The 72,089-nt window shown below is 40.6% G+C and overlaps 1 protein-coding gene across 1 annotated transcript; it reads left to right on the forward strand.

The window, feature by feature from the left end:
* Positions 1-909: 909 nt before the first annotated feature.
* cbln4 (cerebellin 4 precursor) lies at positions 910-12,343 on the forward strand. The gene is given in 3 exon segments (NM_001114238.1): positions 910-1,412; positions 3,353-3,469; positions 11,080-12,343. Coding segments are annotated over 3 exon segments (603 nt in total). The 5' UTR covers positions 910-1,124; the 3' UTR covers positions 11,278-12,343.
* The last annotated feature ends 59,746 nt before the right edge of the window (positions 12,344-72,089 follow it).

Here is a 72,089-nt window from a genome sequence, read left to right on the forward strand (position 1 = left end):
TATCTATTACAAGACAGTCTGATGGACACTGAGGCAGGTACTTAGATATAGATAGGCAGATGATACAAACAAAAAAAGACAGAGTCAGAGAGAGAGAGAGGCAGACAGAAACTGAGAATATAAGAATATAAGAATATAAGAGCAGACAAAATGAGAGACATGTAGCAGTATATAATAGATAGAAGATAAATAGTTAGATGTAAGGCAGATTAGACATAGATGATAGATAGATAGATAGATAATAGATAGATAGATAGATAGATAGATAGATAGATATAGATAGATAGATAGATAGATAGATAATAGATAGATGATAGAACAATCAAATGGATTAGAGAGATATAGATATCTATATCCAGAGTATAGACAGACTGCAGGCAGACTGATAGTTGACAAACTGACCCTTTTCTTGAGGGGGGGGGGTATAAACCCCTGTAACCTTTAAGTCCAATGTATATAAATAATATGGGTGGGCTATAGAAATTGCCCTTTACTGGCAATAAAAGGCATGAGCAAAAACAGCAAAACAGAGATAATGGTATGATAATAGCATCTTTGTACCTGAGTGAGATTTCTGTATAACATTCCCCGTATCCTACTGCCCCCCCCCCCCCCCCCAAGCCCTGAGTAAAGAAGCGCTGCAATACCCAGTGTGGGACAGCGGGGCAGGCTGAGGGCAGAACCACCTTCCCTATGACATAACGCTTTGGGGAGCTGAGGGACAGCCTTGGATTCGCAGACACCCTGACAATGAAATCAGTCAGAAGGAATCTGGGTTCATGGAAGCAGCGAGTCGCACTCTGCCTCTGACATAGGATAATCTGACGCAGGAGAATCATGGCAACGCCAGGGCTGGGGCTTATTCCCTGATTTCTCTCCTCAACTATTCACTTTTTTTTTTTAGGTCGTGTTTTGCGGTCGAAGAGTTAGTGTGGTTGAACTACAAGAAGTCTTGACTATTTTGGAAGTGAACAAAAGAAAAAGATTTTTTTCCTTCCTGCTTGGAGAGAGGGGGGACATTTTGGGAAGGGTGTGCGATTTTTTTTTTTTTTCCCACTGAAGCCGCCGCAGCAGCAGATCTCGCTGTAGACAGAGTCGCAGAGGGCAGGATTGTGCCGAACACAATGCGTCTCTATACGGAGCTGTCCGTGGTGCTGAAGCTGCTTTACCCTCTCCTGCTCTGCCTGCTGCCTGTGCGGGGACAGAATGACACGGAGCCTATAGTGCTGGAAGGCAAGTGCTTAGTCGTGTGCGACTCCAACCCAACCAGTGAATCCAAAGGATCTTCATCGTCTCCTCTTGGGATCTCTGTGAGAGCTGCTAACTCCAAGGTTGCCTTTTCAGCTGTCCGGAGCACCAATCATGAACCTTCTGAAATGAGTAACAAAACTAGGATTATCTATTTTGACCAGGTAATAACTTCTGAGTTATTTGTTTGGGGGGGGGGGGGTTAAACAAAAAGCATAAGGTTCCCATTCTATACATTATATACTCCTTTGGGATTCTCAAAACTCCCCTGTAAAGGTTTCAACAGGTGTCAGCCTTGTAAAATAAGTGTCTATAGCTACTTACCCTTTACTCTGCTGTAATAGAAACCTTCACAAAACCACAAGTCCCCCCCAAACCACTAGGCATCACACTTAATGCAACGGCGGATAAATATTTAATAAGTTATATTTTAGTCTGCTGTAATTAAGTGTGTGTAAACATGTCAATAGATTACTGCAGCAGAGCCTTAATTGAGTTTTATGGCATCATTATATCCAGCAGAGCTATGAAAGCAGCTTTACTTTCCCCACCATCGGAGAGCGAGATATAAATAAATATACCTGGGGGCTCTCAGATCTTCTCAGAAAGTTGTACAAATGATTTTGTAACATATGTAAAGACAATCAAATAAATTTGATATTTGTGAACGGTATAAAGAAGATGGAATTAATTAGCCGAATCAGTCTGTTTTATTGGTCTTTATATATGTTGTATTTATGAGCAGTGTAATATTCAGTAGTTGGTTAGTTGGGTAACTGACAGATAAACTGCTAAATGTCAGCATAACCAATAGGTTTGCCCACAGTTTTGCATTTGTTTGTGTATATATGTTTGTGTAGGTTTGTAGCTGTGTAAGGATTATTATTCTAGTTTTAGTTGTGACGTGACCCAACCCAGATGCACTAGCTCCCACATTTAATTGAGATCTCCCGATTCTCTATCTGCCTTATAAGAATGAATCAAAACAAATGACAGTAGCCTTGGACTGGAATAAAAGACAGGAACCTGAAGCACGAAGAGAAGTTCATTAAAAGATAAAGCTAAAGACATTAATGAACTCATTTATTTCCCACCGTCAGTGTTATTTACTTTCAAGAGGGTGGAAATGAGCTTGTGAGAGTGTGTTGGTAGGGAGGCAACAGGGTGAATGCTTTCTGTGACCTGTTCATCACACACCAAAGGGCATAGGGAGGCACAGGCATTTATAGTAGGAGTACGAGACCCCAAACTAACGTGCAGCTCTCTCTGCCTTCTACTCTCCCCTTCTCTCCCTCCCTGCTCCTCTCCGTGCTGCTCTCTTTCCCTGCTTCTTGCTTATCTTTCTGCTCCCCCTTCTTCTATCTCCCCATCTTTCTACCCTCCCTGTTGTTACTCTTCCTTCTGAGTTACTCTTTACCCACATCTGAAAGATCAGAAACTGCAGAGGAATCCAAGAGAGGTTCATACAGTGAGTTTAAATTAGATATACGGCACTCTCTTTTCTTCTATTAATTGAGGTTCTGGATTCTCACTCCAGATGTGAAATCATTAATACTCATAAAGGTACTTGTAATAGCTACACATTAAAGCAAAAATAGTTATGCTGTCAACATCTAAGGGTATCTAGCTAAAATATCTGCTCCAAGATACATTTTTTTCATTGGACCACCAGGCTAGGCAGCAATGAAGATTTAAAAAAAAAAATAAAAAAATATGTATTAGAGTAAATGGAATAGGTTCTGTTTGCAAGTGTGAATGCCTGAATCCATCGAGACAAGAGACAATGGAAAGATGGGCTAAAGAGCTTACACCCTAAGCAATTACTGAGATCCTTAACAGAGGGGTTCAGTTAAAATAAAACACAGTTTTTCCTATATACATTCCAGCTTATTGACTCATTGTTGCATAGGAATAGACATTTCAGTGGGATAATAGAACATATATAATAATAATTTACACATAATATCTAAGACCAATAAGCAGATGCTCCATTATGTATTAACACTGTCACTGCCAGGGCAAGTAGTACTAATCTGTAGAGTAATACTCTGTAGGACCATTATTAATTATAATGATAATATTTATCTCTTTCCTTTTTATTTAGATCTTAGTAAACGTTGGGAACTTTTTCACTCTGGAATCAGTGTTTGTTGCCCCAAGGAAAGGCATCTACAGCTTCAGCTTTCATGTCATAAAAGTTTATCAGAGTCAGACTATACAGGTATGTAATGGACCATACAGTGTCTTCTTTGTCCTCTATTGAAATAACGAGCATTGCTTCATAGAAATGTGATGAGAATCTAGATAACACAGTAGTACAATGACGGCAGAGGATTCAACAGAGATGTTTAGATTAGAAGAGGTACATGTGGTACAGGCTATATAGTGGCCCTTAATACCGATATACTGTATGAGAATGGACAAACTCTGTTGCATAGAAATATGCTGAGTATCTGATTGGTATATAATGGTTTAACTGTAGGGGCAGATTAATCAAAGTGTGAGATTAGAGCTCCCCACAGAAAAACTCACCCACTTTCTATTTATTCCTATGGGATTTTCAGAAGCGTATTTATAAATAGGTGAAAGTTAGAGTTCACCATTTAATAAATTCGACTCTAACATCAAGAATAAATATGAAGGGTGTGAGTTTTTCTGTGGTGAGCTCTAATTGCACATTTTGATAAATCTGCCCCTACATGTAGTTTCCGTACAGCTCAGCTCCGGAGACATCTGTCTATAACAGAGTAGAACAATGACATGCCAAGCTCCTGGTTTAATATTCCTTTACTGGAACAGGTTCAACCCAAGTTCTGGATTCTACATATAAACATGCACCCTCCTACACTGATATCCCCCAGAGCAAAGCCATGATATTTTTTTTTTTTGTTTTGATCCCTAGAATTTACTAAACTGAGATAAATCATTTATTCTGTCTCAAATGTTATTGTACTACAGGTTCAAGCTTAATAACATATTATCAGGGGTTAAAGGGTTAAATTAAAACCCTACAAGGAATACAGCTAGAAATGTTGTATTTATATACCTTATACTGAGCTTACTGCACCAGCCTAAAGGTTTATCAGCTCTATAACAGAGTTGTCCCCAGCAGCTCCCCCTATTGGATCTTGTTAGGAGTGTCAGTGACATTGCACATGCTCAGTGTACGCTGGGCAGCTAAGCTTAGGTGAATCAGCTTTGTATTGTAACTTTTTAAAGGGATACTGTCATGATTTTTATGGGGTACTTTTTGTTTCTAAATTACACTGTTTACATAGCAAATAATTCACTCTGCCATTTAAAATTATATTCTTCAACCAACAAATTTAATTTTTTTTAGCTGTAATATTGGTGTGTATACGCCATCTCAGTGCATTGTGCCTGAGTCTGAGCTTTCAGAAGGAGCCAGCACTACACATTAGAACTGCTTTCAGGTAACCTATTGTTTCTCCTACTCCCATGTAAGTGGAGGAGTCCCAAGCGGGACTTGGATTTCTTACTACTGAGTGCTATTCTGATACCTACTGGGAGCTGCTATCTTGCTCCCTTCCCATTGTTCTGCTGATCGGCTGCTGGGAGGGGGGGGATATCACTCCAACTTGCAGTGCAGCAGTAAAGTGTGACTGATGTTTTTCAGACCACAGATCACATGGCTGTGGCACCCTGGGAAATGAAGAATATGGCTAGCCCCATGTGAAATTTCAAAATTAAATATTAAAAAAATCTGTTTGTGTTTTTGAAAAATGGATTACAATGCAAGGTTCTGCTGGAGAAACTCTATTAACTGATGTTTTCCCATGACAGTATCCCTTTAATTCTCTCTGTATATAGAGTACATTGTAAGTTTGTCCCTAACCAGGAAGATATGCTGGGGATTTACAAAAAAAAAAAAAAGAATAGGGGGGCTATTGGGGGCAACTTCAGAAGCACAGATTTTCACTGCGTTAGTGGTGTTGCTGCCCTAGACTGGTACAGAATCCAATAATATATTGTGCAGCTTTTTTCCCCTACTTCTTTGTTAATCTTTAGTTGACCATTAAAGCATGCTGGTGGCTGTAGGCTCGCAACATCACCGTTTGTATTCCCCTAACATCACTCTGCAGCTCTCCGGGGTATGTGACCCAATGAATCCTCCAATGAGAAATGCATTGATCTCTGTAAATCTCTCTCCCGATCTTTGTTCCTGATTTGAAGCTGGAAGTATTAACTCAGCTTTAATACCATCAAATGACTAAACAGTAGTAGCTTGTCCTTACTCTGGAAATTTCCAGCCCTATCTCTGTATATTGGGTAACAGTACAGTGACTGATAGCCCCCTGTTAGGGAGGATTTCCATTGGTGAATATTTTTGGGCCATCTACTTTAGAGAGCTAGGGGGCGCAGTGGGATGGTTTAGATCTCCTATAACAGGGACTTGTACATTCCATAGCATAATTATACCCCCTATAGCTCCCATCATTCTCTAGAATATTACCAAGGATTGATGCTGCAAGAAGGTATTTCCCTGCACAATAAAATTCTCCTCTGAGTCCTCCAGGACCAGCAGCTCGACTGATGGAAAAGTGTCTTCTAATGAGAATCTTGCCTGCTCCCTTACACTTTACTGGTTAAATACCATTGTGGTCTAAACATCTAAGCAGCACTACATTTACCCCTCTAATGGGGAATGAATCCAGAATGAAACTTGGGGTGCTTATTTTTAGTGAAGGTTAACATCTCCTTTAAATTTGTGCTGCCTACTTTGGAGATCTGGGAGTTTTAGTAGGTGACTAGATCCATTGTCAGATTGGGAGAGGCAGGGCCCATTAGAAAACTTGAGCAAAGGGCCCACCTCTCTAGCTACACTGTCCCCCCCCCCCCCCCACAGCTAAGGGCCCACCACTCCCAGCACATTGCACCACTCCTGATGATTACAGGGCCAACACAGGTAATTATCACAGAAGACTATTTCACAATGCATTCCAGCCCCCTAGTGTTCCACCACTGCACCACACAGCCTGCCTAGGAGCTCGGGGCAGTGGGGCCCAACAGGACCAGGGCCCCCCAGTTTTTCTTCCAATTCCCCCAGTGGACCAGTTTGACCCTGACTAGATCTATATCCTGTTTAGAAAGGTATTTATAGAGAGAAAACACAGTTTTTTCCCTGTTCTCTGATGAGTACTCTGATTCCTTGATTTTTTCTGTTTTTCGTTTTTTTTTGAGACTTGGAAATTGAACAGTTGAATAAACCAGATACAGTGGTTTAAGCCCTAGGACAGTAATGGCTCAGTCGTTCAGTGTTATTGCACAGGATAACAGTGAAATATTATGTTACCCCTCTCCTTCTGGTTGCACTTTATTTGGTTTCCATCTATACATAGCGCCATGCATAACACTAGGTGCAGGAAGACAGATGGACACAGATCAGGTGGGATTCTCATTGGGGGATTCTTTAGCGTTCATTAGGCCACTGACCCTATAGAGCTGAGAAAAAGTTTTGTTGAGCAAAGTCTGTCCCATTGTTGCTGGACTATAGCTCCCAGCATGTTTAACCCTTGATAAGATGTTGGCGTAGGCTGGAACTTGTAGTCCAACATAACAGTGTCTTTAATATTTAGGACTACTTCACTTGGGAATTGCAATGGAAGCATCATAAGCCAAGGTTATTCAAAGACCATGGAGGCTGTTTCAAGCTGTAAATTTCTACAGAGAACATTGTTGGATCATTGGATCGAATCAGAACCAGCCATGCTTATTACAATGTAGCACTGCTGACATTAGAGAGTGCCTCTATAGCAGGCCTGATAGTACTGTATGCTTGGTGCTTCTGATCATTTCAATTCTGCAGTCAGATCCTTCTCTGTTTGTGTTGGGGGGGGGGGTTGTTTGATTTCTTAATCAAAAAGATGGTATATTAACCTACGGTAACTCGAATAAAGTATACAACAGGAGTGTGGCAATTTCAGAGCATGGTGGAATAGTAAGAGTAAGCAGTTTTACAATAGATGATGCACCATTACCTGTAGTTGATGTGAAAGAATAGTCTCAGCAATAAATGGAACAAGTGAAATGGATCTTCTCCAGTGGAAGAACATAGCCCAAGTCTCTTCTTATGTGGTTCCTACACTTAAGGACAAATTTACCAAAATTTGAGATCACCATAGAAAATGTCACTGACTTTCTATTCATTCCTATTGGATATTTAGAAGCATATTTAGGTGGGTGTTTCTAAGGGGCTTTACTCAATGGAGAGGAATACTTCTCTACTAAGCTGGCCTAGCTATCGCACAATCCACTATAAAAGAGCTGAATACCACAGCCTTTACCTTTTTTTACAGGGTCCTACACCCACAACTTCTTTAGCCACCTTAGGACTCAAAACTTGATACATGGGACTTGTGCTCCAGGCTCCCAGCATATCCACCCCTGGTACTAGATGGAGACCAAAGAGGATGAACCATGTGCTCCTCCATACTGTATATAAACTATGGACAGGAACAATACATAATACTCTGGAAAAACTCCCTCCCACAGGCCATAGGCTACAGATACTGTATGAGCAGTAGGTCAGATTTACCCTTTGGTTAAAGATGACAGGATGAATTACAGATGCAAGAGATCCTCCATATTCTTTAAACCTTGATAATGTTCTCTTCCCCTTGAATACTGCTATCCCTCACTTGTGTGGATGGAAGATCATTTTCTGTCTTTCTGATTTTTGGGGCAAAATGAGGGCTCATTTGCTAATAGACAGGTGCAAGTCCAGGCGAACCCTTTATGGTATCATAGGATTAAATACAATTAGCACTTCTGGATGGTAATTTCTAGGGTTGCCACCTTTCTGTATTAAACATTTTGGCCATACTAAGAGGGGTGAAGGCAGGACTGTGAGGGGCAGAACAATGACATAAAGGGGAGGAATAGTGACGCAAAAGGGGCTGAGCAGTGATGTAAATGGGAGGAGTGGGGGCTGATGGGCAGAAATCATCAGTAGAATATGAAAATATGAAATATCAGCCCTGACGTGGCTCATATTTTACCAACATCTGACTAGTGCAATGGGGACAAAAACATGGTATATTCCACATATGGGGCCTGATTCACTAAAGGGCGATAAAACGTGCGCTATTCTTATTGTGCGCTAAAATTTTTACCGCCGCTTAATTTTGGCGATTTTTCGTACGATTCACTATATGCATACTCGCGCTTTTTTACGCGCGATATTGCAATTGTTATTTAACTCGCGAAAGACTATTTCAATGCGGTATTTGCCGGTACATGCGCTAAATTACGCGAATAATCACCGCATATGAATGGTAGCATAGAAATAGTGTATAAAAATTGTCGCCGCATATCAATGGTGTATATAAATATTAGCCGCATATAAATGGTATCATATAAATAGTAGATGCTTATAAATAGTAACCACTAGTGATGAGCAAATGTGTTCTGGTTTCTTTAGTGAAAAATTAGCAAATCTTTCGAAAGATCCACGAAACGGCAAAAATGTTGTGCGGGCAAAAAAATTGTTGCTGTGACTATTATTTTTTGACGCTTGTATCAATTTTTGGATGTGCGGTGAATTTTTGCGTGGCAAATTTTTTCATGCGTTTTGCCATTGGCGGATTGTTTTGAGAAACGCATGAAAAAATCCGCCGCGAAAAAAATTCAACGCACGTCCAAAAATTCGCTGCGAATCCATGCCTGGCAAAACATTTCATCACTTGTAGCCAAATAGAAATAGTCGCGCAAATGAACGCACGCCATGTTAGCCATACACGCCAATACTTGCAGAAAATTACTGTATTAAAAATGAACATTTCGCTGCAAACTGGCGGCTGCGTCACTCCAGGGGAAACACATACTTGAATAAATAACACTGTAAGTCCATATTTTATTGCAAAAAATCATTTACTGTACTTTTGTATAATTTTTCGCCTGCCTGTAGTAGGTGTTAATTTTCGTATAGCCGAATGCGATATTTAGCGCGCAAAAGTTATAGTGAATCATGCGATCGTATTCTTTTCAGCGCGGAAATTAACGCAAAACGGTAAAACTAGTGCGAGAAATACCCCATGCGAAAATGGCGATTTTTCGCACGCAATAATACTATGGTGAATCGCGCTCAAGTTATTTTGCGTTTTTTAACGCGAAAAAGCGTGCGATAATTTTTATCGCCCTTTAGTGAATCAGGCCCCTTATGTCTACGTTGCACCTTCTCTCAGCCCCCCTTCCGTACTGGTAAATGAGCTGTATGATCCCTCAGCATTACAGCTGATTAAAACTCATATCCGTTTCCATAATTAAAGCTCTGTACAGATGGAGCATATTCTATTTAGACTCAGAGCAGACACTGCCTATTGAAATAAATGGTCTGTCAAGTTCTCCGTCTGTCATCTACAGAACTCATATTCTCAAGGAATGAACCCTGAGCAATTAGCTTTCCCCTGCACCCAAACCAACAGACAACGGTATTTATATTAATGGCAACATAAACCACGAAAAAGATGTTCCACTATGTTACTGGACTACAACTCTTAACATGTTCCTGCATATTATCAGGGCCTAAAGCATCATGGGAGATATAGTTCAGCAACCACTGAGATGGATTCTTAAAGTAACACTGCATGATACTGCTATTAGGTAGCATAATATTATCTTGTCAGTTATAAATGTACTTGTGCTTTGTTTTGTTGGTTAATAAATATATCATGTTTAGCTATTGAAGCAGTTTATGGCAGTTATACATTATTATTATGGTTTTGTGATTAGTTCTATATAATCCATACACCATACAGTATATTTTATGCATGTATTCAGACTCGTAACTTCTAATTCATTGGGCCTCAGCATTCAGTGGTCAGCAACTTGTTTGCTAACAATTCTAACTTGTGGGTTCTGGTGGGAATGGGCTCAATGCAGTGAAATATGATGTAATGAGTTTGAGATTTTGGGTGATGTTACCCCCAATGTTTCTATATATCTGTAACCTTGTTATGAGCTAAGGGGGCCCAGCCTGAAGGCCAGTTAGGGTGAGATATGGGGTGAGTGCTTATTTGTGCCCTGGGTACCCCTGGAACTATAGCAGGGTGACTGTTACCCCAATGTTTCTATATATCTGTAACCTTGTTATGAGCTAAGGGAGCCCGGCCTGAAGGCCAGTTAGGGGGAGATTTGGGGTGAGTGCTTATTTGTGCCCTGGGTACCCCTGGAGCTATAGCAGGGTGACTGTTACCCCAATGTTTCTATATATCTGTAACCTTGTTATGAGCTAAGGGGGCCCAGCCTGAAGGCCAGTTAGGGGGAGATTTGGGGTGAGTGCTTATTTGTGCCCTGGGTACCCCTGGAACTATAGCAGGTTGACTGTTACCCCAATGTTTCTATGTATCTGTAACCTTGTTGTGAGCTAAGGGGGCCCAGCCTGAAGGCCAGTTAGGGGGGGATTTGGGGTGAGTTCTTATTTGTGCCCTGGGTACCCCTGGAACTATAGCAGGGTGACTGTTACCCCAATGTTTCTATATATCTGTAACCTTGTTATGAGCTAAGGGGGCCCAGCCTGAAGGCCAGTTAGGGGGGGATTTGGGGTGAGTGCTTATTTGTGCCCTGGGTACCCCTGGAACTATAGCAGGGTGACTGTTACCCCAATATTTCTATATATCTGTAACCTTGTTATGAGCTAAGGGGGCCCAGCCTGAAGGCCAGTTAGGGGGAGATTTGGGGTGAGTGTTACCCGGAGTACCCCCTGGACTGTTACCCCAAAGTTTCTATATGAAATACTTTTCTAGTTTGATGAACCATAGTCTTTGTACAATGTATCTGTTTCATAACTCTCCAGTGATCTTTACCCTTCAGGTAAACCTGATGCTTAATGGAAAACCAGTCATTTCAGCATTTGCTGGGGACAAAGATGTCACTCGTGAAGCTGCCACAAACGGCGTCCTTCTATATTTGGATAAGGAAGACAAGGTTTATCTGAAACTGGAGAAAGGTAATTTAGTCGGTGGCTGGCAATACTCAACATTCTCTGGCTTTTTGGTGTTTCCCCTGTGAAGTCTCCCAGAATGGCGCAAGTTAAGGACACTGGACACAACTTAGACTCTGTTCTCTGGAGATCATATATGTCATCGATGGATCGTCGTTTATTGGTTTCTCATAGGTGATTATGGATAATACTTTACGGCTTTCAGTCCTCTCACTGAAGCGCAATGACATTTCCACAGAAAATATTTTGTGTGTTTAAAAGTATATTTGGATTAAACCTGACAAAAAATTGTATCTATATCTATATGCCAATGTTACATTTTAAAGATGCCTGCAAGATTTATTCAGATTTCATTTATGGGAGATGCTGTTGACCATGAGGGGAGACTATGGATTCCTGTCATTCGGGGGGGGGAAAAAAGCGACACAGATACCTTAGCCATGTCCCCCCTTTTTTTTGTTGCAGTCTACAACCAACTGCTTTGCTGCTATACAATCTGTAGCTGTTTTTAGTCTTTCGTAGTCTGGTATCGTTCTGTTTGGCGATCATTATTGTATCCCATGGGGAGGCATTACTAAACAAACGACTGGATAGACATTTTCGGTCTCATTTACTGGATGCATTATGTCTAAGTCCGAAGTCAGTTTCCCGGCAGTGGTGCATTCCAGTTTGGGAAAATATCTGAAGAGTTTGTAACAACTATTTTACAGATAGATCATAATACTGAAGGAAAAGGGGGAAGAAAAAAATGCTTAGTAGGCTTAAAGCGATCTATCTTGCAAAGCTCTGCACAATAGCAAAGCCCTGCAGGATGGCGCACTCCTAATCCTCCACCTTAATTAGCATGATTGATATTACACATTTCATTTGATACCTGGGGATGTTTTCTAAAGGCAGAAACACTTCATTAGCTCCAGTCCCGAAGTTGAGAATTTAACTATTGCACATACACGATCAGTCTGATGCCTTAAAATTCTGAACTGTATAATGTGGATCTGTTTTAAATGGAACTGTTCTATCCACGGAGATATTATTCCACCGGGGGGGGGGGGGGGGTGGTTTGGGGAAATTCATGGAACAGCATTCTAACGATACCTGTCGGTGTCAGTGTAACATAATAAAGGTTGAAATGTCTTTGATGCATTGACCTTTTGGTGTTTGAAATATACACAACACGGTCTGCTGCTTCATTTGATGTACTTGTGTTTCCCAGAGCTCATCACGTCAGCCATACAGAGATCTGTATTCATGGGAGGCAAGTTTAACACTACAGTAACAGGACTAGGGTTTGTGCTGCTCAATTCTATTCCATTAGGTCAGTAAAGCTGGCAGATAAGCACTAGAGGTGTCACTTTGGAGGATCTTGGAAGGCTCCAGTGTAATAGGCTTAGTCCGGACACCCTCGCTTGCAACCTGTCACTATCTGTAGTGCCGGCCTATGGTCACCCATACAGATTAGGGCTTTGCTTTCCCTACTGACAAGCAACCAACAGCTTTCATGAGTGTGTAACTCATTTTATACTTAAGTGACTTCCTTATTAGCCGGTCATTGATCTCATTATTGGTTTCTTTTCATGATGGATAAGCGCAGAGGGAAAATAATCACTTTGGCATAGTCCCTAAGGTCTGTCCATGTTCCAGTGATGTAAACAATGGAGACACCCGTCTTGCACAGAGAGACAGAGGCCAATGCAAAGGTCGTACCAAAATGTCTATGAAGATTTTCATTCATCCAGGTCATGGTATATCTAGTATAAATAAATCTAAAGCAACTGGACTTGTTAGGTAATCGTCATAACAAAAGGACTGTTTTTATTTAGGCAATGTCAATATTAAGAAGGTTTATGATATGTTTTCACTTGCTTTGTTCTAGAGTCTTCTTGAAGGTTTTACTGACTTAGAGAGACAGCACTGCAATGACCATAAACTATTACAAGTTTCCCATATGACTATAATCTCATTGAAAAATGGCTTAGCAGCTTAAATGCTTGTAGATAATGAGGTCAGATCAGTTGCACTTCCATTGTACTTTAATCTTTTACTTAGCCTTGGAGTGCTCCCCCCAATTGTCTGTTTCTGTAGTCTAGTACCAAGAGTCAAGAGGCATCATTCACACAGACCCTGGCCATAAGTGCATGAACGCTAAGGGGTGCAAAAAAGCACTTCTATACAAGGCCTAGCTTTATTCTACAGATAAAAAAATCTGCCTTTAGGTCCAAAGTACATGGTCAATGGATGCAAGGCAGCCCTTTCCTTACATGTGCCACAGGGCAAATGGTCAGCCAGAGCCCCCTAGCAGCCTGCACCCAGCGTTGTTCCCTGACTTGCATGTCTGAATGATGCCCCAACCAACCCTCATGAATACATGGCTGGGAAACAGAGACAGCACTGTATTCATTGTTGACATCTAGGTCGCTAACTTGGAGCACAGAGATCTGCAAAAAAAGGCGATTGATGCCATTTTTTTGCACTGTTTACCTTTGCCCTGAGCATAATAAATGAGCCCTGAAACCTAATGTGATTGGCCATGGCTAGTCAAAACTGCCCAAGAGTTAAACTTTCAGCTATAGAAGAACACAAATCAATATATACTGAACAGAATGGGCCAAATACTGATTTCACCCTTGTTGGAGCTCGGTTCCCTTCACTGCACATTGGCTGCTGCCGCTAAGATGGAGATCCGCTCCACTGAAATATTAGGATTTCCATTTTACTTAATTTTCTTTTGTTTTATGAGGTTGTTACTGATTCTGATGGCTCTTTTACCCTGCACTTAAAGAATTGTGCATTTGCTTTAGAAGCTCTGATGGAGTAGATATGAGCAAGTCCCAGTTGTAGCTATGCAAGCAGCCATGCAGTGTCCCGTGGGTCCAAAGGTTCTTAGCAGATAATGGATTCTCTTTTGAGAATATGATGGTTTTTAAGTACTAAAGATAAGCAAATGTTAAATGACATTCAGGACTCAAAAAAGTCTCTCCTTTATAAAATAAAACTGTTGCAAATGGTAAGTAATTAATATTAGTAGCTGGAGAGACAGATATGATCTATAAATGTACATAGTTTTTTTGTGTTTCTGGCTATTTAATTAGATCTCAATTTTTCATGGGCATAGCCTTCTATATGATATCCCAAAAGCCTCCCTTGTTAGCAGCGTTATTGCCCCTAACTTGCTTATTGTCTGTAGAGAGGAAGCAATAAAAATACACATAGTTATTCCCCTGTACTAAGCAGGAACAGCCCTTACATTTGCCCATAGCCTGTATAGAGAGATACCATGAAACTATGGCAGCATAGGTATTCCCCTGTACTAAGCACAATTCAGCAGGAACAGCCCCCTAAGTTTGCTCATAGCCTGTACAGAGAGATACCATAAAACTATGGCAGCATAGTTATTCCCCTGTACTAAGCACAATTCAGCAGGAACAGCCCCCTAAGTTTGCTCATAGCCTGTACAGAGAGATACCATAAAACTATGGCAGCATAGGGATTCCCCTGTACTAAGCACAATTCAGCAGGAACAGCCCCTAAGTTTGCTCATAGCCTGTACAGAGAGATACCATAAAACTATGGCAGCATAGGGATTCCCCTGTACTAAGCACAATTCAGCAGGAACAGCCCCTAAGTTTCTATAAATCCTATACAGAAATGGTATGTTATGGATCAACACAGTACAGCATTATTAATGCCTTCTCCATCTGCACCTGCATCTGTTGCAGCTGGAAACATCAGTGGTACCCCATACCCAATGCCTGCCTGTGTGTTTTTAAAAAAAACATTTTGTTCCTTATCCTATCTGATTGTTTCCATGTTTCCATGCTGAGGCTGATTTATAAAGCTGCATTAAAAAACGGTGTTGGAATACAATTAGAATACATCGCTAGTTAAATGCCATTGTACACTGTGAAAAATCACGGGTATTTATAAAGCCGCGTCAATTCATGCGAATGTGTAGCCGAGTGTAACATTATAGTGTAAAAAGTCGTGTTAGCTTGAGAGATAGCTGCTTCAAACCGGGGCTGGGAGTTGTTCTATAGACTCATTAGTCTGCTGCCTGAATTTCTACCCTTGTCTTTAATGGTATATGCCGAGCCCCTATGCTTAAATATGCCTTTATCAATACACTGATTAGATCTTTCTTATAGATTATTTCCATGTCAGTTTGGTTCTGAATCTCAATACATGTACTTATATTAAAGGAGACATATTGGATAAATGGGAAAACCCTAATTTTGTAGGCAATTATGAATAATATCCGGTGCTGGTTTCCCTTTGGGCTAAACATTAACCCTATCTGTAACAATGGCCCCTTTATTGGAGCTCCCTATAGATCCTCTCAGGTCCCTGTCTGGGTTTCACATGAGGGGTGGGCGTGTCCTAACGGTCCCTGCCAGAAGCACAGTAGGAGGGGGAGAGCCAATCACAGCCCTGCACTCACACAAGCACAGACAGGCTTCAGTTCCCTATCAGGTCAGCCTAGCTGCTGATTGGTTCCTATCCTACAGTGCAGGGTACGGAGGGCCGCCGGCTCCCCAGCTCATCCAGAGAATTCAGCCAGCAGGAAGTGGAACGGATGGGCGGGGCTAGTGGGATTTTGATGGAATTTCTCAAAAAATCAGTCAGAAACACAACTTTTTAAGCACAATCCTTCTATATCTAGAGGAGTATAATTCACTGGTACATTCATAATTTTTATAGGATATGTCTCCTTTAATAAGATCATTACATATTTCATTGGTTTCATGGACAAGTAGCCCAAAAGCACAAAATCCTTTGTTATTAGAGGTCAGCGATTCCTTCAGTATTGATTAGTCGTTCTGATATCTTCAGATCTATTTTAGCACTTGTATAAACAAACCCCTACCTTGTTAGTCTCTGTGCCTTTGATTTTGCTTAACACATATTGAAAACCCTGCAAAACCAGTAGAAGTGATTTAAAAGGACACATTTCTTCAGAAAAAAGGAATTTTTAGACTATAGACTCTTTTGTGTCATTAAGGTACAATCAAATGGTTGGGAAGAAAAGCAAAAAAGTCCCATGCATACCAGGAAATGCAAGCAGAGGTGGCTATGACTTTTTACAAAATTTTACAAAATGATATGGAGAAACATATGGAGATGCCTGTCTGTTCCCAAAGCCAGGGGATTAAGACCAGCCCCTTCTCTTCTGGGAAGGTTCCCACTAGATAGTGGAACATTGTTGCTCCCGTTCGACCACATGTCCATTATTAGGTTGGGCACTCATGTTGGGGATCAGGCCTGGCTCACAGCCAGGGTTCCAATTCATTCCACAGGGGTTCAGATGGGTTGAGGTCAGGGCTCTGTGAAGTTAGGTTCTTTCCATCTCAGCAAACCCAGTCTGTATGCACCTGTGTATATGGGGACATTATTGTGCTGAAGCAGGAAAGGGAAACAAAGTAGGAAACAAGGACTTGTCTAGAATGTCATTGTACATTGTAGCCTTAAGGTTTCACTGGAAATAGTCCCAGGCCAGTATTATCCTCCTCCTCCAAATGTTACCATTGGCATTATGCCTTCAGGCAGGTCGTGCTCACCTGGCATCTGCCCAACCCAGACTTTTTCATCAGACTGTCAGATGGCATTTCCACTACTCCAGAGCCCAGTGGTGGTGCCTTTACACCGCTCCAGCCGACACTTAGCATTGCACATGGTGATGTTAGCTTTGTTTGCCTCTGATAACCCATAAAAACTCTGCTTTGCCTAGGAACAGTTCTTGTGCCGACATTGCTTCAGGAGACAGCCTGGAACCCAACAGAGAGTGTTCTAACTGAGGAAATGCTATTGGAGATGGAATGTCCAGATACTTTTGGCTAAAAAAAAGTCTGCACATTTTTGGCCATTTAGTGTAAATATGTTCTTAAACTAATTTTTCTTTTACAGTTTAAATACTTTCAAACGTGCACACACAATACAAATTGTAATAGGAGGTTTTACATTTTTAATGAATTATAAACTCTGCTTAGAACTCCATAGGGCACCAAAGTAGGCAGGCCAAAAGCAGTAATAGATGCCAGAAAATTCTCCAATTAGAATTTGCCTTGCTATGTCAGTTATCTAACTGTCTTCTAAAATAAGGATATTATTGTATAATTGCTGCTATAATATTATATAATAATTTATAATAATTAAATATCCGAAGGGAGGGGCGGAGATATGTTTCATGATGAATGCATGATGGGAGAACAGGGAACCTGCTTTACACCAAGGAAACATTTGAAACAGTGGGGTCACTGGTCCGGCTGAGCTTTAGAAACATTTTATAAATCAATATTAGGAATACAATGATTTTTCTGAACTAAAGCTCCCAGCATTCTTTAACCCTTAATAATATGTTGACGTATGAGTTACGTATGGTCCAGCAGTATTTGGGTAGAGATGTAGCGAACTGTTCGCCGGCGAACTAATTCGCGCGAACATCGGGTGTTCGCGAACGTGGAAATTCGCGAACTTTTGGCGATGTTCGCCATTTTGGGTTCGCCGCGGTTTTTTTTTTTGCGGTTTTTTTTTTGGCGTTATTTTTTGGCGGTTTTTTTTTTTCCCTTTCATTATTTTTTGGCGTTTTTTTTGGTGTTTTTTTGGCGTTATTTTTTGGCGTTTTTTTTGGCGTTTTTTTTACAAAGTATTTTTCAGAGAAATTTTTGCTTGATCCCCCTCCTGCATGTCACTGTCCAGGTCGTGGCACCCTTTAAACAACTTTAAAATCAGTTTTCTGGCCAGAAATGGCTTTTCTAGGTTTTAAAGTTCGCCTTCCCATTGAAGTCTACGGGGGTTCGCAAAGTTCGCGAATATTCGCGAGTTTTGCCGAAAGTCCGCGAACGGGTCCGCGAACATTTTTGGCGATGTTCGCTACATCACTATATTTGGGCAAAGTATGGTTGAACAGTTTGTGCAACCCCATCAATCCCTATATTAAAGAAGATGCAAGTAACATGGCCATTTGTCTGAGCAAACAGAGAATTATATGCCAGTGTTCTGCAAGATGTTGCCATTTTTAAATCCAGATTTTACTCTTTGTGCTTGTATATTTTAACATTTGCGAAGGCAGGGGAACTTTCTATGGTTTCATCTGGCACCACAAGAAACATTATTTTGCAAGCGCAGCAAATATCTCTGGGCTGAGACTGTTGGTTTGCTGTAGGATGACAGATGTATGTTGGATTAAAGGATGATTCATGCGTTTGCACCAAAACGTCCAGTACAGCACAAAAATGTAAGTATATGGGAGAAAATAGACTAATCCCTATGAGGAATTCACTGAGCTGACAGAATTACCCAGTAGCCTCAGCTCATATGCAACTGGGTTGGGCTAAATGCATTTAAGTCAAGGAAGCCTCTGTAACTCACACTCTTACTGTAACCTGAGATAATTCTGTCCAGTCCTAAATGGACCAGGACACTGCTGAAAGGACTTACTAATATTTATCTAATAGGTATTTATTCTTTGAACAAAGAGTGCGTGGTATTTGCTTATTGTTCTACAATATTTCTACAACAAGTCAATCATTAAATGAAGACATGCATGCTTGGACTTAAGATGGCCATACACAGGTAGATTTCAACTGCCAATTCTGGTCCTTTAGACCGTTTTGGCAGCTTATCTGGCCATGTACAGGAACCCTCAATGGGCCTACCCAACCAATATCTGGCCTAAATTTGGCCAGATCTCAATTGGGAAGGTTTAATGTTCCATTGGATCATGGACCTCTTTCTGAGCTAAAGTCATTGATATGAATATTCCTGTTGCAGCACCTACTCTTCTTGAAAAGTTCCCGCTAGATGCTGCAACATTGTTGCAGGGCGTTGCCTCCAATCAGCCCCAAAAGCCTTAGTCAGGTTGGGCACTGTTGTAGGGGATTAAGGTTGACTCACTTTGTGCGTGGGGGCATTAGCATGCTGGAAGAGGAAAGGACCTTTCCCCAACTGTCTCTCATTGTACAGATATGCGAACTATGTAATTTTTACACTGTATCGTTAAGGTTTGCTTTTTCTAGAACTAGGGACCCAAACCATGAGAAAGTAGCTGAACCCGTTATTTCTCCTCTACCAATCTTTACACATTAGGCATTCAGCCAGGCAGTGCTCTGCTTGAACTTGCCAAACCAGGCTTGTCCGACATACTTCCAAATGGTAAAGCCTGATTCATCGATCCAGTGAATGTGTTTCAACAACTCCAGAATCCAATGGCAGTGATCTTTGCATCACTCTGTATGACCCATGGCATGTGTGCAGTGCCTGCTCTGTAGAACAACATTACTTTATAATTTAAACTTAGCCACTTTATCCTCCCACCTTAGCAATGGAACCAGGAACAATGTTGACACAAACAGGCAACATAGGTAGTTTATTCAGGTATTATTCCTGCAACTAGCATACCAGGATCTTTAAACCAAATATGATCAATTTTCTGTTCCAAGAAGATTGTAGAGAGGAGGTAGTTCCCCATCAGACAACAGGGACTGTAAACCCTATCACTGCAAGCCCTCATTCTCAGGATACATTCCCTTAACTTCCACTATGGTATCTGGCAAATCTTAGGCTCCAAGCTTCTTCTTAATGAGGCCTCCTGCCTTAAACCCTCCACATATCCAACCCCCTCCTTAGAGAGGAGTCCAAAGTAAAGGAACTTTTCCTTTTTAGTCTACAAAATGCCCATAAGTTCACTGGGCCACCTGCTAGGTAAAGCTTACACTCTCTAAGGCAGTGGTCTCCAACCTTCTTTGTACCACGGACCGGTTTCAAGCAAGACAATTTTTCTGAGGACCAAGGGTGGTGGGTACAATACTCATTATAAGACAAAATCAGTGGGAGACCTGACCTTGTTTCTTTGCAACTTAATGTGCCCAGCCCCCTTGCTTTTTTTACTCCCACCTAAGTGGGACATCCACTGACGCTTAGTATGGAGCTTTAAGTACTTTGATCCTTTTTGCAATCAGTAGAAAGTTCCCTAGGTTTCACATAGTTGTTGTCATGGAGTTGGGATCACAGGTAAATGGGACCAGAGGTGGCCCAGTTCAGCACAGCCCATGGCCCGGCACTGGTCCCCGGCCCGGTGGTTGGGGACCCCTGCTCTAAGGGATCTCCTAACAGTAGGAGGGGTTTATTCTTTATATATCTTACATATACCTATCAACTGCCATTTTTTCTAGCACTAAACATCACTTTATCCACCCTCCTTACTTTAGACTTTAATACAGAATTGGTATTTTTAAAATACACAGTAATCTTGTTGTGTTAGCAAACAGCAAGATGGTTGACATAACACAGTAGAGAATTGTTTACCATTTGTTTTTGTTTGGGAAGGGCTTTGGGAGTGTATTATGGAAATATTATGTCCCCTTCAATTCTACATGATTCGTTTTTTAGAAATTGGGAAAACATTACTTTCGAATAAAGGTGATGTGGAATCATTTCTGTTGAGATATTTAAGAGAGGCAAAGGCATCAATTAGCACCGACTATGACACTAATGTGTTGACGTTGGATAATTACTTTTAGTCATTACACAGTTGAAACAGAATGAAGAGGTATTCGCTTCTCCATTTTTGTATCTCTAATTAGTAACAGTATAAGATAATTTCACTGTTGTGTCAAGGGAAACAATGTCTGTGCTTCGTTGCCTGAAGCTTCTTCAAGAATTCTCTGTGTTCTTCCCACTGTTCCACAGTCAGTGTCCTTCTTCTCCTCCTCCTCACATTGTTCCAAAAGTAAGAAAAAAAAATGTAAATTACTGAATGGATTATTAAAGAGGTTAAAAAGAAACAGTCCCCTCTATTAATGAATATTTTATACATGGCTGTTGGAGAAGTAGATTCTACAAGTCTTCAGCTATTTTGTACAAGAATAAAACATCCAAATCTTCAGATTCTGCATGTTAAAGAGGATCTAAAGTATAGAATTCCTGCGTACTTCAGCATCGTATCAATGGTTATGGCAGCTGGGAGCTGCAGTTCAGCAACATTAGAGATGTATCCTTATACAGGTATCGGACCCCTTATCCGGAAACCTGTTATCCAGAAAGCTCCGAATTACGGAAAGCCCGTCTCCCATAGACTCCATTTTAATCAAATAATTCAGAATTTTAAAACTGATTTCCTTTTTCTATGTAATAATAAAACAGTACCTTGTAATTGATCCAAACTAAGATAGAAATAATCCTTATTGGATGCAAAAGGTTCCTATTGGGTTTAATTAATGTTTTATTGATTATTTAGTAGACTTAAGGTGTGAAGATCCAAATTACGGAAAGATCCCTTATCCGGAATGCCCTTGGTCCCGAGCATTCTGGATAATGGGTCCTATGCCTGTAACAATATTGCTTAACAAAACCTTTCTCCAGCTCTCTAGGGCAGGGGTGCCCAGACTTTGTCACCCTGTGATCTACTCTTGCCCCCTGGCCTCCGTCATGAGATCTACCACAGTTAAAATAGTCTGACGTCTATCATTTGGTGCAATAAGCAAGAAAAAGTATGAATTGATGTTTAACAAATACACATTGCGATCTATAAATACAGTGCCAAATTCTCATTTAATGCCCACATAACACTATTTGAGTGCCAATTTAATATGAAAGAATTGTAGTAGTTTTTACGTCCCTTCTTTATAGCCCACTTTATAGTCTGCACACAGAAACATATATAAAGTGGGAACAAATATATACATTGGCCTGGTGGAGACAATCCTCTATACTGGGATGAAACTACAAAGACGGATGGATTGAGCAGCCGCACTCGAAATTTCCAGTATGCTGGGGGGGAAAAAAGAAGTGGCGGGATGTCATCCACTGCATTCCACCTTGAGGTCTACCAGAAACTTTAAAGTGATCTACTGGTAGATCTACCTATTGGGTAAGTGACCCAATGAATCCCATCTCATCTGGCTCCATGTTCTTTGTTCTTGCAACTGGAGCTGGGAAGAATTAAAGACAGTATGTGTGTGCACAGTGCCAAATTGGCATGTTTGTTACCCAGAATACAGCATTTATCCATCATTATACGGTGCTGTTGTATCCTGCTGGAATTGTTTGCAGTTTGTCATAATAGTTGCAACTGTGTTTGCCTTTTTACCAACTGAGGCTGCATCATCCATTTCAGAGTTGGGGGGGGGGGGGTGCATAACTGACAGGAGCACACATTCAAAATGGCATTTGCTTCCTATTCACAGCAAGTCTGGGGCACCTACTGATGCAACCTGCTATGGGAACCCTGGAGCTACCTGCATATTCAGGTTGGCAGTGGCTTCAGGGTTCCATAGAGTCAATAGATGCAGTCGCGGACCATTAATCAAAAAAGGCAGAATGGGATATAGTTACATAGGGTTGAAAAAAGACCAGAGTCCAACAAGTTCAACCCTTCCAAGTAAACGCAACCTATACTTACCTATCTATGGACATATGTTGACCAAGTGGAAGTGCAGAGGGTTATATTGACGATAGTACTTTAATAATTGAATCAATGTGTGCTCTCCATTACTTCCATTTTGAATCACTTGCACTTGTGGGGACCATTAGTGAGCACAGATATCTCTGTATGGCAGATAAAAGCAAGATGGCCGATGGTACACTGGTAGGGTGGATTTTCATGGTTGAATATTCTTACATCTAATTGTGTTAAGGCCACCTACATAATGGGGGGGGGGGGGGATATGTGGCGTGCTTTCTAGAGGTTTTATATTCCCTTTAAAAAAAGAAAAACAGAATTCACAATGACATTTTTATTAGATTATAATGAAGCTGGTGCTGAGGTATCAGAAACCCCTTAGAAAGCGTAAAGCAATGGTTTTTATTTGCAGCTGCTGTGATAGAACCAACAGACATAGTAGGACATAGACTGGTAATTGGAAACAGTTTCAGCCCCATTGTACTGCATTGTGGGGAAAGAGTAAACATTCTGTTTAGCTAATAAACCAAGAATAAATGGTAAAAAAAAAAACCTGCCAGGATTCAGTTCTTTGGAAAGTGCATTTGTACAGATTTGTCAAGCCAAACCTTAAGGGTATGGGGGAAAAACATTTATTTTGTTGAAGAGGCGAATAAAGGTCATATCAGAAAATAAACCTGTTGCTTTAAATGTTCCTTTTTATTTGAATTAAAGGGAGTTATATACCTTCTATACATGTGACTCATATAACCCTCCCTGCTCATAATTAGGGGCAAAACAATATCTTTTTCGCACTTGGCACCCTGCACTTTCTTTACTTAGGGGCAGATTTACTAATCCACGAATCCGAATCCCGAAAGGGAAAAAATTGTATTGGAAACGAAAATTTTGCGACTTTTTTGTCGCCCTCGCGATTTTTCGTAATTGTCGCTACTTTTTCGGCGCCATCGCGACTTTCTCATATTTAGCGTGATTATTTTGTCACCATCGAAATGTTTTCGTATTGCGCAATAGCAAATGCCGGGAAAAACCAATCCGATTTTTTCGTGACGGCGACGAAAAAGTTGCGGAAAATATATGAAATAGTCGCGACGGCGACTAAAAAAATCGCAGGACATATACGAAAAATCTGCGACGGCGATGAAAAAGTCGCAAAAATACTGATCATTACGAAAAACGCCTTCGGACCGTTCGTGGATTAGTAAATCTCCCCCTTAGACTCTGTACCTTGACCCCAGTAGTGCTGTTTAGGTGTCTGAATTGAGAATCTTAAAGCATGATGTGGGCCACTGGCCCCAGAGACCTGGAAAAAGCCTTGTGTGGCTTTCAAGGAGGCAATTACCAGCCACAAAGTGTTGTATATGACTACAACCCCCCACCTTTTGCAGCATATTATCAATTAGGGGCTGAAGTCTGGCAAACATAGAGATTAAGTTTAAAGCTACATTGCATAATAAATGTTTTTCTAACATGTTGAGGGACAGTATTTTAAAAAACAAACAAACACCCCCCCCCCCCCAAAGTACTTGTAGGTATGGTTCTCAGTAGAAATCCTCTTGCATATGTAATTAGGGGGTATGTTGCCTGTAGCAACCAATTAGGTCTTTGCTTTGATTTCTAACTAGGTTACTGTTCAAATCTTATTGCTGGTTGGTTGCTATGGGCAACATCACCAGAGATGTTTATCTCCAATCTTAGTAAACACGCCCCTAGGTTCTAAATTCTTACATTGTGAGGTAAAATGCATGAGAGCTTTAGGAAAGATGTCTGGAAGTAGAAACTAATATGTTGAATGCCTCCAGTTGCATGCATATGGACAGAGAACATGGAACCAAATGTACCCAGTGAAATCAGGTGGCTCTGAAGAGCTGGGGAATCAATATTGTAGGGTTACTTTTAGAACAATTCTGATGTTGCTGGGCCTGGGCACCAGCCTTGGCTAACAGTCAGGGTTGAATTCATCTCACAGAGGTGCAGTTGGGTTGGCGTCTGGCTCTGTACAGCCTGGTTCTTTCCATCTTAACAAACCTATTCTGAAAGAACCTGGCTCTGTGCATGGGGGCATTATTGTGCCGAAACAGGAAAGGGTCTCCCCCTCTTCCACAGAACAGGAAGCATGGAATTGTCAGGAATGTTGTGTGGTTTACTCTTTTCCCACAACTGGGCATGTTGATTGACTTAGGCCACTGTCAGAAGCTCCATGTTCCCCTCAGTGTCAATGGGTGTAACTGTGCTCAATATGGCACAGGAGGCAGGAAGGAGTAAGAAGTGCCAATCATAACTATATGGAAGTGCAAGGAATGCCTCTTGGGATGGGATTTGTCATACAATTGACTAGGGTGGAAATTTGCACTATTGCAACTGCACTTCTGCTCGTAAAGGAGTTGGTCTAATGATGAGCCGCTGAAATAGTGTGGTACAGTGCACACCATGAAGATATTTTCTGAAATTGCCACAATCTCCTTTTCCAAAAATAGTTGTGTCCTAGGTAGGTGTCTTTGCTGCATCCCCCTAGTTCCGGCCCTAGCGCTTCCAATCAAGTAACGTCATAGGGAAACAGAAGGATGGGAATAAATGCGCTGAATGATTGGAATCTGGAGTCAAGCAGTTTTCAGATGCTAAAACCATTCTAAATTGTGTAGAAAACAAAACACAGAAAGCATAGTGATAAGCAGCTCCCCTCTCCCTCATTCCATAAACTTTATGTTGTACTTAGAAAAAGCAACTCGATTATTCCTTAGCACCTTTGTATTTCACTGTTACCCTCCGCGTTCGTACCTCTATTATCATCCAACGCTGCACATGACTGATTCTGTTCAGCAGAACCTTCCCTGCCCTGCATTTTGTAGCTTTTCTGCTTAATTCTCTTGGGGGTTAATTGGGACTGGGAACAGATTAGGAAACAGACGATGCAGTTATGTTGACATTTTCATATTTGCCCAAAAGCTCATTTTGTGAAACGAGTTGGCCAAATGATGTCTAATGATAGTTTTAGGAGAGTGCGGTATCACAGTATCTGCGATAAACGTAACCCCACCCACTTTTGTGTGTATGTCACATGGTATAATTGAACAGGTGAAGGCTAAGCATCCACTGATATGAAGGTGAATTAATATAGGTTTCCTGAATTGTTTGAAACATTTGCATTATGTGGAATAATGTGCTTCCTACTGCAAGTGATAAAGTTAAGTAGAATCACTATTCCTATGGTGGATTCAGTAAAAACCTTAGGAGTCATTTACTATGACCCCAGACACAAGTGCTAAAGTACCAGGGGTGATTTTTACCGTTTTAGGGTGAAGTTTTATGTTTTTGTGTACATGGGCCAGACCATCTTAACCAGCTATATATTGCTATCATAACTACAGGTATAGCACCATTTATCCAGAATGCTCGGGTCCAAGGGTATTCCCGCTAAGGGGTCTTTCCGTAATTTGGATCTCCATACCTTAAGTCTACTAAAAAATCAATAAAACATTAATTAAACACTATTGGAATTGTTTTGCATCCAATAAGTATTATTTATATCTTAGTTGGGATCAATTACAAGATACTGTTTTATTATTACAGAGAAAAAGGAAATCAGTTTTAAAATTCTGAATTATTTGATTAAAATGGAGTCTATGGGAGACGGGCATTCTGTAATTCGGAGCTTTCGGAAAAGGGATCCCATACCTGTATTACGTTTTTAACTGCCTTTCAACTTTGCACCATGTCATTCACTGGGTATTTTATTTGCCACCACTACAATTGGCACATTTATACTTTTGTATGTTATTTGCTTGCTACAACATAAGACACATTGGAACAGCACACGGGGCAAGTGGCAGCTGGTATCACATCGGAGAGCGCTGGAACTCTCTGACAATAGACAGGAACAAATTTATTTGAATTCACACAAAAGGTGTATTGTATTCCCGTGCCGCTGTAAGCTGTCATATTCTCGTGTTGACTCTATTAGCAAGTAAGTTAAAATGCAGGAAACAAGATTTGTAGCTTCTATTTTTTTCCTCCAGATTGTGAAGCTATAATGAGTCAAATATTGTTCTATGAAGAATAGTAGCACGTTCTGCCGTTCTATGGGTAACACTGAACTGCATGTTCCAGCTTGATCCGATATGCTGTTATTAAAGTCCAGTCTTGCTTGTTGGCCTCCCTTGCTTCTCTGATAAGACACAAGTGAGCTCCTTTGTTTATATATAACAACAGTCTCTGTCACTACTTCTCTAACTCTAAGTTGGACTTAGGGCCCAGCAGGCCACCAGAAAAACTTTCCTCTAGGACATTGACTCCCAAACTGTGATGCTGTGGTGGGTGGGTCTTAAAGCAGTAGCAGGGGGGCTTGGCCTAAAGGTCAGAGAATTGGGGAGAAGGAGCATTTGATCTCCTAGATACAGCCTAGCTTGAAGGTCGGATAGGATAAAATGTGTGGTAGGTACTGTATACATGTACTGTTCAAGATATTCTTTAAACTCTGACAGTATTTTCCTATATCTGTTCTTATTTCAAGAGCTAATGAGGCCCTGACCAAATGGGGGCGTGAACTGAAAAAGTTTGGCAACTACTGCCCTTTAGAAATATTTCATCATCTCTTTGCGATGAAGATGCTAAATCCCAGGATTTGATCCTTAGTGTTAAGCCTAAGTCTAGTTTAAAGTGTGATTTTAAAGGAGTAGGAAAGTCATTTTGGCATTTTACTGCCAATAGATTCGTCACATTAGTGCCACCTAGAACGCTATATTTATTCTGCAGAAAGCATAACCATACCTGAGTAAAGAGCCCTAGAAGCTCCCTCCAATAGCAGCTACCATTTTAGCTTGGCCTTGGTACTGTCCTGCTGCAGTTATAGCCGCTGGAAGCTCAGATTTCACATTCCAAAAGGAGGGGGGGAGTAAGTTCTTATGCATTCTTATGGTAGGTGGGAGCAGGAAAGGGTCAGAGGAGGGGGAGAGAATTGAGCAGACTCGTGCCCCAAACCTGAAGGAGCCCTAAAAGAGAGGAAGTCTGATACCAAAGAACATGTTTTGAAAAAAGGAGACAAGAAATCCTGTGTTTCTTTTGATAGAGGACTCAGTGCAGCGTTTCTGTGAGTGCTTATGGCTGTATTTACATAGACCTTTCTGATAAAGCTTACTTAGTTTTTACCTTTCCTTCTCCCTTAAAGCAATGGCTAATGAACGATGGCTGATTTTTTTTTTATCAGACTTTGCCCACGTTTGGATATACAAGTTAGGTTTGAGGTTTAGTACTTGGTCAGACGTATTTATAAGAATCCGCGATTAGAGATGTAGCGAATTGTTCGCCGGCGAACTAATTCGCGCGAACATCGGGTGTTTGCGAACGCGCAAGTTCGCAAACTTTTGTGTATGTTCGCAATTTGGGTTCGCGTGGCGTTTTTCCGCTGCGTTTTTTCTCGGCCTAAAAACGCAGCGCAAGCCACACATGGCATTTTTCAGCAAATCCAGTTTCCATGGTGGTAATAGCGCGAAATAGCAAAAAACACTGCGTATTTCTGCTAGGTCTGCCAGCTGCCTTTGCGATTTTACGCAACGCTGTGTCAACAAAGTATTTTTCAGATAAATTTTTGCCCTTGATCCCCTTCCTGCATGCCACTGTCCAGGTCGTGGCACCCTTTAAACAGCTTTAAAATCAGTTTTCTGGCCAGAAATGACTTTTCTAGGTTTTAAAGTTTGCCTTCCCATTGAAGTCTATGGGGTTTGCAAAGTTCGCGAATGTTCGCGCTTTTTGGCGTAAGTTCGCGAACGCATTCGCAAACTTTTTTTTTGAGGTTCGCTACATCCCTATCCGCGATCCCTTCTCTTCACTCACATTTCTCATTCCTTCGTCTCTTCCCTCAATTTTTTTTCTTCTCCTCTTTTGTCCCATACAGGAATTTGAAATGGCCAAGGTATAGCCATAAAATAAGGAATGGTAAAGATAAGCAGGAGGCGCCACTGACTCAGTCCCAACAGGAGTTTACCTTGTATTCTATGGGCCAGGACAAGACTTTACAAAGACCTACATCAGTAATGTCTATAGACTCATGCAGCCTAATGGAGTTTTTTAGCATCAGACAAACAAGGGCTACAGAATACACAAAGCTATTACACAAAACAAATGAGTAACTGGAAGAGTTTTGAGCAAGAGACAAAAGTATTTTTTTTTTTGAAACAGCGAGTGGAACATTTTGAACCTAGCAACCGAATCCTGTGAGTCAGCTAGAGATTATGTACGTGCCGCCTTTGCTTAGAGGCTGAAGGTGGGGGAATGCATCAGAACTCTGCGTTCTTCATGTGATAAAAGCTGCTTTATTTAAGCATTGGAGCATTTCAGGACTAAATTGCAAGCAAGGTCATTAGGCTATTGCTATGCACCTGAGGCAAAAAGTATGGAACTGTGGGATTTGCTCCTCTAGCATGTTTCCCAATAGTTTAGATTTGGCAAGACAGTCCTGAGTGGCAGCCTTTTGCACACTTACAGATCAGCTGCATAAAGTCCCTGCAGGCCCCTACCCAATGTCCCATCACAGTTTCACAAAATACGTTTATGATTATTCCTCATATATATAAAGCTAAAGATGAGGAATATTCATTGAGGAGACTGAGGCTATCTGGGGGTCACACTGACACATGAAATGCTCTGGGCAAGACTGTAACATGAAACATTAGGGGTCCCAATACAGTATGTCATGTAATGGTGGGGACCACCGTATGTCTATTTTTGCACCTATGCTTCATTACACCTGGTGCTGCCACTCCATGTTTTTTTTTTTTTTTACAAGAATGGTATTGTATGGGGAGTGGTTAAAAGTGGACTTGAATTTTTGCCACAATGTTGGGACGTATGTTCTTGCCCCACCCAAAATAGGAAATGAGGTTATAGCAATCAAAATGTCAGGCAGCGCTGTACGGTAGAGCAATACATTAATACAACAGGGGGTTATTTAAATAATAGATACGTGCAAAGTATTATAATATAAATATATACAAGGTAGAGTTGCAATAAAGTAGGAATCAACGAAAATTTCTGAAGATCGCAAATATCATGAAATTGCTTACGAAAAAATGGTATTAGCCACGATAATATCGTATTGGCAATCCAAAAGTCACAAAATTTTCACGCGCAAGGTATGAAAAAGTCACGGAAAATACGATTGGACTGATCGAACGAACACTCGGCGCGTTTGTGGATAAGTATATGTGCCCCATAGTCTAACTAACTGAGCATGTTCACTTGGTCTGGGTGTCTGTGCAGGAGTGAGGCATTATGGGAACTTTCTTTACACAGCTCAGCGTTTTTTCTTCCTGTTTGGCTTCTGATCTTCTGAACAGGTGAAATATGGGGAGACTTAAGGGCACTATTGAGACAACTGAAGGTATGCCTGCAGCTTGAGATTAACTCTTTATTAGCCTTTCCTTCTCCTTTAATTAACATTCCCTGGCATTCAGCTAAACCCGGTCCTGACCCTTTAACGGCACTGGTTTTCCAAAGGGGAGGCAATATTTTCAACTGATTTCATTTTTCCTTATTAGCTTTATGCTTTTGTTCTAACATTTCCTTTGTGTCGACAGGCAGTAAAAAATTCAATTTGGCCCCACTTTTTGTGTGCGTGTTGAAGACTAACACGAAATGGCTGCTTTACAGCCGGGCAGGTTAATCGTATTTGCAAGTCTTTTTTTCTTTGCCGAGCCCTCGGAACAGGCACCAGACTGATTTATGCCCACACATCTTATAAAATAACTTGTAATAAATATTTAAATGAATTTTAAGCAGTGCGGAGATTTGTAGCAACATAAATTTTGTAGCTGGTCTATAGTTTGATGTAATGATGCATCTTCGGTATTTGCACTGGTGGGTAACAGGCTTGCTCTTTAAATATGAATCTGCGGTCCCTGAGGTTCATCCTTTGCTTTGCAAAATGTGAGCCTTTTCTTGCATTAAAAGTAATATATTACAGGGAGGCTGACAGAACATGCTGGGCCTGCTATGTACAGCCGGATAAACTAAATAATGAGCTAGCCCACTGACACCTAGCTAAATATACAGACTTTTATAATGATTTTCAGCCCATAACATAGATGCTAAACTGATAAAAAGGCATAAAAAGGCACAATTATATATATATATATATATATATATATATATATATATATATACATACATACATACAGGTATAGGATCCGTTATCCAGAATGCACGGGACCAAGAGTATTCCGGATCCATAATTTGGATCTCCATACCTTAAGTCTACTTAAAAATCAATAAAACATTAATGAAACCCAGTAGGATTGTTTTGCATCCAATAAGGATTATTTATATCTTAGTTGGGATCAATTACAGGTACTGTTTTATTATTACAGAGAAAAGGGAATCATTTAACCATTAAATAAACCCAATAGGGCTGTTCTGCCCCAATAAGGGGTAATTATATCTTAGTTGGGATCAAGTACAGGTACTGTTTTATTATTACAGAGAAAAAGGAATCATTTAACCATTAAATAAACCCAACAGGGCTGTTCTGCCCCCAATGAGGGGTAATTATATCTTAGTTGGGATCAAGTACAGGTACTGTTTTATTATTACAGAGAAAAGGGAATCATTTAACCATGAAATAAACCCAATAGGGCTGTTCTGCCCCCAATGAGGGGTAATTATATCTTAGTTGGGATCAAGTACAGGTAGTGTTTTATTATTACAGAGAAAAGGGAATCATTTAACCATTAAATAAACCCAATAGGACTGTTCTGCCTCCAATAAGGGGTAATTATATCTTAGTTGGGATCAAGTACAGGTATTGTTTTATTATTACAGAGAAAAGGGAATCATTTAACCATGAAATAAACCCAATAGGGCTGTTCTGCCCCCAATAAGGGGTAATTATATCTTAGTTGGGATCAAGTACAGGTACTGTTTTATTATTACAGAGAAAAGGGAATCATTGAAACCATTAAATAAACCCAATAGGATTGTTCTGCCCCCAATAAGGGGTAATTATATCTTAGTTGGGATCAAGTACAGGTACTGTTTTATTATTACAGAGAAAAGGGAATCATTGAAACCATTAAATAAACCCAATAGGATTGTTCTGCCCCCAATAAGGGGTAATTATATCTTAGTTGGGATCAAGTACAAGGTACTGTTTTATTATTACAGAGAAAAGGGAATCATTTAACCATGAAATAAACCCAATAGGGCTGTTCTGCCCCCAATAAGGGGTAATTATATCTTAGTTGGGATCAAGTACAGGTATTGTTTTATTATTACAGAGAAAAGGGAATCATTTAACCATGAAATAAACCCAATAGGGCTGTTCTGCCCCCAATAAGGGGTAATTATATTTTATTTGGGATCAAGTACAGGTACTGTTTTATTATTACAGAGAAAAGGGAATCATTTAACCATTAAATAAACCCAATAGGGCTGTTCTGCCCCCAATAAGGGGTAATTATATCTTAGTTGGGATCAAGTACAGGTACTGTTTTATTATTACAGAGAAAAGGGAATCATTTAACCATTAAATAAACCCAATAGGGCTGTTCTGCCCCCAATAAGGGGTAATTATATCTTAGTTGGGATCAAGTACAGGTACTGTTTTATTATTACAGAGAAAAGGGAATCATTTAACTATTAAATAAACCCAATAGGGCTGTTCTGCCCCCAATAAGGGGTAATTATATCTTAGTTGGGAATCAAGTACAAGGTACTGTTTTATTATTACAGAGAAAAAGGAAATCAGTTTTAAAATTCTGAATTATTTGATTAAAATGGAGTCTATGGGAGACAAGCTTTCCGTAATTCGGAGCTTTCTAGATAATGGGTTTCCGGATAAAGGATCCCATACCTGTATATATATATATATATATATATATATATATATATATATATATATATATCAGAGGATGCTGGGAGTTGTAGTCTAGTAGCAAAATAATAAATTACTGTGTTTCCCCTTTATTATATATTAATATAGCTTTTGAATTTGTTAAACTCTTATTAAATGTCGACCCATAATAGCACCAGCCGGAGTTGCAATAACCCGCCATCACTGTTTTGCTCGGGGCTAATAATATAAAAAGCTGCTTCGGCTTTGAGTCTTCTTTTAAAGAAAACGAGACAGCGAGTACCCCAAGGAATCATCTTTCTTCAGCCGGGTCTGGAAATTCAGTCGCGGCAGGGAAACAAGTGCAGCCGGAGCAGAACAACTCGCCATCTATCGTGGGCAGGGAAAGCACATGTACTTACATACCGGCATAGGGGCAGTAAATCCATGAGGCTTTATGAGGTGACTGATATTTCACTCAGGAGTCAAGAGAATGAAAAGATATCCAATACATAGTGTATGGAGTCATTTACAGCAATATAAACATTGATTCATGTGGGAAACACTACGAGGAAATGACACATAAAACCCCATTCTCTGGCTCTTAGGGAGATCTCTTTTCCCTTAAGCTGAAGCCATACAGCCATATATAATGGGCAATAAAGGCCAGTGATAGGTTCCTATGCACACAAGCCGTTATGTATTGAAGGCTGTATCAACTGCTGCTAAGAGAAGATCTAGAATAAACAGGAAAAATTAGAGCATGATTGACATGGAGCTTATGCTTGCTGTCCAGAAACAATGCCCAGCGACTTGATCCGGTGGTGCAACAGGTGCAGAACATATTGAGGAGCAACAAGGCCGTGCGTTGAAGGCGGAGTTAAGTACAGAGCTACAGATGCCCTTGTGAATGACGTGTGGGTAAGGGGTTTCCTATGTTGTTTGTATGTATCACCCTGCCTTCTAACATACACCCCTATTGCACAGATACTTGCACTTGACCTTGACAGGTCCTTGTATTAGCAATGAAAAAAACTTTTAGCAAATATGCTCTTTGGACTCCTTTCTTAGGGAACCTGCTGGTTTTAAGGTTACATCACTAACATGGCTAAAACTCACCACCCTAATTTGTTAGGTTGCCAAACGAGCACATCTTGATCCTGATTTGGTTCTCCAGTTGGGCTGATCCAAACACTTGACTTTGAGATCATACTGTGGGTCTAGATTGAGCCATCAGTAGAGGATCACATCATGGTGCCAATGTGATCTTTGCCAAAGTAATTTTCTAACCTACCTGGTAAGTATCTTTCTGCAAGATATTAGTCAGACAGGCCTGTTGGGAGGACCTCATACATGGGCCAGTGAGCTGGCAGCTAGGTCTGGAGGAGCCAAGGTGGCAGCTTTTTTTGGCCATGTATGGACCACCTTGGCAGATAATAGACAGTGCTGGGCCTAGAGGTGACAGTTCCCCGGGCCTAGAGGTGACAGTTCCCAAGGCTAGCTCCATGCCCCATGAACTCTCATCAACTCACAAAGACTCTTCAGTGTTGATGTAGAGCCATAGTCCATAGACATTTCCGATATTACTTGAAGCCAAAGGAAAAGGATGTGCTGATTGGCAATATGTGGTCCCTCCAGCACTTGCTTGGTCTATCCCTTAATGGGTAAAGGCTTAAAAAGGAGCACAATATTTTATGATCGTTCTATCATTTGTCTGTGACTCTGCGGATAACTGCTATAGCTTTCAAAAACAAATATTTAATGTAATAGTTTACAAAAGCGGTCAGGATCAATGCCATTTCTCTTGCTCACAAATAGGCGCTTTTTTTTAAATGTTTGCCTCCGAAACACAGCAGTGTACATTAGGGTTATTGATGGATGCACTATTTTAAGCCTCGTACCCCCTAACGACAGCAGTTAGAAGTAGCTGAGGGGTAGGGCCGCACTGACGCATGAATCTCGGCTCAGTCTGTTCTGTGGTTTCTATGATATAAAGCTGGGGATAAAGAGGAACTTTCCTCTGACAATTAGAAAATTACTTTTAATTGCTTTTATGTTATGTACTTTCTATTATATCGGAGGCTCATTATTAATATAGTTTGGTGGTTTTTAGCCAGTAATTAGCCTGACAGTCTATATCCCACACGCTCTGGTACCTCGGTATTAGGAAAATACCCAGTCTCAACTCCCCTATACCAACCATTTATCCTATAGTTTTGGGATATTTTCCATTTGCCAATCAGAAGAAAGGACACAGTGTTGCAAATGAATCGGAATACAAATCCCATCATACAATGACATATAAAGGTTAAAGCATGCTGGGAGCTGTAGGTCAAGCAACATAAAAGTTATATTTTAACAGTAACATTGTGCAACTTCGTTTTTAGGGCCAGCAGTCTAAGGAGTGCAAAATAATCCTCCAATGAAAAATCACTTGATCTTTTTTTAAATCTGGCTTCATATTATTTGTCCCTGGAAACATTCTGTACATATTTTCTAGCACTTGGCTCTCTGGTGATTCAAAATGGAACCACAGTCTCCCTATGTTAGACAGCAAAATGGCGGCACTTTGAAGAACTTTCTTCTTTTAGCTGCTTTTGACTATTTTTTGCCCTGGCTTTTGGATGAGAACAAAAACATTTTTATACTCCGGTCATTGACTGGGGGCACATATTATTGTGCACTTTTTGTTGATCACTTGCACTTCTTATATCTGTATTTTCTTCCTAGATTTTGATGGTGTTAGTAGACCACAAGAGCGCCTTCTTCTGAGAATCTAGTTGGATGAATGAAACCATCAGACACCCTCTCCCCTGCCTTGGGGTCTCCTCTGGGTGAGCAGGTGTAAAGGGATTGTCACTAGTCCTGAGGCGAAGATGGGTTTTAAGACCCCTACCTTGACAAGCTTTTATGCTGGGGTGTGGATGACAAGGGGGTCTGAAGATTCTTGCCCTCATAGGTCATGGATAGAGGGGGCTCTTCCTTTTTAAAGCATTGCACAAAGATTTTGGTACCATTGAGCACATGAGTTTATTACTGTTTGCACCTTGGGCTTACATGAGAAGGAAAGGTAAAAACGTAAAAAGTAAAATGTCCTCTATCAAAAGAAACACAGGATTTCTTGTCTGCTTTTTTGTAAACATGTTCTTAGGGTGTCTGACTTCCTTTCTCAGAAAAATCCTTCATTCCCGGGGACAGAGTCTGTGCAGTTCTCTCCTCTCTCCCCTCTCCTGCTCCCCCTCCCATAAGAATTCATAAAACTCACTCCCCCTCCCTTAGGAATGTGCATTCTGAGCTACCAGTCTCTAGAGCTGCAGCAGGAAGCTATGGAGACCAAGCTAAAATGGCAGCTGCAATTTTAAACAAACAGAGGGAGCTTCTAGGGCTCTTTACTCAGGTATGGTAATGCTTTCTGCAGAATAATAAATATAGTGTTATAGCTTGCACTAGTGTAATCTAATGGTAGTTAAATGCCAAAATGACTTTACTTCTCCTTTAAAATAAAAAGAATCAATATACGGGATGTAGTGTAATAGTTTAAAGCAGGGGTTACATCTCCTTTAAAATAAAAAGTAACTACTACACTAAAACCCCAGAACATCTGCACTTTTTAATACTATTAAATAGAATATTAAACGCATATGACTGCACCTTTAAAAGGTCACTCTCCCCAAACGGCAGGCTATATACCCTGTAACCATACAAGTTCTCTCCTTTTAGCTTCCTATTTAAGTTCCTAAGATATTCCAGCACACACTTGCGTGTCCGCTTTGGAAGTCAGTTTAATTATCTACCATCAACCTGGCTAAGAATGAAGAAGGGGGGGGGGAAAAAAAACCTATTAAACGGAAAATTCAATGCTGGGCCGGAATGGCGCTACTAAAATTGAAAAATAGGTCTCCAAGTTTGTCAGAGTAACTGCTGCTACTAAATTCCCTCCCAGTAGGAGAAGGTGCTATCTTGAAGGATTACGACTTCTGCCTGACTTGGGTTATTGTGAAGGCAAGCAAAAAATCCGCCGAGAAGGTCACGACGCGTCCTAAACTCGGGCTCATCCGCAGCCGCCGGCTTTAATTTGATAGATGTCTCCTTTATTTTATTTTTTTTGTTTCTTGCACGGAGCTAAGAGATAAAAATGTTACTGTTTAACGGATCCGGCGAAGGTTGCAGAAAAGGAGAAAATGACGCCGTGGATCAGCGCTAATGACCCCCCAACCCCCCCTCGCTACATTTTTGGTGGAATGTCTCACGTTGATGAAGTGCAGCAATTTACACTTCTCTGCTTTATCATGTCTCCCTGCTAGAAAGTCCACATTGATTTGTATTCACCGGCTTTCAAAACATTATTTGCTGTTTTACAACTGGCTGATTTAGTGAGGGGTTTTACTTCCTCCATCCTCCTCCTCCTCCTGCAGCTCTTTACGCGGTTTCATCAATGACATCGATTTCCCTTTAAAAGTGCGTATCGCACAGTTCAACATAATTGCATATCTGGTTCCAGCAGCAATGCCTCGCAGACGGAGCTTGTGTCAGCCTCGTTGGCTCTCGCTTTTAATAAATCAGCTTCACTTAGACATTTCCCCCCGGGAGAGGGGAATTAACCATGAACTGAGAGGGATGTGTTTTTTTTTTATATGTTAGCAATTATTTTTATTTTAAATGGCAAACCTAATTAAATGGGGTTGTTTGTTTGATTAAAATACACACAGGTTTAATTATCTCAGCATGTAGGGTAGTCGTGTTCTCTGATTCAAAGAGCTAACAATCTACTTTTTGGTAATGAAAGTCACGCAGGAAGTGAGCTATAAATGCGATTATGTAAGAACAAAATCGGTTTTGTGATTAAGAAGGCAGATTTTGGAATAAAAAATCGGTATTGGTTTCAGAGCCTGTGCCTAGTGTGCTGCTGAATGATTGGATGAACTCCTCACCAATCAGGATGCTGACAGCAACAGTGATCCACCCACTAGGTACCCACTTGCATCAGCTCTATGGGGCTTCTATCCTCTTGTCTCTGATTCTTAATGGCTATATAAATAAATATATTCATACATACATTTATATATAGGCACCCATGGGCCATACATGTCGTGATTGTCTGCTTGTATTGTACCACTGAGCAGTCACTCATTATAAAAGGGTTTTTAGGGAAGATAGATGACAGAGAGATGATAGATAGATGATGATAGATGATAGATAGATAGATGATAGATAGATGATAGATGATAGATAGATAGATAGATAGATAGATAGATAGATAGATGATAGATAGATAGATAGATGATAGATAGATAGATAGATAGATGATAGATAGATGATAGATGATAGATAGATAGATAGATAGATGATAGATAGATGATAGATAGATGATGATAGATGATAGATAGATAGATGATAGATAGATGATAGATGATAGATAGATAGATAGATGATAGATAGATGATAGATAGATAGATAGATAGATAGATGATAGATAGATAGATAGATGATAGATAGATGATAGATGATAGATAGATAGATAGATAGATAGATGATAGATAGATAGATGATAGATGATAGATAGATGATATATAGATAGATGATAGATAGATAGATAGATAGATGATAGATAGATAGATAGATGATAGATGATAGATAGTGATGAGCGAAAAATTTGCGAAACAGCGAAAATGTGCGACAAAAAAAATTTGTCGCCTGCGGCTATTATTTTATCGTGCGGCTATTGTTTTGTCACCCGCGGCTATTATTTTGTCGCGCGTCTATTGTTTCGTCGCCCGCGGCTATTATTTTGTCATCCGCTGCTATTATTTTGTCGCACGGCTATTGTTTCTGCGCCCGTGGCTATTATTTTGTCGCCCGCGACTATTCTTTTTTGACGCCGGCGACAATTTTTGGATGTGCATCGAATTTTTCCGCGGCAAAATTTTTCATTCGTTCCGCGAAACAATCCGCCAATGGCGAAATGCGGAAATTCGCAGCGAATCCATGCCTGGCAAAACTTTTCGCCCATCACTAATGATAGATGATAGATAGATAGATAGATAGATAGATAGATAATTGTAAGGTAAATGATAGACTGATGATATATAGACAGATAACTCATAGATGATAGAGAAAGAGAGACAGTAGACAAATAGATTGATGATAGATAGATAGATAGATAGATAGATAGATTGATGATAGATAAAGGTTTAGCTGTATTAAAAGGGGTATAGATTCACGGGAGGAGGGGGTTATTCTTCCCCTTTACAGAGCACTGGTAAGGCCCCATCTAGAATATGCTGTTCAGTTTTGGTCTCCAGTGCTCAAACGGGACATTATTAGTTAGAGAGGGTCCAGAGAAGGGCAACTAAGCTGGTAAAGGGTATGGAAAGTCTCAGTTATGAAGAAAGACTGGCCAAGTTGGGTCTGTTTACACTGGAGAAGAGGCGCTTAAGAGGTGACATGATAACTATGTATAAATATATAAGGGGATCATATAATAACCTCTCTAATGTTTTATTTACCAGTAGGTCCTTCCAACGGACACGAGGGCACCCACTCCGTTTAGAAGAAGGGAGGTTCCATTTAAATATTCGGAAAGGATTTTTTACAGTGAGAGCTGTGAAGTTGTGGAATTCCCTCCCCGAATCAGTCGTGCTGGCTGATACATTATATAACTTTAAGAAGGGGCTGGATGGATTCTTAGCAAGTGAGGGAATACAGGGTTATGGGAGATAGCTCTTAGTACTAGTTGATCCAGGGACTGGTCCGATTGCCATCTTGGAGTCAGGAAGGAATTTTTTCCCCTCTGAGGCAAATTAGAGAGGTTTCAGATGGGGTTTTTTGCCTTCCTCTGGATCAACTTGTAGTTAGGCAGGTTAGGTATAGGCATTATGGTTGAACTTGATGGACGTATGTCTTTTTTCAACCCAACCTACTATGTTACTATGTTACTATGTTACTATGATAGATAGATGATAGATATATAGATGATAAATAGATAGATAGATAGATAGATAATTGTAAGGTAAATAATAGACTGATGATATATAGACAGATAATTCATAGATGATAGAGAAAGAGAGACGGTAGACAGATAGATTGATGATAGCTAAAGGATACATAGATGATAGATAAAGAGATGTATAGATAGATAATATATAGATAGTGATGAGAGAATCTGTCCTGTTTCACTTCACCGAAAAATTTGTGAACCAACAGGAAATTTGCAAAACGATGAAAAATCTGCGAAACGCGTTTGTCAAGTGACTTTTTTGTCGCCCGTGTCTTTTTTTGTTGCGGTTCTTTTTTTTGCAGTGACCTCAACTTTTTTTGACACGCAACTAATTTTTCCGCGGCGAATTTTCACGGAAGTTTTGTGAAACAATTCTCCAATGGCGAAATGCAGAAATTTGCTCCGAATCCATGCCTGTTTAAAAAATTGAAAGGTAGATGATGGATAGATAATTAAAAGGAGGCGGGCAGATAGATTGATAGATAGGGACAGGCAAATTTTTTTGGCAGGCCTCAAAATAGGAGCATAAAAATCCCATAAAAATGGGCGTGGTCACGTACAATTTGGCGTAATAACGTCTAAATGGGAAATGTTGCATCAAAATAGTTTGGCAAATTTTTCTGTTGTTTTGCAAATTTTTGGGTCAACCAAACGGGACAGATTCACTCATCACTATTGATAAATGATTAATAGCCAGGTAAATGATAGGTGATAAATAGATAGCGATAATATTGAAACTGTGTTATTTTTCCCTCAACTAGTGGAAAATCACCGCTACATGCGCATAACATAAATAACAGATCAGATCAATGAAATGAATTTCCACGAACCACTTTTGAATCCAAAGCCCGTACTCATGGCCGTTGCATTTAAATGGATACTTTACGCCTGGGATCACTGACAGAGCTGGTCGATACTACACGCTTCTATTAGCCCTTTCCAGTTCTTTCCAGTATTGACCCCAGCAGACAAGCTTTTATCCTACACATCTGGCCAGTTGCAGTCCCTACATCATTTTACGTTTGTCTGTTTGAGGCCCCAGGCAAGGTGTTGAGCTGCGTATTTTTGACTTTGTAACATGAAAGAGAAGGTGGCAAGGCTGCATTATTTATTTACGTTTTGGGGCCTATTATCAGCAAAGCCAAAACCCCCATTTGCAAAAGAAACATTTTTGTTGCCAATCGTCTGAATTTTCTCTCCTGCTGCTCGTCATAATCATCGTTGTTCCGGAGGTAAAATGGAAGCTCGGGAGTCTCACTGAGCAAGCGGCTAGAAGCCATTTGCTTTTTGTATTCAACTTTTTACACCAGAGGGCCTCAAACCACGAGCAGAGTTACCCCCAGTTTAGGCTGGGGTGGGAATGTAACCGCTGGTGGGTCATCTGTGATCAGTCACAATATTCAGCATACACAAAGTTTTAATACATGACTAAAAGCAGTTTACCTGCATAGATTTTAGGGATGTGCTGGATAGATTATTTTGAATTTGGCCACATACTGAACCAAATTCAAATATTATTTGCATATGTAAAGTTGTATCATCCAAAAAAAAAAACCCAGGACATTAACTGGCTGATTTATTAAAATTCGAGTACAGGTATGGAGTCCCTTATCTGGAAACCCAATATCCAGAAAGCTCCGAATTACGAAAAAAGCCAGTCTCCCAAAGACTCCATTTTAATCAAATAATCTCTGTAATAATAAAACAGTACCTGTACTTGATCCCAACTAAGATATAATTACCCCTTATTGGGGGCAGAACAGCCCTATTGGGTTTATTTAATGGTTAAATGATTCCCTTTTCTCTGTAATAATAAAACAGTACCTGTACTTGATCCCAACTAAGATATAATTACCCCTTATTGGGGGCAGAACAGCCCTATTGGGTTTATTTCATGGTTAAATGATTCCCTTTTCTCTGTAATAATAAAACAGTACCTGTACTTGATCCCAACTAAGATATAATTACCCCTTATTGGGGGCAGAACAGCCCTATTGAGTTTATTTAATGGTTAAATGATTCCCTTTTCTCTGTAATAATAAAACAGTACCTGTAATTGATCCCAACTAAGATATAATTACCCCTTATTGGGGGCAGAACAGCCCTATTGGGTTTATTTAATGGTTAAATGATTCCCTTTTCTCTGTAATAATAAAACAGTACCTGTACTTGATCCCAACTAAGATATAATTACCCCTTATTGGGGGCAGAACAGCCCTATTGGGTTTATTTAATGGTTAAATGATTCCCTTTTCTCTGTAATAATAAAACAGTACCTGTACTTGATCCCAACTAAGATATAATTACCCCTTATTGGGGGCAGAACAGCCCTATTGGGTTTATTTAATGGTTAAATGATTCCCTTTTCTCTGTAATAATAAAACAGTACCTGAACTTGATCCCTACTAAAATATAAATAATCCTTATTGGATGCAAAACAAGCCTATTGGGTTTAATTAATGTTTTATTGACTATATGGAGATTCAAATTACGGAAACACCCCTTATTCGGAATACCCATTCTGGATAATGGGTCCTATACCTGTATTCTTCTTTTTTCCACAATCTGAGAAAACTGCAGCAAAAAAAAAAAATTACAATCAATGTTTTTTTTTTACAAAGTTGAGTTGAGATGAAAAAAAAAAAACCTGCAAATTTTCAAGGTTTATCAAATGTAAAATATATGTTGTGCCACCTAAACCCTGGCCAGTTGCTTTAGAAGCCAATAGAAAATTATTTTTTTTGCTTCAGCATTAGTGATGAGTAAATTTTTTCGTCAGGCATGGATTTGTAGCAAATTTCTCCATTTCACCTTTGGTGAATTGATCCACGAAACTTCCGCTGAAATTGGCTGCGGAAAAAAGTTGTGCGTCAAAAAAAAGCCGCAAGCACGGGAAAATGGACGCAGTCATGGCAAAATGGGTGCGGGCGACAAAAAAGCAGCGTTTCACGGATTTTCTTGTTGTTTCATGAATTTTTCACCAAAGCAGGACAGATTGGCTCACCACTATTCAGTATTCAAAAAAGTTGCTAATTGATTGGGAGAAAAATATGTGATAGTGTTTTTTGGCAGCACCTGATTTGTGTTTGGGGCGACCAGAGGCCCCCCGCACCCCATCGCGGGCGCATCCTCTTTTCACTCACATACTGAGCACTTGGAAGATGAGTCGCTAAAGATTTTTGCACCTCCAGTTCCCAGCAACTTTTACTTGGGGCTAGGTGGTATGACACCAAAAAAATTGTGCCACAAATCCATGCCTGTTTTTTGGCAGAGATTGCCTTTCTCTCCCCAACAAATCATGACTGAGAATTTTTTTAGATAAAAAATGTATTGCAGGTAAAGTCTCGGCTGTGTTTTCTGTTTTGTCGCTATTATGTGTGTTATGTGCAGAGAAGTTGCAGGTTTTAGGACGATCCAACATATGATTAAGAACACTGGGGGATATTAACCATCCATAAACTGTTAAACTGCATCTCTGTAGTTCTCTAAAGGAACTTCATCAAAGAGAATTCACCAATGAAAATGCTGCAAACCAGAAATGTATCATCTTGCTGTTACCAACATAAGTGTGGAGGATACACTCCTCTTCAGTAATAAAAAAAGAAACTGTGCTTTAGGGCAAGGGCACACAATGCTTAAATTAGCTTCTCTCTGCCCTTTGTTTTTCGGTGGGGACAAGAGAAGCGGATCCGCTTTCCTACACTGCTACCGTAACCGCCTGAGTGTGGGCACACAGAGCAAAGCGGATCGGAGGTTGGTCTAAAAAAGGTCTGCTTTTGCATTTTTCATGCTGACCTCCGATCCACTCGGTGCGCACTTGCCCTAAAACTTTTAGCTCCAGTTGCACAATCAAAGAACATGAAGCCAGGTTTACACAGATCATTTCTCACTGATGGATATTATGGCCTTGGAGAGCTGGATAATTATTGCTTTAAGACTACCCCGATGCATTGCAGCTGGACTGTATTTCCCTGTATGCAATAACCCTGATAATTATGTTGGGATTTGTAGTGTGGTTGTGTTTGTCCGAATGGTCATTTTGAGGGCAATTAAACAATGCTGTTTAGGGGTATAATTTGGTGACCCAAATATAAAAGGTATGTGTTATCTTTACCTGCTTGTTGAGTAATAATGGACAGGTCATCTTCATCATAACATGTTTCCTGATTATTCTGCTTGAGCAGGAACTTATTGACCAATGGAATCTTGATGAGACAAGTAGGTTGCAGTAGGCTGCAAACAATCCCAATTATAATATATACAATCCACACTGTATGAGTAGCAAAGAAACACTTCTGCCTTATTTATCTGCCTGCAACAAAGTTTTGCTGAAAAGTTCACATACCCACAGGCGAGAGAAGGTGATAAACACGGGAATCAATTGTCCCCAATCAATAGACCATAGATGTCAAGACTCAGCTTCAAGGATCCTCCACACCACTGACAACCATGAAGACAACAGCAGTCTTGGATATTGAACGTGCCGTAAAAATACTAACTGAAACAATTGAGGTGATGAATGTAAGGTTTAAAATAGTGCATATAAAGTCTAGACTTCCAAAAAGACAAAGGGGAGATAATAAGACAACTGGGAGATCTAGGGCAGCAGACGAAACCAGAATAATTAGAGAGGAAACAAGTAGGGCTATGATAATAGATAAGACTAGAAGGCAAAGCTAGGATACATGATCTAATAGCTGAAACAATTCTAATTAATTTCAGCCACTCGTATCATCCGTTTAATTCTAAAAGAAGAAACAAAGATACACAGATACGTCCCAAAATGACTGATTTACTTTTACCTCCTACTTTATTTAACCTCTGCCCTGACATACAGCTGCCCTGTATCTTATATTGTGTTAGGGCCATCGTATTAGATTATTGTATCGATCCAAGTTTGCAACATTGGAAATCCTTAAAGAGCACATTAAGGTCATCACTCCACAGAGGGCCTTGTGGTAATCCATAGACTGAACCCAAAAAGCGCTGAGTCCGGTGATATTGTAAAAGCTCTTCCTTCTGCCCTTTACAAAGACTTTTTTTTTTTTGAAGGCAGTTAAGATGGCATCATAAATAGAAGTATAACTTTGGAAATAAACGATACTGACCGAAATGTTGAGTCAGGAAACCGAAGACGGAAGTGCAGGCAAGTCATAAATTTCTCTAATGAAAAAGGTCTTCTATGTTCCAGTCCTACAGATTGCTTTCCCTCTTACACATATGTCATGGAAATACTGTACCCTACCAGCAACCCCCTCCTTCTGAATTAGCTGCCCGCTTAGATCTTGCACATCAGATAGATTGGAAACACACAGATGCCAAAACTAGGTATTAAACGCTGTTGCCTACAACATTCCAAATTCAGAGAAATAAAAATGTGTTGACTTTGATTGTCTTTACTTTGAATAACAGTGGCTCCATAAACCATGGGTTCATGGGTTCCAAATAGCAAATTGCTTTTTCCATATTTACTGGGGCTATGGGAAACTTAGATGCAAGACTGTGGGTAGAGAACATAAAAAGTAATTGTAGGGTTATACCGTTTAAGTGTAAGAGCCACGGAGCGAGTTATTCACCCGCAGTACATCTCTACTATCGTGCGCAACTAACTACTCCAAAAAGACTTTCCACCGGCAACAATAGAAGTCGCCAGTGGAAAGGGGCCACGGGATAGAATGAGGTATGAGTTAAGGGCACGGTGCCATGACAAGGTTAGGAAAGGCCCGGGGAAGTTGTTGGCTTAGGGTTGATGGGTAATGTAGTCCGGTGGTGTGATTGGCTAAGGGGATGAAAGGTCAGGATAAGCAGGGAGGAGTGTAAAGGTAGGGTGCCATTTTACCTCAGCAGCTCCCTCCCTCCCCTCTTTGAGGAGCCAAGGGGGGTTGTAACAAGGAGGATGTAAATTAGAAGAGCAAAGATGCAGCCAAGGATACCATAGCTAACTAGGGGTTCAGACGGAAGGTTAGGCCTGACGATAGGGATAACAGCCATAGGTCGGTGGTAAATGGGGGATGTCGGGGTTAGAGAAAGGGGTTTTTTGGCCTCAGGGACCTGATTGCGGTGAGGGCAGGTATAGATTCCACAAATGCAGCCTTCAGTGGCTTATTGTTATTATGCTATTTTGAGATTAAGTTATGTTATTTAATTACATTTATATGTTATTGTTAAATGGGGTTGTGTGTAATAATGGCAAATATGATACCATTGCAAATAAACGGGCTGCGGCCTATTCTATCCACTAAAGGTTGTCGCTTGAGTGTATTTAGCAGGACCAAAGGGATAGTAAAGGTCTAAGAGTGTGGGATTGTTTAAGAGGGTCACAAATTGACACTGCCCTTGTCAAGCCCTTTGCATCGCTTGCTGATCAACCGCTTTCAAGCTTTGATAGTGGGGGGGGGTTGTACCTATTCAATCTGTTTCTTGTTTGCATAGAACAGTATATTCTGAAGGGACAAAACAGATTATTTTGGGGTTTGTTCTGAAAAATTAAGTTGTTACTTTCTAAAGAATATATTTGTAAAAATGAAAGTGATTTATCTATTAGTCCTCCTACTAAAATGCACCAATTAATGCTCAAGGATGTTCCCAATATGGTGGCAAAGTACAGAATCGTATGTTTGATTCTATAGGATATACAGTAGGTACAGAATTGGGGACCAGAAATTTAAAAGAGCTGCCAAACAGAAAGGTTCCTGTAACTGCAATAGTTGGGGTACATTTTATTGTTGGGGTTAAAATACACAGTGAGGGGAGGGGGTATCAGCATTTATTTCAGTAGTTTGAGATTGTTGAAGTATGTGAAAGAAGTGAAAATTAAGTTTGTTAAGGTTGTTATTTTTTGTGATACAAAGGCCCACAAATGATTTCTAGGGTCCAGCTTATAAAAAATTGTTAAGCTACAAAGTCAATTGGAAAGTCTACAGGCAAAATTTATAGCAAGGGTAAGTTGAGAGAGCTCAGTATATACCGTGATAAAATTATTATTTTCTGGTTTACCTGCTGACAATGCTTGTGAAAACAACCTATCGCAAGCCTTTGGCATTTTAAAGGAAAGGTAAAAACTTCATGTAAATGTAAATACAGCCATAAGCATTCACAGAAACGCTGCACTGAGTCCTCTATCAAAAGAAACACAGGATTTCTTGTCTTTTTTTTTTGTAAACATGTTCTTATGTTCTTCGGGTATCTGACTTCCTCTCTCAGAAAAAGCCTTCATTCCCAGGGCCAGAGTCTGGGCAGTTCTCCCCTCTCCCCCCCTTCTCCTGCTTCCCCCTTCCATAAGAATTTCTGGCTTGGAGGCAATTGTTGATTGCATAAAACCCAGTGTAAAGCCAAACAGAGCCTTCTGTAGGCTGCCAGTCCACGCAATTATCACTCTTATTTGGACCACCATGAACTTTTTCCATGCTTGCGTTGCTCCCCAACACTTTTTCCATTTAAATGTGGCTCATGGGAAAAAAAGGTTGGGGATCCCTGCCTTAGCCAAAGTCGAACTGGGGGGTGCAGGGCCCACCGGGGCTTCACCAGTGGCCCCTACCGCCTTCACACAGCCCCCCGCAGGAGCACCCAACATCCTCCGTCCCCCTCCCCCAAGCACTCCTAAATGTGAGTTCCACATCAGGGAAGGGAGACTGGCGGATCGCCCTGGGCTGCTGGGGCCGACCAGGATTTTTCCCAGTGCCCCGGCAGTCCAGTCCGACGCTGACGGTATTACAGTTCCAGAGATATTGAACTAAGCCTTCCCCCACCCCGCAGACTTGGTCCTCCCACTACTTTGGTTCCCCCTGGGGGGCGAGGACAGACATACAGATTGGTTAGCATGTTCTGTTGTATTTGCGTCTGCACAAATGCTTTTTGTAGAAAAGTCCTTCATAACTCCAAGCAAAGGAATTCAACAACGAATAGCCCCATTCTCCTATATAACATGCGAATAAACCTTTTTTTTTCTTTATGAAAGGCAAAGCCTATTTAAAATTCAGGCGCAGCTGCTGATGCGCTGTATCTGCTCTTACAATCCATTTAAAATTGAATATCTGTCAAAAGTAGAGGCTTCAAAAAAATTGCGAAAGAAAGAGAAACGCGGAGGAAAAAAATAGAGAGAGAAGTACTCTGTGCTTTAAAATATAAAGGGACTCATTGAAATCTGAAAAAGCTAAAAATCGTAAATAGCCACAAATCTGATATTTTTTTTTTGTTGCAAGCGCCTTATAAAGTGCATGTACAAATGGATGCTGGGTATTTCCAGCCACACCATTAAAAGCTACATGCTTGTACCATTAGATAAGGCTTTTTATTCTAGAAGAGCAAGAAGAGCATTCTATCTGATAGTGTGAGCCATCTAGAAGGACACAAGCCCCCCATGATATAAGGAATGATACCTCAAACCTTTCTCTAATGTATATTTTTGTATTTTTTAATGAAGTTGCACTGCCAAAATTCATTATTTTGCATCACGTTATCAGGGGTTAAAGCTGAGTGGGAGATAGAGATACATTATTTAACACTACATGATGGAACTCTTCCCAGATACGCATTGACCAGTGGCTAAACTCATGCAAGAGGATCTTCCAATGAGAATTCTCACAGTTGAATCTACACATGAATTTCAAGTGTAATCGATCACTGCCAAAGGCATTATTATTTTTTGAAGCTGTGAATATTGTAGTGTAAACGTGGCAAACGTAAATTGCTTGGCAATATTAATATGTTAGAGAGAAATGAGATGACTGATACGGCGCTACGTAGGGATGATTCTCACAACAGGATCGTCATATGTAATTTATTTGGTAATACCAAGGGGCACATTTACTAACCCACGAATCCGAATCCAAATTGGAAAAATTCCGATTGGAAAACGAACATTTTGCGATTTTTTTGTGATTTTTTCGTCGCTGTTACGAGTTTTCGGAAATTGTCACGACTTTTTGTAACCATTATGACGTGTGCGAAAAGTCACGATTTTTTCGTATTGACGCCTCCCATAGGACTCAATGGCACTCTGCAGCTCCAACCTGGCCCAAGGAAAGTCTCCCATAGGGCTCAATGGCACTCTGCAGCTCCAACCTGGTCCAAGGAAAGTCTCCCATAGGGCTCAATGGCACTCTGCAGCTCCAACCCGGCCCAAGGAAAGTCTCCCATAGGGCTCAATGGCACTCTGCAGCTCCAACCCGGCCCAAGGAAAGTCTCCCATAGGGCTCAATGGCACTCTGCAGCTCCAACCCGGCCCAAAGAAAGTCTCCCATAGGGCTCAATGGCACTCTGCAGCTCCAACCCGGCCCAAGGAAAGTCTCCCATAGGGCTCAATGGCACTCTGCAGCTCCAACCCGGCCCAAGGAAAGTCTCCCATAGGGCTCAATGGCACTCTGCAGCTTCAACCCGGCCCAAGGAAAGTCTCCCATAGGGCTCAATGGCACTCTGCAGCTCCAACCCGGCCCAAGGAAAGTCTCCCATAGGGCTCAATGGCACTCTGCAGCTCCAACCCGGCCCAAGGAAAGTCTCCCATAGGGCTCAATGGCACTCTGCAGCTCCAACCCGGCCCAAGGAAAGCCTCCCATAGGGCTCAATGGCACTCTGCAGCTCCAACCCGGCCCAAGGAAAGCCTCCCATAGGGCTCAATGGCACTCTGCAGCTCCAACCCGGCCCAAGGAAAGCCTCCCATAGGGCTCAATGGCACTCTGCAGCTCCAACCCGGCCCAAGGAAAGTCTCCCATAGGGCTCAATGGCACTCTGCAGCTCCAACCTGGCCCAAGGAAAGTCTCCCATAGGGCTCAATGGCACTCAGCAGCTCCAACCGTGCCCAAGGAAAGTCTCCCATAGGGCTCAATGGCACTCTGCAGCTCCAACCCGGCCCAAGGAAAGTCTCCCATAGGGCTCAATGGCACTCTGCAGCTCCAACCCGGCCCAAGGAAAGTCTCCCATAGGACTCAATGGCACTCTGCAGCTCCAACCTGGCCCAAGAAAAGTCACCATACTGAAGCTTAAATGAATCCGAAACTTTCGTACTCGGCACGAAAGCTGCGAAAAAGTTGCGACAATTTGCGCAAATCGTAACGCTACGAAAAAGTCGCGACAATTTGCAAAACATTCGGAATGGCTACGAAAAAGTCGCGAAAATTTTGCGAAAAATCGCAAAATACCGATCATTACGAAAAAAAAAACGCATTTGGATGCCGTCGGAACGTTCGTGGGTAAGTAAATGTGCCCCCAAGTGTACTTTGGAGGGTCAAATTTAGTGAAGGTTTACGTGCCTGTTAAATTCTCCATGTCCCAAAGATTTCTAGTTTATCCAACTACTTCAGTTACAGACTCCCGACCCCATCCACTGTCACCAAAATTCAAGTCTTACCAACTGCTTGAGTTACAGACTCCATGCCCCTCCCCCTGTATGCTACAATTAGATTGCTTTTGTCCAACCCACTGCTTGAGTTACAGTCTCCCGCCCCTCCCACTTTCATAAGAGTTTAGGTCCCACCCACTTCATGCTTTACAGGCTTCCTGTGCCTCCCCTATCAGCTACTATTAGATTCTTCTTATCCAAACCACTGCATGAGTTGCAGGCTCCCTACCCCACGCCCTCTCACCAGAGCTCAAATCCCAATTTTGCTTGTTGTACAGAAAACATGCTCCTCCCCCTATAAGCTACAATTCGGATGTTCTTGTCCAGCCCACTGCTTGATTAAAAACTGCCATCCAAAAACCCCATCCACTGCCACCAGAGTTCAAGTCCCACTCTTGCCCCTTCCCCTTTCATCAGAGTTTAGGTCCCACCCACTTCATGCATTTCAGGCTTCCTGTGCCTCCCCTATCAGCTTCTATTCGTTTATTTTTATCCAGCCCACTGCTGGATAATACTAACAGAGGGGAGCAGTGCCCCCCAATATATAGATTTTTAAACTCTTGTATGTGACTGCGATAGATGAGCCTTTTATTTTATTTATATACTCTCCTTTCACTTGGAAAATTGTTGAATTCAATTTTTGGTTCCTTAATAAACTTTTGATGCATTGCTATTACTTTTCTCTCTGCTCGGATGTTCTGCGAGGAGCAAGGGATGAATTTCTGCATATGCAGCTGTTGGCTCTGGCACACTTTGTTCCAGGAAAGCAAATTTATAAATATTGGATTGAATGTACAAGCTTAAGACTGAAATGCAACAAGATACACAATAAGACAACATACAACATCTTTATTAAACCATCAGCCCTTGTATCACAACAAACCTTTCATAATTACTGGATCTGATTTTGCACTACCCAGGTCTCCGAATAGGGGGCTCCCATATAATTACAGGTACAAAAGGATGATCCAATGAAAATTCTGCCTATGGCAATAAGAAAGCCATCTTGGTTTTATCTAATTGATTGCGATTACATTAAAAAAAAACAGAAAGCAAGCTGGCTTCTCATTGGACGCTCCTCTTGCATCGAGTTAGTCACCACCCCTGAATAGCTCAGAATAGATTTTATCCTGTATGGAGTATGTTTTAGCAATAGCTTTACAAATTCATCCCTGATATTGTGAATTTTGATAGATTGGGTTGTGCTAGAAATTGTAATTTAGCCACTGGGGTAATGAAAGCTTAAACAACATTGGTGACATCCTCTTTAGAATTAAATATTTGTCATTGAGTGCAGAATGTTGCTATGCTATTGTCACATGAGATAATATTAAATTTAGCTGGATGTATTGGCTTGAAGTTACAAGGAAATGGTATGGAATCCATTATCTGGAAACCCATTATCCAGAAAGTTCTAAATTATAGGAAGGCCATCTCCCATAGACTTTGTTATAAGCAACTAATTCCAACTTTTTAAAAATGATTTCCTTTTTCTCTGTAATAATAAAACAGTACTTGTACTTGATCCCAACTAAGATATAATTACCCCTTATTGGGGGCAGAACAGCCCTATTGGGTTTATTTAATGGTTAAATGATTCCCTTTTCTCTGTAATAATAAAACAGTACCTGTACTTGATCCCAACTAAGATATAATTACCCCTTATTGGGGGCAGAACAGCCCTATTGGGTTTATTTAATGGTTAAATGATTCCCTTTTCTCTGTAATAATAAAACAGTACCTGTTCTTGATCCCAACTAAGATATAATTACCCCTTATTGGGGGCAGAACAGTCCTAGTGGGTTTATTTTATGGTTAAATGAAATCATTTAACCATTAAATAAACCCACTATGACTGTTCTTTTTTCTCTGTAATAATAAAACAGTACCTGTACTTGATCCCAACTAAGATATAATTACCCCTTATTGGGGGCAGAACAGCCCTATTGGGTTTATTTAATGGTTAAATGATTCCCTTTTCTCTGTAATAATAAAACAGTACCTGTACTTGATCCCAACTAAGATATAATTAATCCTTATTGGGGGCAGAACAGCCCTATTGGGTTTATTTAATGGTTAAATGATTCCCTTTTCTCTGTAATAATAAAACAGTACCTGTACTTGATCCCAACTAAGATATAATTACCCCTTATTGGGGGCAGAACAGCCCTATTGGGTTTATTTAATGGTTAAATGATTTTCTTTTTCTCTGTAATAATAAAACAGTACCTGTACTTGATCCCAACTAAGATATAATTACCCCTTATTGGGGGCAGAACAGCCCTATTGGGTTTATTTAATGGTTAAATGATTCCCTTTTCTCTGTAATAATAAAACAGTACCTGTAGTTGATCCCAACTAAGATATAATTACCCCTTATTGGGGGCAGAACAGCCCTATTGGGTTTATTTAATGGTTAAATGATTCCCTTTTCTCTGTAATAATAAAACAGTACCTTGCACTTGATCCCAACTAAGATATAATTAAGGCAACCAATGCTGTTGGGTTTATTTAATCTTTAAATTATTTTTTACTATACAAGTCCCAAGAATTCTGGGTAACATAGTGACATAGGGTAACAGGTCCCAGACCTTTCTATTTAGAAATGTTTCCAGATTATCTGTCCTTTCACACAAACAAGGAAGCTCCAGCTCCAAGGCAGAACCCCGAAGCTTGCATATTCAGTATTGCCAGTATACAAGCAGCCTCCCCCACTGACACATTCCCAGAAGGTCCTGCTGTAGATACGCCGGCTATCATTTGGCATATATGAAAGGTTGCTTAGATGGCACCGTGCCCTGCGCTTTTAAACATCTCCATCTCTGCTTTGTGATATCCCCAGCAGTAATTTTGCTGATGCCTGCTCGGAATAATGATTCATGTACAATCGTTGGAAACTATTTGAATGCTGATGCACCATGGATATTAAAGTGCTAAACACAAACTCTTGTCTTAGCATTGAAAGGAAATGTTGTGCCAGACTTGAACCATTTCATTGTTACAGTCAGGAGAGACATTTTCAGACAATATGACAGGTTTGGGAAGTACTGGGTAGAGGGAATAATAACAAAGTGGTAGGGGCTGAAATGTGATTGTTACAAGAGAACCAGAGAGAGATGCCAGGGATCTACTCAAGTACTGAGAGGTAAAAATGGAGAAAAAGCAAAAGCAGGAAGGAAATGTTTGTGTTTCAGGGAAGGAAGCCAAATGGCTGAATGTCTGGCTGAACCAGATCCAAACCCTTATGGAGATACCAGAAAGTAAACAGTTTAAATATATTTTACCATTGTTTTTTATCATTTTGCCTTAAAAGTATTTGCCTGATGCTTTAACATTACCTATCTGATCCCCCATGTTCCCCTATCAGGGGGCGGCCATATTTGTGCAGCAGGAGTCCGTTAGCATTAGAAGCTGTAACTGACAGAATAAGAAGGGACAGTCAGGCTGGCAAAACAGGTTTAGGAACTTCTAAGTAACAGTTACAAAAGCGAACCTGTCGGTTTAAAATGATCAACACAACCTATAGGTAACGTTTTATGTACATTAATAATTTGAAGAGTAGTTTTTTCGTGTCAGTATCACTTTAAAATCATGTGACTATGACTAGCCGACTGAAGGTGCCAATTTTTATTAGCTGATTTTTTTTCCAGTTAGCTAATTCACATATTCAAATAAGGGTTCGGATTCAGAAGGTTTGGAATTTGGCTAAACAAAAGAACTGGATTTGGTGCATTCCCACACAAAACCAGCAAGCAGAACCAGGGGTGTATTTAGGCACTGGACCCAAGTACGCCCTATACATCTTGTGCAGGGATCCCCAACCTTTTTTTACCCAAGAGCCACATTCAAATGTAAAAAGAGTTGGAGAGCAACACAAGCATGGAAAATGTTCCTGGGGTTACAAATAGGGGCTCCGACTGGCGATTTGGCAGCCCCTATGTTAACTGGCAGCCTACAGAAGGCTCTGTTTGGCAGTACAACTGGTTTTTATACAACCAAAACTTGCCCAAAAGCCAGGAATCCAAAAATAGACATCTGCTTTGAGGCCACTGAGAGCAACATCCAAGGGGTTGGGGAGCAACATGTTGTTCACGAGCCACTGGTTGGGGATCACTGGTCTTGTGTGTGACATCACACCCCACATCAAGGAAGTGATGTCATACACGGGCGTCGTGGAAGTGACGATGAACCAATGAACTATCCGACCCCCAGCTCCATTATCAGATTTCCTATGGAAATCCTATGAAAAAACCCGATGGCTTCCCACCAAAACTTCCCATCCTAGGCACAGGCCCTTAGGTGCCTTATTATAAATATAGCCCTGAGCAGAACAGGGGACATGATTAAGACACTAAGGGGAAGGGTAATATAGCCAGCCAATAGATTTTTTTAGCAGTTAAAAGGAGTATCAGAGTAAAAGAAATATATATATATTTTAGACCTGTTTAGTCATATCGCTAATGGAGACAATTAAGACCCTCTCAGGTCTGTGCCACTTCACTCCAAGACCTGCCAAGCGCACTGGAAAGGGGCCCAATCTAATCTTACATTAGGTGCTGAATTCTTAATTTTGGAAAAGCTAGGCCTCCCTAAATTTACAGTAGCTACTTGCAAGGATTTAATCTTTCTTCCCCTTTCCTGCACTGCACTAAATACGAATGTATATCACTTTTAAGTTGGTGGGAAATTGAGTTTGTTGCTACATGTAACAGTGGGTGACATTAATTACCGCCAGATTACCTGTTATTTACAATGATTGCGAAATAATGTGCCGTTGGCTCCATCCCTTCCTAATGGAAAATATACGGCGGCACGACAAGCGCTGGTAGGAGAATTTAATTGAAGTAGCAAATCATATAAATGTGCTGGGTTTGCACAAAATTTAGTTCTTTTTAGAAGAAATGGAAGAGATAGGGAAACCAATGAGGGTTTCTGTATGTATTTAAACGGCCTTCCCTAAGCAATGGTTTCATTTAGATACTGCAGAATGTGGAAAATGTTATGAGTGGAGAGAAATGTGACTGTCCTACAGGGTGCTCCAGAATGGACACAAAGCAGAGTGCATGTTAACCAAATTCATTAAGGAACTTGGATCCCAAAGCACTCCTGCTCTTCCACATTGTGGTACTGCATCTATACTGCCTCGTATGATGAATGGTGCTCAACTGGGGTATAACACACACAGGCAACATAGTCCAGTCATAGGCAGAGCAGAACAAGAGACAGGGAAAACCTATAAGGACGATGCAAGTAACAAATTAAAACCACTCTAAAGATTACCATTAAAGATGAGTGAATCTGTCCCGTTTTATTTCCGAGAAAAATCTGCGAAATGGGGAAAAACTTGCAAAACGGTGAAAAATTTGCGAAATGCGTTTGCCACGCAACTTTTTTGTTGCATGTGTCTTTTTTTATGTGACCCCGCCCATTTTGACTCGACCACAACTTTTTTTGACGCTCGACCACGACTTTTTTTGTTGCTCAACCACAACATTTTTTAATGTATGGCAATGTTTTTTCAATGCCAAAATGTGGAAATTCGCTGCGAATCCATACCTGCCAAAAAATTCGCTCATCACTGAAAGATCCACTCATTGGGTGAGTTCGCCAAATGAGTGGATCTCCCTACAATATGCCCACCTTGAGGTGGACAATATTGGATTGATCAGATTGCACCACATTGGATGCAACAATGAGCCGATGTGCTTCTTGCTTCCAGGATTTTTAAACCTGCTCGATTGATATCTGGGCGAAAATCGAGCAGGTTTAAAAATTCTCAATGAACACCGGGTCCTTATCTCGATAAACGCCGGCCTTTACTACAAGTTGGAGGGGTGCTGATCTCCCCTGGTTTGTGCACCGGATTAAAGTTGCTACATTTCACCTTTAGAGTGGTCTTGATTGGTTCCTTGCATTGTCAGTTGGGCAAGCCATCTGAGGGGATTATACAAGGCCCGATAAACTGCCAACTCTGTCTCTGCTGACTTTTAATGAGACGTGTATGGCTACCATAAGATAGACAGTACGTACTGTACTACAGTCTTGTAAGTGTGAACAATACCAGGGGTTTACAGTTGGAGGTTTGGATAATGCAGGGGTCAGCAGTCACAGCACCCAGACCTTAATAGGGGGCTTCACAAGGTAGAGCTGCAGGCCGTCAGCCAATTAGACAGCACTGAATTAGATATTATGGAGCCTTTAGAATCACATCTAGAAAGTAAAGTAAGGAGTCGATTTCAGCCTCATTCATGGAATTTTTCTCCGTGAAGGATAAACCTGTTCAAAGTTTCAAAGCAATATTCCTAGAATGAACCAGTTCAGAAAGCAAAGTCCCGCTAGTGAGAAATGCTCATATATTGTTAATACTTTATTTCTGTGTAGTTTCAATGGAACCTTGGAAAACTGTGTGTAAACCAATAAGACCCCAGGCAACTTAAATGCAACACTAATTCATTCTCTATCTTGTGTCTGATCAAGCCATGAAAGCCTTAACGCATATGCATGCAAAGAAACACTGTACTCCATCATGTAATGGAAAATGTAATTCTAGTGTGTCATTCTAATAGGACAAATAGAAAACACAGTTTGTAATTACTGTACAATCAGGGGGGGCACAGCATTGTATGAAATAAGGTTTGAAATGCCCCAAAGCAAGACACGCCGGGAAGTTTTCCAGAAATATGCCACATTTGCATCTCAATGGCGCGTTAATCAAAGCCAAGGCTGAAATTTGACAATTACTATAAACTGCTGCTTGCGTTCGACGGAGACACGTTGGAAGAAAATGGCATGAATTGATCTATTTTTAATTGCCGTCATTAATTGCGCTGCATTTCCCATTTTACACTTTTCACAGAACATTTCCCATCTAGTTAGTCACGGGATTCATTTGTATGCAAATAAACAATTGCACAATTAGGCCTGAAAAAAGCTTCTCGGAGAAGACAGACATAAATGTCAAGCCATCATGTTGTTTGTTTATCCGCATTTATGGACTTCCAAACTTCCAAATGATCTTATACTGAAAATGATTTTGGCTTTCTCTTTTCCCTTTATCCCTTTTGACCCATTGGAACAAGGAGGCTGAGGTTAGTGATAATATCGGTGCGTGTATGGCGGCTCAACAAGGCGACCGATATTGCAATATTGCGATATTGGTCGACTCGTCGTGGCAAACTGGCAGCAGACCCGGTCCCAGAGGAGATGTAAGGGGAAATAAGTATTGCAACTGGGAGCGGGCCAGGGCACTGGGGGGTCTGGTTGTGGACGGTCTAATTTGCACACAAAGGCTGTCTAGAGGGACCCATGGCACCCGACTCAAGTATAAGCCGAGGGTGACTTTTTAAGCACATTTTGGGTGCTGAAAAACTAGGCTTATACTCGAGTATATACAGTATCTATTGTCACAATATATTTAATATATTTTGCATTTTGTCCTTATTTCCTCAATAATACAAAGCCCAGACAACCAGTTTGATTTGTTGATGTTCCTACAGCTTCTTGATGCAGGACTACTCTTGGGTAGTTTTTAAACTTCCCCAGTCTGTATTTGTATGATTAGATACTACTTCTATTATCATCTACTGCCCAGGAAAGAAATAGACAGTTTTGTTATTTCCCAACTTTTCTACATTCAGTATTTCAACATTTCTTTGTTTGGTCATTTCATCTTTTTCAGTCCGTTTTCTCAATTTTCCCTTCTGATCTTTAAGCCAAAATACCTGATCCTATAGGTGATCAACATTGTGTCCACATTGAAAGTAATATTATACATCCCACCCACACTAATTTCAAATTGCCTTTGCTTTATAATTTTGTTCCTAGCTGAGTGTCCCAGCTCCCCTGCCCTGACTCGGGAACTTTATGATAGACTTTCCATTATTCCATTATTTTTTTGGGGAGAATAAATTGTAAGTGCTTATTAGCATGCACTAAATGATATCCCGGCCATGATGCTTGATTATAAACTCAAACTATGTGCCAAGTAAGACTGTGTTTCTGTGAGAGACCACGTGGGGGTTACAATGAGTTGGATGCAACATGAATAAATGCAGTTTTATTAAATGTATTCGAATGCTCCTACAGCTTTCTGACCTTGCCAATAATAGATGCCATGTTCAATACAGAGCGCACTTACAGAACATTCTAATAGGAATTAAATACATCATCTATTAACAGGGTTTGTTACATGGATGGTTACACCAAGGGTCATGCCAAAGGAAGCTTTTGTGCCAGAAAGAAAGCAATGATATCCCCTTACTTTTAGCTTTTATTACAGCAGGAATGACCAACCCAAATGTATGTATGTCAACTATTATTAAACTGTCCTTCCAGGATGTATCGTATTTATTTTAAATGGACATTCTAGCAAAATATTTGGGAGTATGTAATTGAAAAGTAAAGGTGTTGTGATCCATATTGCACTGCCAATGATCAAGAACTTATGACCGATACCAACCAACCTGCCTACCAATGCCATGTCAGTCGTCTGTTATCCACTATGGGGAGATTACTGTGCAATATTGATGTGCAGTCAATAATCAGAAGGGGTATTAATTTACTTGTGTCCAAACACATTCATACACTTCCACATGGCTGCCATTCTGCCTCTTCTGATGAATGGCACATAGCTAGGCCTGTTGACACTAAGGGGTATATTTATCATGCTGTGTAAAAAGTGGAGTAAAACATTACCGGTGATGTTGCTCATAGCAGCCAATCAGTTGCTTTGCTTTGGTTTTCTAACTGTTTAACTCTAATTGCTGATTGGTTGCCCTGGGCAACATCACCGGTAATGCTTTACTACACTTTTTGAACAGCATGATTAATATACACCTCAGGAACCATGGACAACAGCTCCTTGGTTCCTACAGCGAGTTGTGTCAATAGGTGCATCTGACTTGCTCCCAGTGAATAGGATACATATGCCATTCTGAATGCTCACTCTGGAAGTGGAGCATTATGGGTTAAAAGCATGGTGATCTGCACTAAATGGAATCTGAAGACAGGTAGGTGTACACACACAAAGCAGACAGGGTTTCCATTGGAGGATCCTCTTGGATCAATTAAACCATTGGTCATGGGGTGCTATGCCTTTGCAGTTCCATAGATGGGTGTACTCTATTATGAAAGGTTTATTTCCCCTTTAATTTGATGTCTTCTTCATGATTTTAAAATCAGATAAATGTTACCAGTTCCAACCATCATTCCTGATGGGAATGGACAAATGAAAGAAGAAGCAGGAATCTGGAGAGGGTTCCTGTGCAGTTGGTTACAACACCCTCTTAATATTGTATTTACACTCCAAAAATAATACAGAAAAACAGTGAAAACAGAAATAAATATCAGCACAATGACACAGGCGTCTGTCTGGAAACCAAATTGTAGGCAGTTTCACCCCGTCCTGTGTGTCTGTCGTGAGATGTGAGGAAAAAAAAAACTCCCCGCTGTGACTCCGCCATCTCCACGGAATCAGGAACATTTCTTGAATATTATAAAATAAATTGAGTCTGCTTATCAAGATTTTAGAATTCATTTCAGAGGCATCGTTTCCGGGGGAAGAGAAAGTAGAAGACAAAACCCAAAGCAAACAAATATAAAACATAACAAGTAAATAGGAACGAAGCAGAAAGAGACAAGATTGGAGCGTTGCCTCGGGATGTTGAGCTCAGTAGGGTCCATAAAACAAACTGAAAAGCAAACAGTTCATGGGGATTCAGAAGATGTTAACTTTTATTTTATTCACTCACAGGACTGTATTTAGGTTCTGTACTGGCCTCCCTGGAGAGCAGTTTTTTCCTTAATAGGCACCCAAAGGCTGCCTGCCTAAAGCTACCACCCAAGACACAGGCACTCAAGTGCCTATAAAGTAAATAAGCTCACACATGCACTTACATGCAATAGTTATACCCTTATATATTGTACCAGTTCTACACACACTTTCACATACTAAAGCTGCTCTTTAATAAATGCTTCCATTAGTTCTCTTGCCACTAGTTGAACTATAATAATTGGGGGATAGTATTCACCATGTCTAGTAACCTGTAGCAACCAGCAGGTAGCATTTACAGGTCACTTGTTTCCAAACAAATATTTAGGTTCGTGAAGATTACTAGACCTAGTAAATAGGGTAAAGTTTTTATTGCCTTACCCCATTGGTTTGCACACTGTGGGCTTATCTCCCTTGGACCAGTGGCAGATAATTCACGGCCTGAAGATTAATTAGGGTAAGATTTGGAAAATAATACCTATTTAATTTCCTAGGAACATCTGAAATCCCAGCTTGAAGATCAAGTGTGAGATTTGGGGTGAAAACATATTGGATGTTATGAATATTATTGGACCTATTGCTGAATGACTATGGGTGTCCTGAGCAAGAACCTACCAATGGGACTTGAACTAAAAAGTCAACCACACGCCCCAAACCCAGGTGTAAAGCATAACATATTGTAGTGACGATTATCTATAATACACTGGAGAATATTTTCTGGTGGATATTCTCCAACTTTTGGGAATAAGTGGGATAAGCAAACAAGAGAGATAGTAAAGCAACTGAAAAGTCACTACGGCAATAACACAGGACACTGTTCACCGGTAGTGATGAATGAATCTGTCCCATTCCACTTCACCAAAAAATTTGCAAAATGGGAGTGATTCAACAGTTTTGCAAATTTTTTGACAAAGCGAAATGGAACAGATTTGCTCATCACTATGAAATAGTAATAAAATAGGTGAAATTTGCTACATTTTTGCTACAGTTTCACTAAAAAAAAAAAAAATTGCTGATGGTGGAATTTCGCTGCAAATCCAAGCCTGGCGAAAACATTTGCTCATCGCTTTTCATGAAAAATTAAAGTGCACCCTGTGATTTGTCATTTTGTTGCTTTTATAGCCAATTACATACACTTACCCTCTTAGTTATAGATCCTTGTTTTGGCGTGTTCCATGGTGCTCAATATTCTCTAAATTCTTGGTGTTGTTTCCTACCTACTCTGCACTGTTCAGTGCTTGCATGTTATACTAGTCTATGTAATCATATACCGTGCAATTTTTGTTGCACGTTTTGCGAAACAATCCGTCAATGGCAAAACGCAGAAATTTGCCACAAATCCATAACTGCCAAATTATTTCGCCCATCACTAACCAACAGCTTAGGAGCCATATATTAAATAACCCTGATATAGAAATCCTAACTGGCAACCTCTCACTTTGCCATACATGCTATACAGCAGTGAGCAACATGTTGCTCCCCGACCCCAGTGGCCTCAAAGTAGGTGCTCATTTTTTCATTTCTGGCTTGATGGCAAGTTTTGGTTGCATAAAACTCAATGTAAAGCCAAACAGAGCCTCCAATAGGCTGCCAGTCCACACAGGGGCTATTAAGTAGACAATTATTGCTCTTATTTGCACCCACAGGAACTTTTTCCATGCTTGTCTTGCTCTCCAACAATTTTTCCATTTGAATGTGGCTCATGGGTATAAAAGTTTTGGGATCCCTGCTCTACAGTAACTCATTGTGGATGGTAGATACATTTGTGGGGTTCAACACAATCTTTTCAAGCATGGCCAATCCTACTTACCCCACCCCCCTCCACAAAGCCATCACTGCCATTCCTATGCATTAGTGCAAATAGCCTAATATATTTCACCCTTGCTCCTAATAATCTGCTGATCAACAGAGTAAAACAAATTCATTTTCTATTTATTCGCCGAGCGTATGGCTGACATGAACATCAGTAGAAGAGTATCCATGTGGAAATGAAATTGAATTTATTGAAAGGAGAGATTTTTTTTTTCTGATGCCAGAGAACCAACAGATTAATATATAGCTCACATTCATGGAACGCTATCTTTCCCACCCCACGTCGGCTCTTTTGAGTCTGTGTAGACAATCACTGATGTACTTCAGCAGAGGATGAGGACAAAGAAAAAGACCCGGCATGTAACAGTCAAAACTCCCTAGCGATGGTACGCTGGAAGACTGCTTTGTGTGTAGTTGCTAGGCATAAGCTTGCACTCTAAAACGAGTTCATCTCATTAGTTTCCAAGTAACTGTAGCAGAAACACAGAAAAGAACATTCATCAATAGAATAAGTTTTCCCCTAAGTGAGTTCCAACATTCCAGAGCCTCAACACAATATGGTAATATCTCATTTTCCCCAAAACCTTTGTTGTCCTTTCAAAGCCGGGGACAAATGACAAGCAGAAATCGGCAGGAACATTCCCTGGTGATAAATTCAGATAGCAATTAGGAAAATAAATAACTTGATTGTTTTAAGCAAAGATCAAGGGGTTTAAGAGCAATTAGAATTCATGTAACAACTTATACGACCAAAGCCCTCAAGATGGAAGAAAATCTAAAAAAGCAAATATTGCTGAATATGTTTCACTTATTGTATTTCATTTCCTCACTTCTGTAATGGGCAGAATTTAGTACGTTGGAATCAGCAAACGGTACTGAGACCTTGATTCCTTCGGCCGAACTCTTGCTGTGATCTAGATACAGGCTGTGATAACAATGAACAGGGAGAACAAGTCCTTTTATAAATGCCTTTTAATATTACTCTCTGGGCACAAGACAGGATTCCTTATCTGTATCATTGGTTTCAAAGGAGGAAAAGGGACATACCATAATTGCCATGTAAAAATAAAAAAATCCACTGGAGAGCCAAATGCGTTCTGTGTAGTTTATTGGTTTAGAGATGCATAGCACTATGCTGGGGCCTCTGGGGTCCTTCCTCTGGTGCAATAAAAAGAACATTCATGAAAACGCGAGTTTGAATCCCGAATGGGATAAATTCGGATTGGATACGATAATTTCTTAAGATCACTAATATGCTTATGAAAAAATCGTATTAGTCACAATAATATCGTATTGGCGATCCGAAAGTCACAACATTTTTGTATCCGAACAATCGTAAAGTGCAGGAAAACCTTTCCAACTTTGATCCTTCTGTGAATGTTTTTGGAAGCCTCCCATAGGAATCAATGGCACTCTGCAGCTCTAACCCGGCCCAAGGAAAGTCTCCCATAGGGCTCAATAGCACTCTGCAGCTCCAACCCGGCCCAAGGAAAGTCTCCCATAGGAATCAATGGCACTCTGCAGCTCCAACCTGGCCCAAGGAAAGTCTCCCATAGGGCTCAATGGCACTCTGCAGCTCCAACCTGGCCCAAGGAAAGTCTCCCATAGGAATCAATGGCACTCTGCAGCTCCAACCTGGCCCAAGGAAAGTCTCCCATAGGGCTCAATGGCACTCTGCAGCTCCAACCTGGCCCAAGGAAAGTCTCCCATAGGGCTCAATGGCACTCTGCAGCTCCAACCCGGCCCAAGGAAAGTCTCCCATAGGGCTCAATGGCACTCTGCAGCTCCAACCCGGCCCAAGGAAAGTCTCCCATAGGGCTCAATGGCACTCTGCAGCTCCAACCCGGCCCAAGGAAAGTCTCCCATAGGGCTCAATGGCACTCTGCAGCTCCAACCCGGCCCAAGGAAAGTCTCCCATAGGGCTCAATGGCACTCTGCAGCTCCAACCCGGCCCAAGGAAAGTCTCCCATAGGGCTCAATGGCACTCTGCAGCTCCAACCCGGCCCAAGGATAGTCTCCCATAGGACTCAATGGCACTCTGCAGCTCCAACCTGGCCCAAGGAAAGTCTCCCATAGGACTCAATGGCACTCTGCAGCTCCAACCTGGCCCAAGAAAAGTCACGATACCGAAGCTTGAATGAATCCAAATTAGTAAAGTTCCCCCTAGGTGTGTTTTTTTATTTTTTTTATATGGTACTTATTGAAGTGGACCTGGCGGAACCTACACCACTGTCTGATTGAGCCCCTTCACTGAGGTTTACACTTTGTGGCACACAGGTTGTATTTTCTTTTGTCACATACCATTCTTGCATTATTTGCTCTTTTAGGACCCTGAGGGATTCCTTCCACATAACAAATACCACCCCCCTTGGCCACATAATATACGTCAGCACTAATTATACAAGGGAATGTACAGTATATCCATGGGTCATCAAAATATTAGCCTTAATACACCTTTCCCTTCCCAACACAATATAGTGACATTTATAATACTGATTTACATAAAAGCCTTCCTAAAGCAAACATATATTTTGCAGAATTCGAAATAGAAAACAATGGTATATTTTTTTACTTTTGGGATACAACAATACAAATATATGGCACTACATGGCGCAACTGATCTGGATCCCAAAACAAAGCCATTGCATCACTTGTAACCTACAACAAACATGGCATAAAAACAAGAAAAAAAAAACATGCATTGAGAGATTTCCTTAGGCAATGAAATATCTGCAGAATTCATAACACTGAGGATATTTATTTTGCAGAGAACCTTTGAGAATCTTGTAGAGAAATCTAAACGAACCCAGCCAATAGATATAGATTGATTTGAATTTTCACACCTACTGTCCCCAGAGCTACAAGTCTTTGGAATGTAATTGTACTGTAAATCAAGATGGAGCAGTGGGAGTTTTGTCAGACAGCTACAAGTTACAATGAACAATCCCACCAGATCAGACTGATATTCCCTTATATGATAACATTTAGCGGAAGAATTTAAGCCAGGGCAGTGGCAAGATGCAGGCGTTGTTGAATAAACAAATCCCAGTGATAGGCACAAGTAGCTCATATACATCTGGTAGTTGAATCTCCAGATAAAGCCAATGTAACACCTTCATACTCAATATGATGCTGGAGGAACTGTAGTCATTAAGTTTCAGTACTGCACATAGGGTGAAATGGTTTAACGGTAAAACCAATCTAGGATTAGAGAGGCCACTTATTAACAGTGGGGAAGAGTACAAGAAGAAGGTGCATGCCTCCATATTGGAACCCACAAATGCACTCAAGAACTAAGCGCAAGGACCTGTGCTTTTCACAAAATACCTGCCTGTGTTGGGAAGCACTGTATTCATGATGGGCAGGCTGAGAAGGGCAGTGTATGATGTACTCAGTGCTGTAATTGGTCCTTTCACAGTGAAGTCTTCTATAACACTCATGAAGTGTTGCTTGCAGCTTCCCCTTGATAAAAAACCCCTTTGATTGGGCTTCAAAAGTGCTCATCCAGGACTTGACAGAAGTGCATGAAAACAAAACATGTAAAACAAAAACAGTGTACAGGTATGGGACCCATTATCCAGAATGCTCGGGACCAAGGGTATTTAGGATAAGGGATCCGTAATTTGGATCTCCACATCTAAAGTCTACTAAGAAATCAATAAAACATTAATTAAACCCACTAGGATTGTTTTGCATCCAATAAGGATTATTTATATCTTAGTTGGGACCAATTACAAGTTACTGTTTTATTATTACAGAGAAAAGGGAATCATTCAACCATTAAATAAACCCAATAGGGCTGTTCTGCCCCCAATAAGGGGTAATTATATCTTAGTTGGGATCAAGTACAGGTACTGTTTTATTATTACAGAGAAAAGGGAATCATTTAACCATTAAATAAACCCAATAGGACTGTTCTGCCCCCAATAAGGGGTAATTATATCTTAGTTGGGATCAAGTACAGGTACTGTTTTATTATTACAGAGAAAAGGGAATCATTTAACCATTAAATAAACCCAATAGGACTGTTCTGCCCCCAATAAGGGGTAATTATATCTTAGTTGGGATCAAGTACAGGTACTGTTTTATTATTACAGAGAAAAGGGAATCATTTTACCATTAAATAAACCCAATAGGGCTGTTCTGTCCCCAATAAGGGGTAATTATATCTTAGTTGGGATCAAGTACAGGTACTGTTTTATTATTACAGAGAAAAGGGAATCATTTAACCATTAAATAAACCCAATAGGGCTGTTCTGCCCCCAATAAGGGGTCATTATATCTTAGTTGGGATCAATTACAAGGTACTGTTTCATTACTACAGGGAAAAAGAAAATCAATTTTAAAATTCTGAATTATTTGATTAAAATGGAGTCTATGGGAGATGGGCTTTCCGTAATTCCGAGCTTTCCAAAACAATATGGTACATATATGTGCTTGCCAAACTCAAAGTAGCAAACGCCAAACAATAAATGACTTTATGGCCAAGGTCCGTTGAGGTAATCCAACCCAAGCAGCGATGTAGAGAGATAAAAGGGAACACAACAATGTTTATTTAAAATAAAAACCCTGTACAATGCAGGCTACTCACAAATGTATGAAGTCTTAAGCAGTCATATCAAAGTACAGCTCCATAAGCCGGCACATCAAAGTACAGTTAGACGCATTTTGCGTAGAGCAATAAAAGGAGCCCTATACTTGCACCTACAAGACCCATGCTCTGTAACACATGCCAGATGAAAGTGCTTATTGTATAAACACTAAGGGGCGTGAATTTAATCTTGGAAATAACTTCTTAGATCTTTTTAAATGGTCAGTGCCAAAGAAAGTAGAAATAACTCTTCTATTAATATTTCCAAAGCAAAGAGATGTTCTAGATGGACAATTTTCCCCATCAATGCAACATATTGGGTCAAGTGGCTACAAAAAAACCCCTTATATCTGAAATCTATAATTTTTGCAATATTCACTGAAGCTCTCCCTACATACACATTGAGGTTGTCCAAGTGGACCATCCTCTTCTATAATTCTTCTCTTTATTATTTTTCCCCCTCCTGCCTTTTCATGCTCTTTTACTATTGCTTTCAACATTTTTTGGCAATTTTTTAATAAAATTAAGATTATTAAAAAGACAAAACAGCTTCAGGAAAAGACTAAACAGACCCCTGACCTTGCCGAACGACTTGTGCATTGCATCTATACTTAACACTGATATTCTTCATGTTAATCAATGTGTATAATGTTCAATCTAAGTTACAGTAGACTTTTCTTCTTTGTTTGTAAGCATGAAAAATGGAAACCTGATCATTTCTTTATAAATACTGTAAGCTGTTTATTGTAATAATCTTGATACCTCTAAATGGCTTCCCATTACAAGGAGACTTGTGCTCCCCGTTGCCGTGCCTATTTGATGTGGTGGTCTTCAGTAGAGACAAAGAAAAGACGCACAGGCTTTTATAATACGTATTACGAGACAGAAGGCATTTTATCAGAACATCCAACATGCCATAGATTTAAAGAGAATCTGTTGCAACCTTTATAGTGGTTTCTTTTGACGATGTTCGGATCAGCCAAAAACTGAAAAGTCTGACGTATCCATAGCAGCAACGGGAACACGTCATATTATTTTTTCATCTGTTGGGCCTGTGGAACCTCTTTATTTCTCATGCAGAAAGGATAGTATTAATAAAATATTACTCTGGTGACAATGAACTCGACATCAAAAACGGTAATTAAATAAACAGTCTCCGACACAGATTATTATTGCCAGGTGCTTGTGGGAAACTGATCTGAGCATATTAAGCAGGGTGACAATAGAAGATATATTTGAAGAATAATGGGAACAAATAAACCCTGTTTGCAAGAATGTATTAGGGACGTGATTAGTGATGAGCAAATGTTTTCGGCAGGCATGGATTCTCAGCGAATTTCTGCATTTCGCCATTGGCGTATTGTTTCGCAAAACCTCCATGAAAATTCGCTGTGGAAAAATTTGTTGCGCTGAATTTTTATTGACGCGCATCAAATAGGCGCTGTCACAGAAAAAAGGCGCGGTCACATCAAAAAAGCGCGGGCGACAAAAAAATAGACGAGGGCGACAAAAAAGATGCAGGTGACAAAAAAATTACATATTGTCTTGCCGTTTTGCAAATTTTATGGCGAAGCGAAATGGGACAGATTCGCTCATCACTAGACGTAATGTGCCCTTGTTCAACATGAGAGCAATAAATATGGACGGTAATATATGTTTATATAGTTTGGGTTACTCTTTTTCATGCACTAAATCAGTAAAAGCCTTTTCATTATTTGGCTTTCTGGTTCTTTAGAGCATTTAGGGGAAGAGGAGACAGTTGGAATTAACAGTTCACAGATAAATACCCTGTATAGGAAACTACCTGTATACCCTGTATAGGAAACTCCTCCTTATCAGTAAACCTTAGTTGACCATCTATGGGCCAATATATGCTACCTACTCAGTACCTATGGGCCAAGATAGTTATTAACTGGGTTAGTTAACCAGATTCCTAGACTTGCAGCAGTTGTAAAATTCAAGACCTCTTTGGAAGGTTCAACCGTTGGTTAGTGGTTTAATTAATTTAGTGACTTAACTCATCAAATAGGTATAGACTATATGCCAATATCAACAAATCATCAATTCAGGCACAATTCCAAGATTTTTTAGGAGTGCAAATATACATTCAGCATACATTTCACCCCAACTGATCTTCAATCTGGACCTTTAGGTGTATCTAGGAGAACAAAGAGCCATTATTCCTATCACCCTAATTGGCCTTTGGGCTGAGCCACACTTGGGTTGATCTAAAACACATCAGATGTTTACTTTAGCCCTTCTAGTCCAGTCTCAATGTATTTTTAAACATAGTTACAGGGTTAACTTTGTTTGGAAAAAGTCAGTCAATCAATTGAAACCCCTCCAAATGTCCTCCATATACATTCAGACCTATCAATACACTTACATACACTTACTTATAAAACGATCCATAAACCATTGACAAACGCTATTAATTTTATATGAAACTTTAATAAAAAAAACTAGGAAACCACAAAAAAAATCAATACAATTAAGTTGTGTCTCTGCAACTCCCATAGTTTCAAATAAGCTTTTAAAAGTTTATCTGTCTCCACCAGAGAGCCTGACAATATGGGCTTACTCTGTTTAACTGAACTAATATATGTTACAGCTGTTATGTCAACCCTTGGTGGAAATGGCAAGGGGTAATGGTAACTGACCTAGACGGGGTCCATTAGGGCTTGGGCCAACAAAGGGATCATCTGGTTCTCTAAATGACTAGTTTGACCCTGTAATAATAAATACAATCTATGAGTTACTTGCCATAGGGCCAAGGTCAACATTGCTCTTATCTTGAAATAATGAAAGCAGTGGTGGTTCACATTATTCTAATATATAACTAAGTTATAGCCCACTGGTAATTTATTGGGCAGTAGGAGCTACGCTATGCCAGGTAATATGATGCCACTTTTGTTTCTATCCATTGTTCCAGATCTAAAGTGAAAAGTGAGCTTAAACCCTTGTTAAAAAGTTAATGCACACCCAGTTGCAACTATGAAACGCTGGATTGGATTAAAGAGTCTGTGTACAGTTCTTTCCAACTGAAATTACCAAACAAACCCCCCAGTCTAGCAGCCAATGAAGAGATGGCATTGTTGGTTTCCATAAAAACTCTAGCTGTGCACTCTGCTGGAGAAACATGTTTTTCCTCTTAAACTCCTGTCCTGCTCAGCTCTGATCAGCTTAAGTTTAAGCATTGCAGAGCTTTTTTTTTTTATCAAAGTAAGTTCTGCCTGTGTAAGCCTGCATTGTTCATTGCATGAACTTTACAGCACACATGTGCTGTTTGCAGATATAAAAGTCATTGATGAGTGTATGCTGTTTTAGGAAATGTGATGGTGCCGGTGAACAGTGGGGATATATGCAATACAAATGGTGTGGTTTAGATGGGGTAGATGTGCCCAACTCATATACATGGAAGCAAAATGTAGGCTCTACATGTCCTTTAATGGCTTGTGTTAATAGCTGTAACTGATCAAATGAATCAGATGGTGATGCTTTTTTTAAGGCCACCCAATTTGCACCCTAGTCAAGGAAAGATGTGTCACATCTGTCTCTTTCCCTCCTAACTTTATAGGGTGGGAACTCTCAATGGGAGTTGTCATTATCTTAAGGCCCAATGTTTGCCACCCATAGAAGCCAAGTCATTTAGAGAGAAGAGACTTGTAGACACCCTTGGGTTACTGGGTACCATTCAGTATGTCACAAAGTTCTCAATAACACAGCTGCCTTTTTGTTTACTCACCATAAGCTGTAGAGCCAAACATACTCCATAAGAAGTTTTGAATTCTGTCAAAAAATAAATCAACACATAGAGGATAATAGTAGGAACACTGAGCTACTTGTCCCAGATAAGCACCTAAAATATCTCAATGTCCCATGTAAAATTACTAGTGAAGACTGATATAACATTCCCTTACTGCTTAGTTCTAGATCTTAACAATATTCATTAGCACATCTGTGTAGTTAAACACGGCACATCTGTCAAATTCAGCTTTTTACTTATTAACTCAAACCTACAGCTGCTGCTAGCAAATGCCAAGGAAGCAGAAGAAAATAGGAATTTAGGGATCATTTACAAAGCTTTGGGCAGGAGGCAACTTGCAAAAAAAAAGCACCCCCCTTTTGTCTCTTTGCACTTTGCCCAGTTAAGCCTTTATGGCACGTGGCATTTTATTGTCCATTGGCATGCCCATAGCTTGCCTAGTCCAGGCTACCAGCATTATGTTCCAGTGCCAGACTGGGGTAACTGGGGCCCACCAATCACATAAGAGCACTGGCTGCAGTGCAAGCCCTTCTACACTTTCCTCTCTTCTTACCTTTTTTTTCTTCTATCTCCTTCTTTCTATATGCTTTCCTTGCTTCTTTTTTGTCTTAAGCTTTCCCTTTTGTTTTGTTCTCCCTCTGCTCTTTTTTGGATACCTCTCCTCTTCCCCCTCACTTTCATCTTCTCACACCTCTACACTTTCCTTCTGCTCTCCATATTTACTCTCTGACTTTCATTTTTCATCTCTTCTTATCTCACCTCCCCTTCTCTCTGCTTTATTTTACATCTACCTCTCTCATTCGTAATTGGACATAGCACTCTGTGGGGCCTGGGGGTCTGGCAGGCAGGTCTGTTGGGCCACAAGGCAGGACAGGGGAAGAAGGAAGAGAGGCGGGTCTAGTCTAAAAGTTAAAGATGGCTGTGTGTTCCAGAGTGGAACACGTGGCCATCTTGAACAGTATTCACCTTGGCCCAGCAGGGAAGCGCATGAGACAGGGCCCAGAGGAATGAAAAGGGATCACAGAGTGTCAACAATGGTAGGGAGTTTTGCAGAAGGGGCTCATCAGGATCGGGGCCCACTGGGAATTTTACCCGTTTCCTGGTGGACCAGTCCGACCCTGCTATGTTCTTTGCAATGGTCTGAATGTTGCACTGCTTTGTGCACTTGCATTTATATCTAGGGTCAAAAATAAATAAGCACCATTGTAACTCCAGAAGAGAACATTATTCTGCAAATATCCACAGGTAACACAGGTACCAAGTATCCACACTGGTAACGAACTAGTGTTTTCCTATGCATACCTTGTGATTTATCTGCATCTTGATCAGAGCCCTTTGTACACATTACCTACAAAATGCACATTTGTATGCAGGCTAAAATTTTTCTCCAGCTAACGCCACTGAAACAGTTGTCCTGTATTAGTACAATACTGACACATCATTTCGGCACCAGGGGAAGCTCCAGTTCCTTGTTAGTTGCAGGCTCTTGAGTCAACCACCAGATGTTTGAATTGTAACACATCCTGTAAGGCAGTTAGGAAGGAGAAACAAGATTTATGTTACGTATGGTACGGCATGATAATGGAGGCTTTAGGCTAATATCACTCTAGCCTCGGGGGAAACTCCACCCTCATGTAATTCAGATCAGGCTATTCTTCCTGAGCTTCTGTACAGCAGCATCGAATTAGGATTCCGTACAGTGTCTGTGGAATGTAAACATCTGCCAAAGGAAAACAAATGGACATATTCCATATAATTTATCGACTTACTTATTGCCCTGATGACTGTGGAAAATACTCAGCAGCCATACGATGTGTATGTATCAGAACAACGCTAGACGAGTACAATAAAGTCAGAACACTGAGCACAAGGGAGATGTATTGCGTTTAACTATTACGAAAAGCATTCACGGGAAGTCAGTACTGGATTTGGCTTAATGAATCAGCCAGGGACTTGGGAAGTCAGCACGCATGAGTGGAGCTTTCTCAAGACCTGGGCAATGACACTGGAGTTGATCATCAATATAATGGGCACTACTAATTATTTCACTAGGAAAACAGCAGTGGACATTGCGGCAAATGGCAAACACAGTGTTCATTCTTCATTGTTCCGGTTTCATTGTTATATTAGTCAGCCTATTCTTCTAATAATATCCAGCACAGCAGATAATGTAGGCACACAACCCACCATTCACCCTAATATAACTTCATGCTAGCCTCCCCTCCCATCAAGTACCCTGCTCCTCCTCCCTTCCAATTCTTTAACCTTTGTATTCTGTACTATGTCAGGACCTTATTCATGGTAAGGGCTCACACTGTGTCCTATGTGGGCAATTACCCAGTTGATACCAGAAGATGCTTCAATGAGAATATGGTGGCCATTGGAGCATCTCCTTGT

Source organism: Xenopus tropicalis, chromosome 10, assembly GCF_000004195.4.
Source record: "Xenopus tropicalis strain Nigerian chromosome 10, UCB_Xtro_10.0, whole genome shotgun sequence".
NCBI lineage: Eukaryota > Metazoa > Chordata > Amphibia > Anura > Pipidae > Xenopus > Xenopus tropicalis.